This window comes from Lissotriton vulgaris, unplaced genomic scaffold (assembly GCF_964263255.1).
Source record: "Lissotriton vulgaris unplaced genomic scaffold, aLisVul1.2 SCAFFOLD_4251, whole genome shotgun sequence".
In the NCBI taxonomy this organism is placed as follows: domain Eukaryota; kingdom Metazoa; phylum Chordata; class Amphibia; order Caudata; family Salamandridae; genus Lissotriton; species Lissotriton vulgaris.
The window spans coordinates 35636-107724 of NW_028240621.1; the positions used below are offsets into that span (position 1 = coordinate 35636).

The following is a 72089-nucleotide window of genomic DNA, read 5'->3' on the forward strand; positions in this document are numbered from 1 at the left end:
TGGGTGGAGCTTAAACGAAGCTTCCCCACTATAGTATATGCTGCATGTCTCAACGAGACAGCGCAAGCGCTGCCTAGGTTAAACCTAAAAAGGATCCTTTTCAAAACACTGGTACTTCTCCGCAAAGCACTGCATTCCACCGGGGCAGGCTATCTCAGGGAAAGGATTACACAATATGTCTCTTCTAGAAATGTCTGATCTTCCACCGGTTGGTTGGCTAAAATCCCTAATATCTGTTGAGAAACAATGAGAGACAGGTCTTTCTTCTTTCTCGGGTCAGTAGCGTGGAATACACATCCTTAAACACAACAGTTGGAACATCGTTTTTTAAGAAAAAATAAATTAAAAACCTGGCTGTCTCACATAAGTAGTTCTACTGTCTGCTTCTGCCTTGAAGCTAGCGCTGGTACACTCTGCAGAGTGTCTGAGCTTTACAAATCCCAAACCATGCCACCTTCCCTCCAACATACAGTCCATATTCACATCATCTCCCACATTCCCAGAGAGCCCCTGGAATTGTGTCCCTTATCGCTAGATCAATCTGAGGAACGGGGTGTTCAAATAGAGGCTCTTTCGCTGTAGACCATGTCTCAAACCTATTACTGACTATTTTAGGGACCAGTGTCACCAGTCAGTGGACACAGTCCAAACCTGGCATGTCAGATTGATGACCCTGCCCCTTATGAAAGACCTACCACCCTTCTACTGGTCAGCTGCTCCGGCACACACTTTGGAACAGGTTGGTGGGAATCATAAAGGCGGCAACAAATGTCCTGAGAAGCTGAGAGCCCCAGGTGCAATAAGCACACGCAATCCTGCTGCTGATTTTTCATACTGAGCTGACAGGTTTCCTTTGAAATTAACTTGTCTCATCATTTCCAACACAGATTGCTCTTCTTGATTCAGATGCTTCCCACCAATAGATTCTTATAGGCTGTTTTGCGAGGCGAGTAAACCAAAAGTAGTTCTCTTTTTATTATGGGGGACTACCATTTCCATGGTCTAGCTAATAGTTGGGTGCAGCAGTTCTAGATCCAAGGGGCCCTTTTTACCTGTAGACCTGTGTAAGTGGACACCGCCTACTTGCTCTCCATCACTTTCTGTAGTCTGACATAACTGTCTCTCTTCATTCCACCAGAGCGTAACAGTTGTGCAAGTGGTGAGTGGATACAAAAAGGGGGTGGGGTATTTATCTTCAGATTATATGTATGTGGCCCCTATGATTGTTAAGTGGTGAAGGAGAGGTGCTGTACTCCATTCCCGCCCTGCCCCCTGTGCACTCTCCTGTTCACCTCTCCCTGCTTCCCCCAGTGTAAAGTCAAGCATAGTTATCTGAATTGAAGACACAAGTGCTTCTTTATGGTCATCCTCGGTTTGATGGAGCTAGTTCCAGGTTGGTCAGCGGCTCAAGAGGTGCAGCATATCAGGGAGGGCTATGGGCAAGGCCATGACCACCGTTGCAAAGGCAATGAGCGACCTGTCCCACCCCCACATCCCATCTAGTGTTTCGCCCAAGAATCAAGCCACAATTTCCGACTGGCCAAGAGATTGTCTGCTCTAATCGACAAACCCAGAGAATGCGAGACCTGCTATTCCCGGGCAGATCACGTACTTGTGTTGGTTGCTGGTCATGGAACTGTAAAATATACAGGAAAATGTAGCTCAGAAAATTTGGTTTACATCAAGGGTTGTGGATAAAAGATGCAACTGCAGGTCAACATGGAGAGAGACTAGGTCATTAAAGCAGTTCACTCAACGCCTCTCACATTTTCTCTGAAGTCTTTTGTGCTACAGCTCGAATTGTAATGAAACGGAGGTGGTGCTGGAAACCCATGCCAAGCAGTGACGCTCCCTTAAGTGCACTATAGTGATGAGCAATACCGGCCTGCCAGTCTAATTGAGGGCACAGGAAATGGAAAAAAACAGGACTTCACCTCCCGTTGAAGACCAGTCAATATAGCACCCCCTCCTCTCCACTGGACTACAGATTAGAGGCTGAAAAAACTTCCCTCATTTCCCTATTGACTTCTAGGAGAGAATATGCCCTTTTAATGTTGAAATAGGAACACTATGGGAGTGGGAAAAACACTAGAAGACTTCCCGCCGAGGTAAAGGGACACACAGATGCAACTGCCTGAGAAAGAAAAGAGAAACTCATCACACACCCTGTGGACATATTGAACACCTTCACATGCCGCAATGAAAAAGTAAGATTATCTGTTTGAGGCATACGAGCTGTAGATCACATGCTTTGCATAGACTATACAGCAGTTTACCCCCAAAGCAGTGGCTTACTTGTACTTGTTGTAGTGGTTTGAAACAGTCTTTTATGTACTGCTTGGCCTACATTAGCTTGTTTCCATGCCAACACATATACAATAGTTCTTGGTGAATGTGCGCGGTGTAGAGCATCTTGCTGCTTTACAGATGTCAGCTAGGGGAATATTCCCTAAGAAGGCCATCGTAGCCCCTATCTCGCAAGTGGAATGAGATCTAGGGAGCATTAGCAAAGTTGTTTTTGCCTTCACATAACAGGTCTGGATAGATTTCACAATCCATCTTGCAATGCACGATTTATTTATGATTGCCTTATTGTGGTGGCGAAAAAGCAACAAAAAGCTGCTCAGTTTTGGGTAATTCTTTTGTGCTTTCCACATAATATAGTAGAGCTCTTCTAACATCAAGTGTGCGTAGAGCTCGTTTTGCTAAAGGATCAGGTTGAGGAAAGAATACAGGTAACTCAACAGACTGATGGATATGAAAGGCAGAAATTACTTTAGGAAGAAATTTAGAATTGGTTCAAAGAACCATTCGGTGTTTGTGAAGCTGAAAGAAGGGCTCTAGTATAGTTATTGCCTGGAGTTCATCAACTCGACTTAGTGAAGTTATTGTGATGAGAAAAGCAACCTCCATGAGAGGAATTGTAATTGACACAGGAGCATTGGCTCAAATGGTGGACCCATTACCCTAGTAAGGACGATGTTTAAGTTCCATACTGGTGCATCTTTCCATGAAGGCTTTAATCACTGGTACTTTGAACAGAGTAAGTGTGGTCTGTTTAGTAAGTATGCATTACTGCTGCTAGATGTAAGCAAATGGATGTGTGGCTAGTCAAGAATGCTATAAATGTAACAGATAACAGTAGTAGGCTTTCTAGCGTCTTTAGAAAATTCATAAAGCCTGGTGGTAATTGTAAATAACCAAACTCTATGACTTCAGGAGCCAGTTTGCTAGGTTTAGTTCTTTGGGATTTAGAGGTCAGATTTTCCATGGCTCTGAGTGAGGAGACAGGAGGGGAGATGCAGCTTTTGGTGTGGAACTACGGACGGCTCCAGCAGGGTGGCGAACTAAGGTGGACGTGCCCATGTGGGCGCTATGAGAATCAGTGTTAGAGATGTTTGCCTGAGTTTCCGAACTACCAACTGAATGAGTGGGAGAGGCAGAAAAGAGTAAGCAAATATTCCGGACCAGTTCATCCATAGGTCATTGCCTTTAGACAGCAGAAGTGGGAACCTGGAGGCGAAGCTAGGGCATTTTGTGCTGAGGCGAACAGGTCTATGAGAGTAAATCCCCATTGCTGAAAGTAAGGGCAGATACCAGAGTTTGAAGTTCCAACTGGTTGATTTGCTGCTTCTGTCTGCTGAGAAGGTCTGCAATCTGAATGTTCACTCGATTGTTTACTCTTGGAAGATGCTCTACCAGGAGATACATCTTGTGGTGTACAACCAATTTCCAAATGTCTTGTGCTAGGCATGACAGCTGGAGTGAGCGTGTCCCCCCTGTTTTTAAATATAGTACATAGCTGGCATGTTGTCTGTGAGACTAGGGCAGCTTTGCCTACAAGGTGAATTTGCAAGGCTGAGTGCTAGAAACACTGCTAGTAATTCTAGGTGATTTATATGGAGACTTGTGTGCTTTAGACTCCACAATCCTTGGATTGTGCAAGTGAGCACCCCAACCAGTGAGCGATGCGTCTGCTATTAGCACGGTCTGTGGAACAGGGTCGTTAAAGGGCCGACCCTTGGATACATTTTGTGGGTTCCACCACTGCAGAGAGTGATGGGTGTGGCCATCAACCAACACTAGATGGGTCAACTTACCCTACAACTGGTCCCACTGACTTGCCAAGCATTCTTGAAGGGGACGCATGTGAAGTCTTTCAGGGGGAACGATCACAATGCAAGACACCATCATTCCTAGCAGTAGCATGAAGACTCTTGCTGGTAATGATTGGTTGGGCTGAAACTGAGTGAGAAGAGACTGAATACTGACAATTTTGGCTGTATTGGGTGAGGCTAGAGCGCTTTGAGTGTCTATGTTGGTTCCCAGATAAGTGTGTTGGAAGGCTGCAGATTGGACTTCAACACATTCACTGTAAACCCTAGTTAGTGGAGTAAGTGGATTGTGGCTTGATTGAGTGCTGGCTTTGAAGAGCCAGTGGTCCAGGTATGGGAAGACATGAATATGTTGTCTTCTCAGATGAGCTGCAACTACTGCCAGGCATTTGGTAAATACTCTGGGAGCAGTGGTGACTCCAAACAGTAGTACTTTGAATTGGTACTGTTGACCCGCTAACACAAATCTGAGAAAATTCTGATGAGCGGGGTGAATTGCTATGTGGAAATATGCATCCTTTAAGTCTAGAGTAGATATAAAGTCGCCCTGCTGTAAAAGTGGGAGCCCTTGTTGAAGTGTCACCATGTGGAAACGTTCTGACAGTATGTAGTGGTTTAGTTCTCTGAAGTCCAGAATAGGTCTCAAGGAGCCGTCCTTTTTGAGAAATAGAAAAAAAAGGGAGTGCATACTGACCCTTGATATTGTAACGGTACAGGCTCTATGGCTCCTTTTAGCAAGAGAGACTGGGCTTCCTGTTTTAGTAGGTGTAAATGTTCTGGTGACATTTTGTGAGAACAATGTGGAATGTTTGGAGAATTGGTGGAAAGCTCAAGCCAATAACCAGGTTATATAATTCCTCACACCCATTTCTCTGTGGATATGGTTTGCCATATGGGGAGGAATTGTAGAAGACGTCCCCCAACAGCTGTTTAATGATCGGGGGAAGGAAAGGTAAGTCACTGCTTGTTAGGGGAAAGGGGATTTACATGGTGTGTAATCCTTGCCCCTACTTTTGCTATTGTTCCTTCTGTATCCTTCTCTAAAGAAGCCTTGCGTGGAGGAAGATTGATTGATGCCTTTGTACAAGGCAGCAGAATTGTCTGAGGATGTGGTTTTGAACCCCCCACTGTAGAGGGAGTAACAAAAGGAGCCATGATCTGAAGGAGACTGTAGGGCTCCCATTGATTTAGCTACCTCCGTGTCTTTTTTTTCATTTTCTCCAATGCCTGATCTACTTCGGGCCCGAAGAGATGCTTTTTATCAAATGGAGTATTTAAGATGCATTGTTGGACTTCAGGTTTAAAACCGGAAATCCTTAACCAGGTGTTCCTCCTGAGTAACACATTAGTGTTCATTTCTCGAGCTGCCGTGTCAGCAGCATCTAAAGCACATCTAATAGAGGAATCGGAAAGGAGCTTTCCTTCTTGCTCAAAATCCTGAGCTTTAGCTTTGTGCTCATCCGATAGATATTGAAACAATTGCTCCATTTTGGCCCAGTGCGCTCTATAATACTGTGCTAATAAGGCCTGGATGTAGGAAAAGAACCAATGATTTGCTGCCTGGGTGGCTACTGGTTTACCAGAAGCATCCAATAATTTTGACTCCTTGTCCGGAGGGGGGCATCCCCACCCCGAGGTTTTTGGATTGGCCCATTTACGACAACCAGTGAGTCTAGTGGTAATTGCCCCGTAACAAAGACTGGATCAGACAAAGCAGGCTTATATTTTTTGCCTATTCTGGGAGTGAGAATACAAGCACAAATAAGGTTTTTAAATATATCATGGGCATGTCTCATCATGCCTTTGAGCATGTCCCATCACACCTTTGAGCATAGGGAGAGTCTAACTGGATCTATGTGTACTACTCAAAGTTTCAAATAAGAAATCTTCCTTTAGGGAATCTTCGTGCAGTTGTACCCTGTGCTATTCTGCAGCTCTAGCAAGTAATTCTAAATACCCTATGTTGTTGTCAGGAGGGGAAGGCTTTGCAGGGTAAAGGTCTGGGTCATTATCTGTAAGTGAATCAGTAGTGTAGTCTTTCCAGAGATCTACAGGTAAATGAGTATCTCCATCATCATCATCTGTGATGGTGGAGAGTTAGTTGGTGTATTAAGTAAATGTTCTAATGCTGGAGAAGGTGGTGAATATGTATGGGAATGTGATGGAGGAGGAGAAGGGTTAGTACTGATATTCTTCCTCTTTAAATTAATCTTCTAATGTATGTCCTCTGACTCGGGTTTGCACTTCTGAGGCAGTTTGGTAAGAAGATATCCTGTATCAGGATAAATGTAAAGTTCCTTTTGTTTTGAGTCCGATTTGGGAGGCGGTGTGGAATGACTTTTCGGCGAAGAAGATTTGGGTTCCGAGGCAGTTTTAGATTTCTGCGTCAAGGGTTTCTGCTCCGAAGCAGTCTTCTAGTTCGAGCCTGAAGGTTTCGGATCTGTGCACGACTCAATCCAGAGCCTTGTGCATTGATTTCTTTTTGCTTGGATCCTTCACCGAAGATGTCCGGCCTTGATTTGATGATCTGGCTTTGCATTTCACAGCATCGAACCAGACTATGGCAGAGCGTTTTCTTCAAATCGAAAGAATCTGCACGCGTTGCAGTCCTGTTAGTTGTGCTCCAGAGATAAGCACAAGTTGCACACTTCGTGCGAGTCGGTGCATGAGTACTTTGCGTAGCACAGAGGATAGAATTAGAATGAAGTCCATTCTACTGATTGCGAGGTGGACCGACACAGTGAGGCCTTACGGCCTTCCACAAGTCTTCCGATCGAAATAGAAATTTTCTTCAACCGATACGATGAGAAGTGGGATACGCGTGCTAAACAATACAGACGCGAGTAGAGTGGATTGCGCACCGAGGGGAACCCGAAGAGCAGTTTCAAACAGGAGCGCAGCAATACACGTCTGAACCCGATGGCAGAAAAAAATCAATCTAACAATGGAGTCTATGCCCATGCGCACTATCTCCGAAAGGAGAAGTCACCTTACCTCATGACTGGTAAGACTTCTTCGAAGAAAAACAACTTGCAAACATCCAGACCTAATACTAGATGGCAGGAGTATGCAAAGGAGGTTATCTACAGCTCACATGCCTCACACTTATTTTCAATGTCATGGAAGAATGACACAGGAGCAGAAGTTAATTGTTGTGGAATGTCAAGGCCATGTCAACATAGCAGAGTTGTCCTTTGTCTCTTCTATTTACATTGGAAGCAAAATCTCGGTGGGCAGCGATATGCATCTCTAAGATCCATCAAGGGTGTATCCACAATAGCCAATACAATTAAATCTCTTCGGCTGATGCTATCCTTCTCACGCACAGAAACAGAATTAGGACAGCTTGCTTTTAAGTCCCTCAATGACTCTCTTATCCTCATGAGGGTACAAAACCATGCACGAAAAACGTTTACTTCGTGTTAAAACCTGGATTGTCTCCCATCCTTTATTTAGATGGCTTCCTCAATACTTTCCATCCTCTGCATACCTCCTCTCGGAGTACAGCCTACTTGGAGTCCTTCACGTTTGCCTGAATCTCGAGTATTGCACTTCTGGAATTTGGGCAGTCCTCATCTGACAGATCGCAAGCCCTCCTTCTTTGGAAGTCACACCCTGCAACCTAACAAAACCAAATCTAGAGTTCCTCAACTAATCCCACATACTGTCTGCATGAACCCACAAACTCCCTCCCCGAATACACACCTAAACCATACTAATTTAATCCACCACAAAGACACTGGACCAAATGCAAGGAAAGTCCACCTTGAGAAGAAAAAAAAAAGAAAGGCCTAATCCCACCTGGCTGTCAAGGCTATGCTGGACACCTGGAATACGGTTACATTAAAGGCTAGAAGTAAACAAACTGATTTGTGACAACCAAATACACTGTGAATAATGTAAGTGATAGATTAGAAATGTTACTTCAGAATGGCTCTTAAATCCCTCACTCTCTTGACTGAATGATTTCCATGAGTTGCAACGCCGCATGTTCACACTGCGCGACCACTGAGAAAGCCACTTCTCTTTAGCTCTCCTCGTCACACCTTGCGGGTTATGCATGACCCGAGACATGTTTAGTGGAGGAATTTCTGGAATTTACAGCATAAGAATGGATGAGCTCCTTTCTAAGTAGACAGTAGTCGAGTTACATCTCTAACAGCAATATGAACGTGACCTGAAAGACTCTATGGAAGGTTGGTCCTCACTGCTATTGTCCCATGACACGCGTCCCAGGAAGGGAGCCCTAAATTTGCATATTTCAAAATGTTGCACATGTGGTACTGGATTTCCCATTTCTTCAAGGCTGTCTGGGATATGGAGAGCCTATGGGATAGATCTTCAAATTGTTACAATGATCACCTTGTACAAATATGGCCATACTACATTATACATGTCACAGGAGTCAATGCTCACATGCATAGGTCAGTTGCCACGTCAGTGGCAGTGGCCATAGTGTGTATATTGTGCCACTGGAGGCCACCAATATTAGACACAAGGCGAATGATTGAACGGAATACTCCATATGGCATCCTACACAAGGAGGATATACAAGGGTGATGATCAGTTGGCAGCCTCCTCGGAAGGAGGCCACAGTCCTCAGAAGGCCAAGGCTACCCAGTGGGTTTCTAGGACAGAATCTTTATCCTCAATGGAATATCCTTAGAAGATAACTCTGTATTCCATTCATGAAGTAGGTCCTGCAGAGCGCACGCGTGTGCGCACACAGACACACACACAGTAGACCTTCTCAGCGTTTTGATGTCACCTATTTGAATCCTGGTGGCTGATTGTGTAGAGGGGTCCTCTTTATTTAGAGTAACCAATTCTCTCCCCGCCCTTTTAATTTTATTTTTTTATACTTTTTAAAAACGCTTTTATCCATTTTATGTTTCCTTGCAACTTCTTCCCCCTTACTAGACTAGTTAAGGCATGGATGATGCCGACCTTAAATGCCAATTTACCTCCTCCTGAAATGGTTTTAAGAGCTTAGTGCCCAGAGAGATGCCACTGTGTAAACTTCCCCTACATATCCTCCTCTTTCCAACGGGGTTAGAGAGCTGGACTGTGTATACAGATTGCTGGTCTGTGATAAATCCAGTGTCCTCCACAAAAGATCTGTCACAGCAAACTGTGCCAGTAAACTCCTTGCACAGCTACATCACCTGGGTCAAACGGCTTTCCAAATCCACTGCAAAATGTACTGCAGAGTGGTGACCAGCTAAGGTGAAGGCCCCCAATGTCTATCTGGAGTGGAGCTGCAGACTTCTGAGTGATGCATATTCGTTGCTTGTAAACTTAGCCCAAACTACTGATCTAACTAATGAAAGCCCATGGTGCCTCTTCAGGACCGTACAAGGGTTGAAACATATCGGCCAGTAGTAATAAGGGTGGAAGTGACTTCCTTACCCTTTTCAACCATACCAGACATGGATGCAAAATAGAGGTTTTAGTTCTTTGTCATGTATTTTTAATAGTCCATTTTTTCCTATACCAATAGGTGGTACTTGACCAGGCCTTTAAAAAAAATATTTCGATCATGCCCACCATACCACTTCACAATAGTAGGCTCACTACCCCATAAAACACGAATATGTCTCACAGAGTTTTAGCCCACGTTGTTCTCACCGGGTCAAATCAACTTTCTAAACTAAACCTCCATCAGCAACAGTTTCGAGGCAACCAGCAAAGCGCAGTGCTGCTTTGCTTCTTACCGCTAGGAACCTTTCCATCGCTACCACTGACGCAGATTTACAAGAGCCTTCACACATGCGCAGAATGGCAGCTTGGCGCGTCCACCTCCATTTTAACTATACAGAAATGGGCAAGGAGAGGATAGGAAAGCATAAGCACTAAGTACCATGGATGACTGACAAATAACACTTGTTTCCATGTTCAGCAGTGGCACCCTAACCATGTAAGAGGTAAGAGGAGTAAATGTATTCACGGTCAACAAACTCAAAACAAATGTTAATTCTTTTATCTCTACAAACCAAAACATGAAAAACACATTATAATTCTCAGATTTTTTCTTTAAAAAAAGCCTCTTATTTTAATATATATTTTTAATTTTGAACACAAAGTTTTCATTGTAAATAACAAAACTTGAAGTCTCAGTTAATGAGATCCAAAAAACAGTTCATGAAAAAAAAAGAAACTAAGTTCATAATGCACCCAGAAGAAGTGATGCCAAGTAAGACCAGTTTGAGATGGGAGGATGGGTGGCTGGAAATAAACAAGACAAAATAGAAAGCGGGTGTTTGCAGCCTCATAGGACACTCATTTGGACGTTTTCCACCTGAATGCTCTCAAAGTGAATGTCCTGTCCCAGGGATACAGGGTAAATCTCAATGCTCTCAATAGGGATCGACTCCACTGTTTCTAGGATCGTGACGGTGTTGGAGTAGTCTGTGGCATGGGTGGGCGGTGCCGGTGTCTGGCTGCGGTGGATCTTCTTGTGTTTCCATAGGTTTGAGAAGGAGCGGTAGGCTTTGCCACACTCTGCACAAGTGTACGGCCGCTCCCCAGTGTGGATGCGTCTGTGCTCAGAAAGACGCATGGCGATTGTGAACGCCTTGTCGCACACTTCACACTTGAAGGGTTTCTCTCCCGTGTGCAGGCGCATGTGGTCCTTGAGGTGTGTGGACTGTCGGAATGCCTTACCACAATCTTGGCAGGGGTATGGCCGCTCACCTGTGTGGATGCGTCGGTGGACATGGAGGGAAGTCTCTGTACTAAACATCTTAAGGCAGTCTGGGCACTCGAAGGACTTGACTGCTGGGATCCGGCGCTCTGCTGTCTGTGTGGCATGCAGCACATCACACTTTGGCATCCTCTGGCCTACTTTCCTTTCTTTAAGGGGCTGCCCACTGCTGTGAAGCTGCTCATGAGTTTTTAATCGAGCAGCTGAGTTCACCTTCTTGCCACATGTCATGCATTCAAATTTCCCAGCAGTCAGGTTGCACTTGTGCTCCTGCAACCGTAGGGAGCTGGCAAAAGTGGCCCCACAGTCTGTGCAGCTATGCGGCTCCAAGCCTAGATGGCTCAGTTCATGCACTTCTAGTAGGCGCTTTAAAAGGAAGGACTTTTCACAGTCTTTGCACTTGTAGGGGTACTCACCCGTATGATGGTAGCGATGCATGAGAAGCCGGTAAGGACGGTGGAAGTTAATGCCACACTCCTGGCACTTGTAAGGGTATTGCTGGCCATGCACAAAAAGATGCTGTTGGAGCGTAGAAGACTGTGTGAATGCCTTGCTGCAGAATTCACACTTGAAAGGCTTCTCTCCGGTGTGGGTGAGGCGATGCCGCAGCAGGTTGGCCTGTGAATTGAAAGATTTGCCACAGTCCAAGCACTGGAAGGGTCGCTCACCGGTATGGATAAGCATATGGTTGCGTACATGGGACTGCTTCTTGAACATCTTGCAACAGACATGGCACTTGTGTTGCCGCTCAAGCGTATGTACAAAACGCTGGTGGCGCACTAACTGCACCTGCTTGCAGAAGTCTTTCTCACACTCCATGCAACGGAAAATCTGCTCGCCGCCCTCAGAGGAAATCACTTTGTAGTCAGGAGTAGACAAGCAGGGTTCCTCTATTTTCAAGTCTTCTTGGCCGACGTTTGTTGTACAGCTAGATGGATCGGCCCCAACTTCTGCCAGTTCTTTGTCCTTTTGTCCATGGCTGCGGCGGTGGTAAAGAAATTTGGTCATGTTAATGAAACTTTTGCCACATTCACACATGTAAAGCGGATTGGTAGTGTGAGTCTTGCGATGTGCAAGTAGGATGGCCTCCGATCCAAAACCAAGGCCACATTCGACACACAGGTAGTGTGATTCTGTGCTGTGGGCTTCCATGTGCTCTCCCAGGGAGGCTAAAGTCTGCAGAACCTTACTGCACAGAGGGCAGTTGAAGGGACCTTGCCGGTGAGACTGGAGATGCACCTGCAGCTCCTGTGAGGAGAAGAGCTGGGCAAGGCACTCGCTGCACTGGTACTGTGGGACAGGCTCTCGCTTCAGCCTCTTTGTGCTTCTCTCCTGGATGTCAGACTTGGTGACTTCATTTTCAGGGACAGACATGAGGAAGTTGTTTTTCAGTTCATAGCTGTGGTCATTTGTCATAGTATCAAGGCCTTGATCTGCTGCCTGGACTGGGGTCACCTCCTCCCCACTCAGAAGATCTTCAGTGATCTGATGCTCCCCAGGGCTCGCGAGTCCATTCTGGTTAGGGAAAGTATTGCTAATGGGTTCGGAGGCAGCTGAAGTGACAAAATGAGTCCCTTGATGCTCCAGGAACTCGTTCGGCGTTTGAAAGAGCTGTGTGCACTCCGAGCACTTGTATAGTAGGAGCTCAATAGTGCCAGGAGATGAGCCTCCACCATCATGGCCCTGATTCTTCTTGTAAGAGTGCTCCAGCTGCACAAGCGCCTGGCTGAGGGCAGCACTGCTGCAGAAGTACTGCTGGCTGGAGACGTCAGTCGGCCCTTCGTGCTCCACTGTCACTGGAGGCACTTCAGCAACTGCCACTGGAGGGACGTCCACAACTTCCACAACCTGTTCTGTTGCATTGTGCAGAGCTGGTTTCTTAAGGGAGGGTTCCAGCAGGACTCGAGGAGGCTGTGCTTGCTTCTGGTGGGTTTGCTGATGGGCTATCCACATATCCTGGGCATCAAACAGGACCTTGCACTCCGTGCATTCATAGCGGATCTCGCTTTGGCTCAGCACTGGTGACCCAGAGGTGTGTTCATTCCCCTCAGGAGCTAGCAGCTTCATGTGCATCTCTTGGTGCTCAAGGAGCTCCTCCGGGGAGAGCAGCAGCTGCCCACACTCCAAACACTGGTACTGGTTCTCTTGTACACCAACACTATGGAAGAGTGCCCCACCATCTTCTGTTGCTTCATCAACTTCCACCACCTCATACTGGTGCATGAGAGTATGGCTCTGCTGGTGGAGCAGCGCCTCTTTCAGGCTGGGATGCACCGCACCACACTCCGAGCACACATAGTGATGCTCAATGTACAGTACCGTCTCGTCAGATTCCTCTTCCGTCATTTCAATTTTTCTAGGACGAGAAGACCGGAAACCTTGCTTCAATAATCAACGTCCATGTCTTTCACCTGGTGGAAAATCAAAGACAGCAGGTTACTAATGGGAATGATACACCCAAGACCCATTCAGGTTGACACATTTTATACCAGTTTGTGTAGCCTAAGGAACACACCTATCCCCAACCACGAGGACTTCGAGCAAAGGCGGCAATACAAATCACCCAGTTTTGGATAGGGCAGAACCCAGACTACCTCATGGGGGGTCGGATGGGGCAACTCAAATCAAGATCATGCAGAGCTCCCCACTCAATCCATAAGCACAGGCAGCCAACACCCCATGCAACATATATTTCAGAAGAACCTAGAGGGACTCCTTGACTCTTCCAGAGAACATGTAGAGGATTCTCCCATGAACCTGCAAGGCAACCTAAGAGGACTGACCAAATTCACTGGAACAGATAGGGTATTCCTGACAAATCCACGACCAAAGAGGTACTTTGCCCCACCCACAAGACTCGACAGTGCCTTCCTAACCTCTACAGTAACTGAACAGAGCCCTTCTTAATTTCGACACGATTAAATGGCAACCCCACCATTCCCCACTAATCCAAAGACCACGCCTGGCAGTCACCGATATTCCCACAAGGTCTGTCACAGAACACTCCAATGAGTTCAGTCAGTCTCTCACACTTCCACAAGACTATACATAGATGCCTCACCATTCTCTCCATGGAAGGACACAGAGTCCCCCACACAATCCGACACCAAAGGCCTAGTGTCAAACAACGCTCTCATGGCAGATTGCCAACCATCTTTACAAGATTTTGAAACCTATTTGTTTCTCCATCAACAAAACAGGACTAGACCCCCAACACACAGATAGCAAAAGATGGCTCTGCCTGGGCCATGTCTGCCACCCATAGATTCATCAAGGAAAATAAACGCAAATAACCTTTCCTGGTTCACCCGGTTACCAGATATCGAGCAACATGGCAATGGTTCTGCAGAAGATGGGCCGATGGACCTAAATACAGAATACGACCGGCCCAATAGCAAACACGTCCAGACATGCCCAACCAGAACATTTGCTTAAAAAGAAAGTTTATCATCTACCTTTAAAAGATTGCATAGGAAAAATCTAAATAAATATATATATATATATATATATATATATATATATATATATATATATATATATATATATATTAATTTGAACTCTAGCAGGAAGTTTAAAGGATAAATTCCATAATAGATTATGTGTGAATTGGAAGGCATGGACTTGACCGGTGTCTAAAGAGCAAGCACTTGCCTTCTTCACAGTCAGTCATGGCAGTGAAGAAAGGTTTCGGAACGGTTTGTTTTCTTGACCGTATTTCAGTTGCCAAATTCACTGGAGCTGGAAGGCAGAAAGTGCTCCTTGCACAACCCACTGTGAAACAGTTTCTTCCACACTCGTCTCAAACTCTCAGAGCAGACCTAGCACCAAAGGGATCTTGACCCACTGGAGCTGGGCGGCCAACACTCGTTCCACAAATAAAGCTTTCAGAAGTTTCTGAGCGGATCAAAATTCAGCAAAGCTTATTCTAAAGCTAGAAGTCTGCATTGTGTTTTGCAAGCAGTAGCCATTAGCACCTGTGGTATACTCCCATGGTAGCTCCTCTGGGTTGCGACAGCAATGCCGGGTCTGAAAAGAAAGTACACGCATGGAAGAGGCAGTGAGGAGTGATACCGAAGCAGGAAAAGTAAGAGTACCTTGGAGGAGTCTGCTTGGCAGCATGCTCTTTCAGGAATGCCTGCAGGTCTCCAAGCTTGCCGCCTGACAATAAGACAGCATCTTACTGTTGAAGGTAAGCGGAGGCAACACGCCAGCTTGAAATGTGCTATAGGAGGCAAACACTGCCCTCTAATGGGCTTCAGGTGACACTACAGTGGAACCCATGCAGGACCCCTGCAGCCAGGCCATGCAACCCTACAAGGGCCTTGTAAAATGACAATGGTCTCCCTCGAGCTGAGACCACACCCCGCCTTCGGACTCGTTACGGAGGGAGAAAGAATGGAATACCTGAAAGAGCAGGACTTCTGAGAGCGTGGAGACACAGGGTAAAATGCTACTGGCAGGGGCTGTGGACCGGTCTGTGCCTAAAGGCTACCCTGGAGACAGAGGTAAGGGGAGCAAGGGGGTAAACGTGAAGGAGTCTAGGATCTTCTTTCTTTGGCACTGAACACATAGAAGAAACCGGAAGTCTATACTGGAATGGAAAATGTTTACTAAAAACTGCACAAAATAAAATTACAAATGTGAAAATGACTCAGCTGGGGAACATTTAAAAGGTTTTAAATCAAGGTTCTTTCGTACGGAGTCAACCTATTAAACAGAGTAGAAAGGTGGCATTCACTGCAACTTGTGCACGTCAGAGCAGCATACCAATGAAGCCACAGTTGCGATTCCTACCCCATCTCTGGCTAGCTGTAAGAGCGGATTGCGGCCGGATTGCTGCAGGTTAAAGAGATTGTTACAACTATGTATGATTTCAGTGACAGAAGACGTTGATTAGAACCGACAGGGAGATAAAATATCCTCGGTGAAGCAAGCTGAAAGTGCTTCAGTGCAGGGGCATATGGGAGGTTCAACACTAGACTGGTCACCCACTGCTCTGCCTTTTCCAAAAGGCCAGATGAATCATCATCGCATGTCCCTGGGCTCTGTCCAGTTTTGCTCGTAACAGCACTACCCACTAAGAAACAACAGAGTATAACCCCCACTTAAATCCAGCACAGCCCAGACAGGCTATATTGTTGACTACCCAGCACCTCATTTACCAACCAATCAATAGAACTTCCTAAATGGAATTCCTTACAAATAGACCCAACATTGCACAGTAGATGTGCACTACCACATGCTTCAGTTAATACACTCACTTAAACCCATAGCAGGCTACTGGCAAACAAATCAAAGCAGTCACAAAATAGATACTTCGGCAAAACCTTTACTCACATCTAATCGGCTCTAACAGGCTGATGCATTAATTATTAAAGCACACCCACTGTATCCAACAATCAATCTCAAATCCCCTATAGACCTCAACTACAGAAAATACAGCACTTAAACCCAACCAGACAGTGGTCTATTTCAAACTCCTTGAAATCAGACCAAGGTGGTCCTGAAAGAATAGGGATTCAGTTGAGGGTACACGGTTAGGTTTATAAGCAAGCCAAAGAGATGGACTAGCCAACATGAGACTGATCTAGAGAAAATATTGGTTAAGTATCTGGAAGTCAAAACTTCTGAACCCTCGGAGTAGATGGAATGGGAACATTTTGATGCAGTTGTGCTTGGAGTAAAGGCTTTATTTAAAAATAGGTCTCACCCACGCCTCGCTTTAAATGGGTAAATTTAAGCAAAATCTTGTATAGTCTAATATCAGGAACTGCTTAAAACTGGTCCCAGACTACAAACACTGTACGCAAACCAGGTTTAGATACAGAATAGAAGCCACCAGTTTTTGTGTCTGGCTCTCTCAGCAACCAGAATTTCGTGTCCCACACCACTGGAGATCAAGTAAGACCGTGGAGCTCTGGGTTTGGATTCACTGACAACCACTTACACATGCAAGATTCAGGGACAGTAACCTAGGGAAAGTTCTGCATCTCAATAGAAAGAGAGGTTTTGTAATAATCACTTTGAATGAAGCTGCCCACTGGAGGAGAGTGCTGGAGGTATCGCTGTACAATAGAAGTGCTACCTAGAGGAGGAGAGCTTTGATAAGCTTGTCAGGATAAGCAGAACTTCGGCCGCTGCGGTCCAGGCAAGAATCCTCCACTTCAGGTTATGTGGTGAGTTACTGTCCCCCGGACCTCCAACAGTGTGCCTGGCAAAGCGACTAAATCAACAAAAAAGCACTCAGCGGATGCGTGCAGTATTTTGTTTCGTGTTAGGAGAAAGCATAAAATTCTCTCTTACTTAAAAGCCCTGGTTGCAAAATAACGTAACACCATCCCTGCTGATGATATCCTTCTCCTGTGTTGGGCCATAATGAAAACGGGCGCAGTCATGACGAGCTCAGCTCGTCATGAGCACACGAGCAGTGTACCTCATGACCAGCTGAGCTAGTCATGAGCATCACTTTGTCTCCCAGACCACCTTCTGGGGAGAAGGGGAGTGGTGGGGCTTTGGCCAGCTGAACTTGGGGTCAAGTGCTAAAGCAGCATCTTTGGTGCTTGTCTTATATTTTATTACTATGGTTACGATAATGTTAAATGTACACTTGTACAACCAGTGTGATCCCAGTTTTGTTTTTGTTGCGTGCTCCTTGAGAGTGTACTGCGTAGTACACATAATAATTATATTGAAAAGCGTGACCCTGAGTTGGGGAACATCCCCTGGTCACAGCTGTGTCCCCGGTTGGGGTTCAATTGTTCGATCCTGGGTTTATACTAAAAAATTTAGATAACCATTCGCTATTTCTTTAGTTGTACTCAGTAGTTCTTTATTTTCACAATTAGAGTTGATATGCACTCCAATTACTTGTTATTTCAATATCCCAATACATGTTGCTATGTATAGCCGAAATGCATTGGCAAAAGAAGCAACATGTATTGGGATATTGAAATAACAAGTAATTGGAGTGCATATCAACTCTAATTGGGAAAATAAAGAACTACGGAGTACAACTAAAGAAACAGCGGATGGTTATCTACATTTTTTAGTATAAACCAAGGATTGAACAATTTAACCCCAACCAGGGGTCACAGCTGTGACCAGGGGACGTTCCCCAACTCAGGGTCACGCTTTTCAATATAATTACTATGGTTACGCCACAGTACACAGTGGTAAGGGCTCTCATTGATACACTTGGAGCCTAGCAAGCCCTTACTGCCCTGGAACTCTGGGCTGCTGTAGAATACAGCGGGAAGGCCACAGGGGCATGGATCAGGAGTGGTTTCTTTTTAAAGCTCAAGCAGGTGCTTTTCAGTTCCTACTACAAGGGATCATGTGGGATTTTCTTTGGCAATTTCAAAGTGGGCACTAGGTAACAACTGTTTCTTTCAAGGGTGAGTAATGTAGTGTACAATTAAACAAACGTCTCTCCCTTGCCTGTAAAACGTGAGTTTATCCAGATTTAAAAAAAGAAAGAAAGACATATCGAATAATAATGCATATTACAAGCTATTAGAAGTACAATGCTTATCCAAAGTACAAACATGGCCTTATTGAATACATTCTGGGGATAAACAGTTAAACACAAAAATGCTGATCAGTCTGGCGGATGAAAGATAAGGGGGGGGACTAGGGGGGTAGGTAGTGGGGGAAGGTTCGAGGTGGCTCTGTCAGATTAGGGTCCTTTGAGGGTTTGTTGGGGGTGGAAATTGAAGTCTCCATGAGATGTTGCTGCAAAACTAGCGTGGACTGTTGAATATAGTCTTGACTATGTTCAGTTGCACTACAGCCATAGAACTCCAAGGTCCCCTGTACACGCTAGTGGTACATAGAATGACATCTTTCTATCCTTGAAGGTTCTGTCATTTATGATTTCCAAATCTGGTTAAAAGCACTCCAGCTGAGAATATAATGAATGACTCGCCAAAAATAAATAAGCGATATTGCTTCCAAGCTTAAACAACAGATGTACATTCTTTTTAGGTCTCGCCTATTAATCCCGCAAGGGATAATAGGACGAGAGTATAGAGGCCAAACCAAGGTCTGAAACCATTGCGGATTTCCTATAGTTCGTGTGGTGCATTCGAGCGGAAAGCGCGTCCACATCAAAGCCATCAGCCTTCCTCCCACAGGAAGCTGAAGCTTCCCCCAGCGTGCGCTCGGCCTCCGGCATTTCTCCTTCCCGCTAATTATTCACCCCTGCTGTTGCTGCCCACGACCGGCCGTACTTTCACTTTCACGGCCGCCAGGCCGTGTCTTTCAACATCCTCCCCCCTCCCAGGGTACTGCTTTGTCTAATCTCACGCTGCAAGCCCTTTTTATTATTACATTTGATCACAGCTTTTCTCACCACTTCGGAAGCTATCAAAAACAGTTGACAGCATGCCTTTCCGTTTTTCAGAAATGTTTAATTCCTTTTAATAGTAGCTTCTCTTCCTTCTTTCTTCGTGACTTTTGTCATTGCCGTGTTCTATTAATTGGGAGCAAACGTCAACCATGAAACAGGTCTCAATTTGAAGATCCGTCAATTTCAGTTTTAAATAACACGTTTTTCACTCACAGGCACATCCACAGAGAGAGTCGGCGCACATGCAGTCTGCTCTGCAATGATGCAAAAGCCGGCTTCAAAGGCAATAAAACAAACATAAGTGGCGTCTCGATCATAAAACAACATAACCTTCGTGCCGCACACTTGCAACCTTCAGGAGGCTTATAATAAAACTTCTCTCATGCACAGCGCACTCTCCCGTGGTCGCCACCAGCAGAGCAACAAGGCAGGCTGCAGCACAAACTGTGCATATGCTTCCTGTAACTTTCTTTAGTTCTTGACGGCATGTGTTAGTCTTTTCACTGCCGGTGCGGCTGGACAGCTCGGGGGTCTCACGTGACAGAAGTGAAGACAGAGCACATTTCATGTTTTATTATTTTTGGTTAAATTTAGCACAGACACTGAACTGCTCCCTTCAACTTGTTTCATTTTGCAGAAACCTCAAATCGTAATGGGAAAACTAGCAGATTATAGAAGAGCATGCATTATTTGCCTTCTGATGAGCGCCTGTCTTAATTGTTTGCCACTTTCCACATGCCTGGCCAGGAAACGAGCCCCTGTCTCCCGCGCCCCCGGAGTCCTCCCGGCTCCGGCATTTCCTTATTAAAGTCTGGCTTACTTCGCGCAGAATGTGGACTCAAATGTTGTTCCTCTGGAGTTACACATCTCACAGCGTGAGCAGTGTTGCGCCTTCGTAAAATATTTTCTTTAAGGCAATGATTACAAGTAAAGTTATCCCGCATAAAAGTCAGAGGGGAGAAAACAGGAGGTATTAGGCTTATATTGGGTTACAACCAAAACAGACAAATGAAGAAAAAAAAAAACGGTTTCAAAAGCTTCCCTCGCTAACCTATTTGAACTGGGTGTAAATGAATATTGTCCGCCTAGTCAAACACACAGTCGTCGCACAGCGCCACTCAGCACCACAACCACAGCACCACAACCACAGCGCCACTCAGCACCACAACCACAGCGTCACTCAGCACCACCACAGCGCCACTCAGCACCACCACAGCGCCACTCAGCACCACCACAGCGCCACTCAGCACCACCACAGCGCCACTCAGCACCACCACAGCGCCACTCAGCACCACCACAGCGCCACAACCACGGCACCACTCAGCACCACAACCACAGCACCACTCAGCACCACAACCACAGCACCACTCAGCACCACAACCACAGCACCACCACAACCACAGCACCACCACAACACCACCACAACCACAGAACCACCACAACCACAGCAGCATCACTCAGAGCCATCGCAGCATCACTCAGCACCACCGCAGCATCACTCAGCGCCACCCCAGCATCACTCAGCGCCACCCCAGCATCACTCAGCGCCACCCCAGCATCACTCAGCGCCACCCCAGCATCACTCAGCGCCACCCCAGCATCACTCAGCGCCACCCCAGCATCACTCAGCGCCACCCCAGCATCACTCAGCGCAACCCCAGCATCACTCAGCGCAACCCCAGCATCACTCAGCGCAACCCCAGCATCACTCAGCGCAACCCCAGCATCACTCAGCGCAACCCCAGCATCACTCAGCACCACCACAGCATCACTGGTTCAAATATGTTCTCTCAATGTTTCAAGCTTTATTACAAATGTCACAAAAAGATGTTAATATTTCACTTCTGTTCTTGGATTTTCATCACAATAAAATACACTGAACATAAGCTTCACAAAAGTTATTTAGAAAAGTTTACGCTATTGCCATTATAAATTACAATAACTTTTATTGAAGTATGAATTATTTTTTAAAAAGCCATTGGTATTTGTAATAGCAATACATGTAAGTCGCGTAAACACAACACATATTGCATTACAAATGCTATAGGTGTCACATTTGCAAAAGTATATAACTATTGGCATTGTAAATGAGAAAGCTAATAATTGCTATTTTCAAAACCAACACATAAATAAAAAATTTGACATTTACAACACCAATAGCTCAAACTTTCTTTATGTGAGACCTATGGCATTGCTAGGTGGGAATATTCCTGTTCTATTTCAGTGTACTAGCAGGACACCACTCTTCATCAGGAGTCTTCCAGGTTTATACGGTGCTAGAATGGTGCCCAATCCAAATGGACTCACATCTTTGGTTAATTCAGTGCACAAATTAGAATCCAAGCCAGCCAAGTTATTTCCTGATGTCACTTTCTCATGCATTGTATTAAACGATTGTTCGCAAATGTTGAGTCCAACTAAAGTTTTGTCCTTTCTTAGTGGTGCACTGTTTGCGGCTAATTGGGGAAGGTATTGTGAGCTTTAACTAGTCCTGCCCAGTAAAGATCTCACTTCAGAGGTATCAGTTGGTATGGGATTATATTTTTGAAGTGTCAGGGTGCACTCCTAGCTTTGAAAAAAAGTGTAAACAACAAATGCAGTTCCATTTTTTTGTGAAATTTACAATTGTTTACTGGTCCAAAACCTTTTCTCAAGAAGTCTTCAATTTCCACACCCACAGATATTTCCAAATAGATTTTATTTTGTATTGAAACAACCCCACAAGTTGAAAACGTGATGCTGCAGAGAGATTCCAACTAATTGTATCCAATTCATACATTTAACTTAGAAAATACTATGGCTCCATTTAGACAACTAACCGCCTCCCAAGGTTGGCCTGGGTGGCTTCTCGGTAAATTACGTTTACAGATGCCTACACAAATTCAATCTGGTTTCTCACTTTGATTGGCCCCACAACAGGGGAAACCAGAAGTCAGTCTAGAAGCAACTGGTTCTACAATATCTTTCTGTAGTGGACTTTGCCTACCCCTCTCTCTACACATGGGCGTTCAGATGTCTATGTATCCTGATTATTATGTTTCCAGCTACTGACATTTAGCTTCAGTTATGTGTAAAGCGATTTGGGTGCCATGCAACTTGCCAAGATCAGCAAATAATTCTGAAAACTCTTAAATTATTAGATGTTAATTTGCAATATTGTATGTTGAAACTAAAAGCCCCATCACGTGAAAAGTCATGCTGGTCAAACCCAGCGCAAGCACATTTTCTTTAAAGATATGCATATCTCCCATTAGTGAACATATGTAACAAATTATTTAAAATGTACATTTTCCACTGGTTTTCTTGCTCTCCACAGTAACACATTCACAATTGATGGTGTAAGTGCCAATTTGTTCATCATTCTGTTATACTCAGAAACCTACATTATATTTCACGTTGCACTACTGCCCAATTCAAATGTGGCAATATGGTGACCCACTTAACTCCACTGAAGCAGTTTTGATCTACGTAATTCATTCATAACAGCTTGTTTCCATCAGAATAATCCTTTTCCAGCATCGGATATGATTTTCTTTCTACTATCCAGTTTCAATTTTTCTTTGTGGGCAAAGCATTTATTTCAAATTTGTTATTCTTTCATATGTTTTTTATGTATTCAGTTTAGTATGTTGGGAACAATTTCCTTACATTGTCTCTTATTAAGATGACTAGTTGATCTCTTGCCTGCTTATGTTTGCGTTTTTTACACGTTATCAAATAAGGTTCAAATCATCGGTGTCATTTATTCTTCCGTCGTAGATGAACGTTTTGTAAGTCTGACATATCAAAAGGCAGTGGCCTTCTAAATATTTCACTCGAAACCGTTCGCTCTGCGTTATCTGACAATTTAATGAGGAACTGACACTGCGTTATTTGGTACATTGGTTGACATATATAAGACTAAACACACAATTGTTTTTAATATTTAGGACATGTCATAAAATAATTTAAAAAAATACCAATTGTGTCTTTGATTGACTAGTTGGCTTGCTATGCTTTGTTTTACCATCCACATCATTATGGGCAATTCATTTTTATTGTATTCTATGAATTGATGTCACGTGCACATCCTGATACGTTTTGCATTCATAGAATGTAGGAGACGAGCAGTTCATCTTGAGCTTTCCTGCTTGCTGGACGTATTGCTGTGACGACTGAATACACAACAAACAAACTTTCCTGGTGTGGATTCAATATGGATTTGGGATTTTACAACCGCGGCGAGTGAAAGACGTACCCAGTTATTGATTGCAGCACAGGAACAGATTACCTCCTGCAAACCCATATTTGAATTATTGTGGTACTTCATTGGATCGTATTTACTTTATTGGATTTACTAGGCTGGGACACCGCGCTGCTCTTATTTGTATAGGCAAGAGAGTGTTCCATGGTGTTTGGATGTGCATTTTGCACCGCATTTGTGACTCTTCAGTATCGCAGAGTATTTTGAAAATAAGTAACATTTGTGGCACACTCCTCACTTCGAGCGTTTGCCTGCCGTTCTTTAGGCTGCATTTCTCCAGGAATTTGTGAGGAAGCCGCAAGAGAGCCATGGGGGCGAGATGGAGGGTAGCGGGGACGACACTCCGCTGTTTACGTGCAGTGTTTGACGTAGCATACAGCTAAAGAGGGGGCACCTTCTTGCTTTGGTCCCACAATAGTGACACACACACCGGTTATTGAGCGTTGCGTACCCTGACCACGGGCGCTATTGCTATTTTGCCGGCACATGGCGATACACACACCATTCTTCAATCATTATCAGTTATCAGCTGTGGAAGCATACGGTTTGTTTCCTTTGGGCACCACACAGTTCTTCCACAGTGATATGCACACTTCTTCAATGCAAATATATTGATCGGTGACTCGCACACCAATGTCCATCCAGAGTGTAAGATTTGCCTATTGTTTTTAATCGTTTTTCCTGTGAAGTTTTCAGGATTTGGTCAATACTTATTATAGTTTGCCTGGTATGACCTAACAGACAGCGCCTGTTGGGAAACGTTTGGTACAATTTTCTATTTTTCACAGATTTCTTAGGGACGGTTATAAGCTGGTATTTGACGCTGTACAGTTGAACACACCAGCCAAACAAAGGAGAACCTCCTATTCCCTGGATTAGATGGAAGGAGGAGTTTATTACTTACACGAAAGCCAAAGATGGGGAGCTAAAGGCCGCATTGTGAAAGAAATATATATTCTTTTATATTGTCTTGGTTCACAGGGACAAGTTGTTTTTAGGTCCTTGCCCCAAGTAGTGCCTCCAAATGGTCAAGAAAAAAATGAATATACAGAGAAGCGCTTCTGAGAATAGAGTTAAAGTTTAAACCCTCTACTAGCACAGCAATTAATAGGCTCAGGTTTTATAGAAGAGAGCAACAGGATGGAGTCTTTTGATTAGGTTTTCATAGCTTTACTGGTGTTATCCATGAGTTTCAGTACTATGTCAGATGAGAGAAGGGACCAGATTATATTGCGCGTGACAGATAAGAAAACCCATGAACAGTTATGGGTGATCCTAAATTGCAAGATGCCATAAACACAGTGAAGGCTTTAGAAATATCTGAAAAATTGATAACTGGGAAAGGCACCAGTATATATGTAGGGTCAGCTAAGGATATTTGATGAGTTAACCTTTCTGATGAAGCTCGTACAAATGGCGCCAATGCGAGTGAGCCAAGCCAAATCATTTTCAAGTTGGTTGGAGACCAGAAAAACCGTGGTGAGGGGGGGGGATGCGCTTGGAAGTAGTACACATATGGCATCATACACGTGGTGTCCTGCTGCTCAGAGAATGCAAGAAGTGCAGTCATGGGGGGCATTTTGCAAATGTTTGCAGGGATATTAGGAAAAATCCTAGTTAGACATGTGGTAAAGTGTTGTGTATTGCAGATGCGAGTGCAGTGAGACCATTGCGTGAGTGCTGGAAAATTGCAGACAGCAGTAATAAAATTGTGTTTCTTTACAAGAGGCTGGTGAGGCTTTGGATGAAGGAATGGTGAAAAATCCACCTAGATGTCTGGTTGAAGTTACTGATGTGAAACTGAATCTTATGGCAGAAATGGCTTCTCCACGGACCATAATCATCAAGGAGAATTCAAGGAAAGATTTGAAGGAATTTTTGATATAGACTGCTTGCAACCTTCAAATGTCAATGCTGAGAGTTTTGAGGCTCTACCATTGATACGGTTGGGTATGTGTGAAGTTGGAATTTAAGGAGAGAAGCACAGAGATTAATCTTTAAGAAGCTGGAAAGGTGCGAGTGTGCTTGCCTGGAGGTTCAGCGGAAGTTGGAGATAATATTGAATCCCTGATTCAAAGCAGCAGTTGTTATGCGATAATGGGGTTGAAGAACATGTTCTGTGCACTGATGAAAGCAGTGGAAAAAAATAGGTCAAAACGGTTTCCAGAGGTGTTCACTGATAAACTGGATAAATTAAAAGATGTTTTACACAAGATAAAAATTAAGAGCAATGTCGTAGTGGTTAAGCAGAAATTGAGGGGGAGGGGGGGTGGAGGGTAACCATCAATGTGAGATAGAAACTGAAGGAGGTATTGGATGGGTTGGTCAAGATAGTATAATTGAAGAAACTGAACCGGCTAAATGGGTTTCTCCTTTACTTCTTGTTTGCAAACCAGATGGGAAAAAAAAGTAGGTTTTGCGTTGATTTGAGGGATATGAATTCTAGTTTATTAGTATATTGTCAACTATTGGCCAAAATCAATGACAGTTTCTACGTTGGAGGGTGTGGAAAAAAATCTTTTGGACCTCAAAGCACTGTACCATCAAATGATACACTCTGAAGAGTCTAAACAGTCATCAGCATTCATTACGCCACAAAGTTTGTATCAATTTTCCAGAATCCCTTCAGGTCTAGCCTCTGCAGTGTCTGTTTCAGAGGACATGGTTTCATATATTTAGAGATGTTGACAAGTTTGTGAAATGCTTTCAGGGTGATATTTTGATTTTCTCTAGGACAGGGGGGGGTGCACTTACAACATATCATTGAAGTGCATGATAGGTTAAAAGAACATGGGTTGACTCAAGGGATGCAACTGCAAAATGTTAAAAGAAATCTGTCGATTATCTAGGTCACACTATCTGATGGAATAGTGCCCAAAAAAATCTAATGTTAAAGCCATTACAAAGAAGCAATACTTTGTTCATATAGCATTTTTGCATTTTGTTTTAGCTGTTCAGTTTAGTTAGTATTTTAGTTAATTATTTTTGTACATCTTGAGATTTGTTTTTTTCTAGGGGTTGCTCCCATCCAAGTTTTGTTTTCTTTAGGAGGGAGATGTGTTGTGTTCTATTAATTGATGAAATGTGCACATGCGGATAGGTTTTGCATTGCATTCTGCATCCCATGTGACTGGGGTGCTTGCTGGAAATGTTGCTGTTGCCTGAAAAGCCAACAAACAAACCTGCTTGGCGTGGATTCATTATGCATTTCATAATTTTGCTTTGCTTTTATTGTGCATTCATGTTTTAGTCATTACCTTTTTAGATCTCGCCTACTGATGCAGCGCCATGCGTTGCACGCGTAAGCGAGACCTATTGTTGCCGGTAGCTTAATGAAGTGGGACAGGAGAGGCGCACAAGCTTAACACATTGGAGACATTGGCTGTGCCCGCGCGCTTTTGGAGACATGGGCTGTGAGCACGCGCGTCTCTTCTCACGCTCCCCCACACTTTAACTTTCGCGAGCGAGGGCGCCTGGACAGCCTCGTCAGGATCGTACCACGGCTCACCTCCCGGTCAGCCTCCGAGGTTAATGGCTTTCTCATGGAAGTTTGTGTGGAGTCTGCAGTAACTGCAGAGAGAGGAGGTAAGGGAGACCTTTGACCAAGCACACTGGTCACTGACTCATAGACCAAGCAAGAGAGGGCAACAACCCCTCCACAACCGGCAGCTTCGTAAGTGTCTGCGTTTTAAGAGGTGCGTTTACTTCCTGCCTACATCAAAAACGACTGTTTTTACCGACTTTCTCCGGGTCCTATGATTTTCTTCCACCCATTCACATCGCTCAATCAGTCCCATCATGGTTTTAGTCGCCATGAGATGTTTGGAAATAAGTAGATGTTGTTGTTTCTTCGTGATTGCGCTTATAATAAATAGTTGGTCTAAATGTGCCCAAGTGTATGATCCTGCTGCGTGGCACATTCATACGGGACTACATATTTACTGACATACATGTAAATGAAAAAGCACGTCACTTCAAATCTACTGAAAATGTGTCGAAACAAGGTAATTATTTCGTAAAAGACTAAGAAGCACACAGCATGCTGGGAATAACCTAGTGAAAGGCAGTCTGTGGTTTATAGAGGCTAAAAATAAGTCTTTAGTGAATAACTTGTTAGATAGGACAGGAAAATGGTGCTTCAGTATCGCTGTGTAGTTTTAAGTCCTCCACCATGCCTCCTAAGCTGTGCACGGTGGTGCTGCTCTTATAACCTTTCTCCCCAGTTGGTGAAGCCCATCTCATTAGTTTCATTGTTGAAGCTTATAACTAGTTTTTTTTACTCCGTGAACTTGTGAGACTGCGAGTCACGATCACTGAGTTTGCACATTATCCCTTTGCACAAATCGTGTTCCAAAGTGTAACTGTTGACACTGTGTGCACGTTTGCTGGAGAGCCCTGATGGACCATAATGTTAAAATAATCACATCACAGTGGCCATTTCGTTAGGGAGATAGAAACGATCAAACAGCAAAATATCATTTTGCCTGGTGCTCCAAAATTCATTCTTCTGGCTCTAATTTTTCTAGTCAAGTGCATTGCCCTGCAGATGTATTTTTCTTTGCTCGCCACACTCTCCTCAGTACCAAGTGACACCCCAGGATGGGAGGAGTTCTGGTGATCCTATCATATGTGGCAGGTAGATCATGAAGACGTGGCATTCACACACTGTATTTGTGAGGAGTAAATTAAAATGTCTTTCTTATTCCTCTTTGACGTGTACATGATCCACAGGCCTGGTTGTTGAATCAAAATGCTAAATTTGACATGTCCTTCCGCATTTAAATGGTAGCAAGGCCCCTTATGCATATTATTTATTGATTATTGCTTGTTGAACTTATGGATGCCAGATTTGGCATCCATGCCCTGGATTACCTTTTACTTAACAGCTAATTTTACTTTTACACGTTCTACGTCCTCTTGATAGTGGTGGTGGGTTTTGAGAGAGGGGGTTGTTTGAAAACAACTGCCACCCCCTGACCTGCTCCTTCTTGGAGAACATCTTGCCGTTTGTTGTGGTCGACTCTGGACCCCCACTGAAAAGTGAGGGAGCATGGCTCTACTAGTTATCTATGGTGTCAACTGTAATGAAGCAGTAGCGTAACTAAATCCGTTCGTAAGAATGCAACTTGTGACCATGGAAATAGAATGAAATACAAGTTAGCTTTAACTGTGGGCCCCTAGGGCAGGTGTTCTGAGACTAGTTGGGGAGTCTTGGGGCATGGGTCTCTGCCATGTCTCCTCATTGACTTGGATTATCTTATTTTCTTCCGTTTGGTGATTTATGTTCTATTTCCCCTTTAACTCTGCTCCTTACTCCTCCTTTACTTCTGCCACATTAAAACTTCTGCATTTTATTCTGTCTACTCTTTTACTTCTATCCGTCTGCTCCTTTCCCTCTGTCTCCATCTCCTCAGTAACCTCTAACTCTTTTCTTGCATTATATCTTCGTCATGTATGGTCTTTTATCTCTTATTTATCCTCCTCCTTCATCTCTTATTCTCTCTTCTCCTTGAAGTGTGTCTCTTTCTTTACTGCCTTCACCTCTGCTTTTTTCACCTTTGCCTCTCCCCCTCCTTTTTGTCTTGTTCCATGCCCTTCTCACCCCCGCCACTCCCCACCCCCACTCCGCTCTGTTTAATGCACTGTCACATGATGGCGCTTCTCCTCTGGAGTTCTCACTACCTTGCTGCTTGGTTTATTTATATACTGCTTTTGTCCCTGCGAGGACTTCCTGCCTCTCATGGTGACTATGCCAGCCCTTTCTGCCTCACCGTGTGACCCTGATCCCTTCACACTTCCACAAGGCCTGTATCCGGGCGCCTTTGCCTGTCCCTCCAATTCACCAACACCCACAATGCTTGTATGCTAGATCTTTTTGCCTCGCATGGTGACCCTGCGAGCAGGAACAACTTAAGGCTTTTGGGAACTTGGACCGAATGTATTCGGAGGCCCCTGTTTGGAATGTAATCCAATTTCAGCTCTTCCATGCCCTCTTTGGCAAAAATACAGACAAAGCAGGGGGCATTCAACCGTTGCTCCTAATATTCGGGGACAGTTAATTGTGTTTCAATATTTTAACACAGCAGCAGCTCACTAATATTAGAGCAAATAATCTGCGACACCCTGCCATTTCTCATGAGAGGTCCTGTTTTGAGCTAAAGGAAACTTTTTTTATGGATGTTTCATGCAACATAAACGCAACATTTCTCTGAAAAATGTCAGTAATAGACTCACTCACACTAGACATTAGTTAAAGGCGAAAAAATATTAAAAACAAGCTGTTTACGATTGATGCATGGACTCTGCAGAACAAAGCTTGCCCTATCAGGGGACCCCTGGATGACTGGGGCCCTGGGCCAGAGCCCACTTCGCCCATGCATTAAAACGTATCTGCCTGCGCGGCCTCTCTGCCGCACCCGGTGACCCTGGGCATTCACACCTACACAAGGGCTGTATCAGTCTTCCATACACAATGCATGTATTCGGCCAGTTCAGCCAGTCCCAGCCCTTGTCGTCCACGAGGTCTGTATGCGGTCACAACGTCCACTACCCTTGTGTACCACTCCTTTCTGAGTTTCCTGTGACCCTTCACCCCACCACAGGGCCTGTATTGCCCCTTTCTGCCCGCTTCGGTGTCTTCAGGGTTGGGCTGGCCTGTTGGGTAGTCTGGCGATGGGGGAAGGACGGCTCTGACAGGACAGTGTATGGGCTGTTTTGGGCTTTTTTTTTAAAGTCTGATACAGGCTTCATCTAGGGGTGGGTGTATTTTTGCTCACATAAGAGTATGTAATTATCATAGGAAATGCACATTTTAATGCATGCTACACTAGGAGGCTGTCCACAGGACAAATAGTGACTTTCGCCATGCTCTTCATTGTTAGATAACCATTTTCAACATCTGTTTGCCAGAATAAATGATCCTGTGTAACTAGCCCTCATGAAAGTCCATGAGACTTTTTAGCTAGAACCAACAATTATGAGCGAAAGCTATATGCAGTAGCATAAGCGTGATGAAAACAGGAAATGATGCGAGTTACAAGTAGCCCAGGAGATGGTATCTATACAGGATTACAATCATATAATAAAAATTCAGCATGGTCTAGTTTCATGTCCTCTTAATATTTAGATCTGTTGCTGACCAAATGTAATATGTGGTGGAGAAAGATCAGTGTCAATACATATTCAGTGCTTCTTGTTTACCTCGATGACGCCCCCTTTGGCTTTTGCTTCCACAACGCTATGCTTCGATTTATTAGAACAGGTTTAATTTATTGGCTTTCATGGAACGCGACAAAGGACTTTGTCTTCTCAGAACACTTCAGAAAAGATTGGTTCTGACATACACACAAATTCAGTAGCAGTTTTAGAACAAGCATTTGCAATGCAATAGGTCTCGCATTACTGAACGTTTGAGCTATTGGTTTTGCATTATTATTAGCAATGGCAATAGCTCAAACTTAAATAATTCGAGACCTATTGCATTGCAAATGGTTGTTTTGTATTGTTGACTGCACGTTGTTTTGGGGAACAAGTCCTTGCGCTGTCTCCAGCTCAAACATGTTATTTCAGGAGTCTCATTGTGTACACACACATACAACTTTCATATTTAGAAGTGCTTTCCAAACTGCATGCATGAAACACTTTATTTCAAGGAAAATTTGCTTAGACAGCTGCCTTGTGTGCCCGAAGCAGTTTCTTTGTGCCTCTGGACCAGCTGAATATTCTCTTACCTTGCATCACTACAGAACACCAAGGATGCAGACTACATCGTTTCTGCCAGACACTCCTAAGGTTGCTTCTACACTAGTTTCCAATCTTCAGAACCAGGTGGCAGAGTTGTATTTAAGTTTTTTTTAACCTTGAATGCTGCTATTTTCACCATCTTATTCCCCGTCAGTTACATACATATTCTGCTTTTCATTTCAGAATGGAACCCTTATTCAAATAATGCCTGCCTGCATGAAAACAACATATACACCACATAACCTCTTTAGAACAACCACTGACAAATTGCATACGTTTGATTCCTTCTTCTGGATCAGACTTGCTGGCATGGGAAGGGGGCCCTCAAACTTAATGTGCTGCTTAAGCCATTGGGCACTACCCAGGGTAACTTTCACAGACTAGCTCTTCAAATATGGACCACGTGAAATAAGTCTGTCTATATTGAACTATGACCAAGAGAAAAGCAGGACTGCTTCGGGGGTGGGGGGAAGACAAACCATATATTTCAGAAAGCGTGAGGGTAGCGAAATCTAAGAAACAAGTGTTCTTAACTAAGGCATTGGGAGTCCTGAACATGACAACGGTTAGCGCTGAACTCTTTACAGGCCCCGCTGCCACCATCAAGAAGTCGATGAGTGAAGACACCACACTGGGGTGTTATTAGCAATCCATTCTCCCACAACCATCATTCGATAATGACAGCAGGGGTGTAATAATTATCATATGGTTTCCACATGCGCATGGTTTCATTTGAAGGTTTCTGAATAAATTCACAGAAAAACATGAGAAAATGAGGGGGAAAGTCTGTTGCATATGCCATGCCACCTTATGCTGGGCTTGACAACTGCACACAAATCTGCCAATTAGAAACAAAAAGAACGCTGGTTCCGATTTTGGATGCTCGGGGACAATACTACGGTCATCCTAAAACTAGTGCTCCCTCTGTATGCCCCATCTAATTCTCAGTGACAGTTAATACAAGATCGACAGCTGGAACAGAAAGCCAGAAACTGGCAGGAAACAGTCTGAGAACCAATGAGATTGTTTTTTCACCACCAACCTGCGCAATACTATACGTTGCAATCCTTAAAAAAAATACAGCCTTGAATGATCGTTTACTCTTAGTATAATAAATAAATAAAAATAAATACGTTTTAAGAGGGAATAAGTATATTTGGTTTTATTGAGAAGATGAAAACTGTATCCATAAGGTATCTATACTACTATTATAAAGAGAGAACACACACCTTTGAGCCAGGTAAACTCGGGAACCACAGCGCCAATCCACACACCCGATACATTGTAGAAATTGTCAGGGTGTGCAGATGGACATAGGCGATAAAAAATTTTAAAAAACGTAAATTTAAAAATATAACTTTTAAAAAAAAGTAGTGCCCTGAAAGTAGCGCCGGCCGCGACGCTGTGCTGGCCGCGACGTAGCGCTGGCCGTGACGTGCGTGATGACCAGTGAAATGAGGAGTGTGGGGAGAAGCGGCGGCTCAGGTGCGTCATGACCAGCGGCGGACATGGAGCTGCGATGAAGTGAGGTGCGCGGGAAGGAAGCGGCAGCTCAGGTAAGGTAAATGCGGGAGGGAGTCAGGGCGGGAGGGAGTCCGGGCGGGTGTGCACAGAGGCACGGGCGGGAGGAGTCATTACAGAAATCCCCCTCCCTGTAGCTGGCCCGCTTCTATCCTCTCCAGGAGATGCCATTCGTTGTGAGTTAATAACACTATCCCTAAACTTCATTTCCATTTATTTTCAATATTCCGAGCACCGGCACCATGGAGTAGCAGTCTTCCCGAGCTGTCAATATGTGACATGCGGAGCCGCTATTGTTTCCCAGGATGATTTGCGCTTATTTACCAAAATCAGATACCTTTTCTTGGACGAGTTACTAGCGCGGCGCGCTTTATCTTCGTGATCAGACAATTTTAGATCTGCCTGCAACCCGTTTAGGTTCGATTTGTGGGGGTGGTGGGGAGGGGAGTGCGAGCTCTCTGGATGGTGAGCGGGAGTGACACGTGGAGAAAGAGAGAGGTAGGAAAATGAAAGAGGGATGTATTTCAAGAGACAGATGAGAGCAGGCCGGGTATAACTTTGAGGTAGAGGAATGATAAACATTTTGAAAAGAATTATAGGAAAAGCATCGAATGAACTGGGAGAGCAGTGGAAGAACAACAATAAAAACACAATGAAATAGGGTAAATAAAAAGGCTTGAAGAAAATTACAGCAGTAAAAAAACTGAGAAAGAGGCAGACCATAGAAGAACTGATGAGGCAAACCAGGGGAAAGAGGGGAGATAACTTGTTTTGTAAAGCGAATGCTCCTGCAGTTTTGCTGTGTCTCAGTACTGTTAATTATGGGAGGGTATTTTATTCAATTCGTTGGTACGTAATGGATTGACCTGGAAAAATAATAAGCATTGGCAAAGCCAATAAGTCTCGCCTATGTATTTTGCCGAAGCGCGCAGGGAAAAAATGCCAATTAGAAACAATTAAAAAAAAAAAGGTGAAGCAATGCTGATGCATGTGGAAAACAAACAAATATATATGCCGATTTGAAATGATAAAAAGAACCTGAAGCAATACCAATGGGTGCAGAAAAATAAAATGCCGAGCTGAAACGCTAAAAAAAAAGTGAAGCAATGCTGATGCATGTGGAAAAAAATACCCTGTTTTGCCTAAAAAGCTATAGCCGAAAATAAGTTTCCGAAGCACAATTACAGTGATACAATGCGTAAGCAAAAAGCAATGATGATGCATGTGGGCAAAAAAATTCAATGCCAATATGAAACGATAGAAAGCTGCTTAAATGTTGAAATGAAATGTTAAAAATAGTGTTAATAAAGGTAGAAATACAGCTCCAGTAGTGGACAAAGACAAGTAAACTAAAGTATTTAGCGCTTTGTCTGTGTTGCAGAAATTTAAAAGGAAGTGATGTCAGACGTATAGTGGCCAATTAGGATGCAGCTACAGTTATTGAAAATCAAGCCTGCAAATGGTAATTGATGGTTGGGCTCCAAACTCTTCGCTTCATACAATACCCCTTACAGTAACAGCGTGTGTTGACTCTGGTAGGAAGGATAATATTTGGGAGAGGAGGAGTCAAAGGCATAAGCCACAGAAGAGGAGTGTTGATAAGCGGAGGGCACAGAGATGAGTTCAGTTATGTGATACTAAAGAAAGGCCAAAGAGAAATGAGCACTAGCGAAGCCAATAGGTCAGTCTTTGGGACCTGTTGGCTCCTCCAGTTCCTTTGATTCAGAGTGAGTTTTTTCCCGGACTTTGTGCAGTACAGTAAAATAAATCTATATCTATACTACTAATATAAAGAGAGAACACACACCTTTGAGCCAGGTAAACTCGGGAACCACAGCGCCAATCCACACACCCGATAAATTGTAGAAATTGTCAGGGTGTGCAGATGGACATAGGCGATAAAAAATGAAAAAAAAAACGTAAATATAACTTTAAAAAAAAAGTAGTGCCCTGAAAGTAGCGCCGGCCACGACGCTGTGCTGGCCGCGACGTATCGCTGGCCGTGACGTGCGTGATGACGAGCGGAGGTGAAGTGAGGAGCGTGGGGAGAAGCGGCGGCTCAGATGCGTCATGACGAGCGGCGGACATGGAGCTGCGATGAAGTGAGGAGCGCGGGAAGGAAGCGGCAGCTCAGGTAAGGTAAATGCGGGAGGGAGTCGGAGCGGGTGTGCACAGAGGCACGGGCGGGAGGGAGTCTAGGAGGGAGGGGTTCGGGAGCGGGTGTGCACAGAGGGACGGGCACGCAAGCATCAAATTCTGCCCCCAGCCCCTTTCTGCCCCAGGCAACGCTGGGGCGGGCTGCTAGTTAAGCTATATTTCATATAATGTTTGAAAGCTTTTTTCATGGATATTAACACAACATGTAACATTGTTATGATCATATTTTACCAGACAATAAAAGCTTGCTTACAAATGTGCAGGGATTACATTTAATAAAAACTAGCAACTTTATCCATAGACATAAGTCACTGTATGGTTGCACCATAGCATTTACAAAGACCACAGATATACAGCTATACGAATGGCGCACTGGGTTGCAATCATATACCCAATATTGTGTAGTTGTCCCATGCAAACAATTATAGTAGCTGCAGACCGTGTAAAGCAATTTGCTTATGGGCCACGACCTATCATATCAGTGTAGAGCCGTTTTATTTTGGTTTTTAAAACAGCCTCCAGGCTAAGCAGTCGAACCCTAAAGTAGATACACATATCGTATCATCTGCTGTACAAACGAGGGCATGGTTTTAGGACTGAACAAAAAAAAAAAAGTAAAATATCCGTAGGTCAGGTGATTCTTATCACACTATGATATTTAGCAATCATTTTCTAACTGGGGCGACTATCGGAGGGTAAACTTGAACAGTCAAGACACTATTGGGTTTGAGGCAAGATGGCGGCCGCAGCAGTGGCCGTGTGAGGTGGTGTACACATAGCTCCCCCTTACCCCTGGAACGGACTATGATTGAACGCTGGGAAACCCGGGTGTCTGCAGTTCGCAGTTGCAGTGAAGAGTCTCTATCGACTGGGATTTGGAGATTTGGGAGGTTAACCCTTCTTGTTGTATTTGCAGTCGGACACTACTCACGCCCATACGCCGGGTTGCAGCCTCCAGCTGAGGCCGGTCGCGAGCCTCGCTAATTGGAGATGCCGGCGCCAGCCACGCTGGGCGCAGCATTCACGGAGCAGGAGCTGTGGGAGAGTGGCAACCGCAGCGGTTGCTGCTTGAGAGACGGAGACCCGAAAACTGGATTTTGGAGACTGCAGAGCTGCGGGAGTGTGCGACGGCTCATAGCGGGCCCACGGTGAGGATAAGCAGGTGTGCGAGGTACTTTTGAGGTTGTGAGCAAGTGCACTGTTCGTTGTAGCAGACTCGGCGCGGTGAGTAGCACAAATACAGCAATGGCGCCAAAAGGTAGAGGAGGTGCAATAACCCGTGGAAGGGCATCGGTATCGGCCAATACACCTGCAGGCATAGTGTTGGAGGGTGGCGCCGCGGCCCCGGGGAACAGCAGTGACACGGAGAATGCTGGGCACTCTCGAAGTGAATTTATTAATGCGAGTAAAGGCACCAAAGCTATTGATAATAGCAGTAACAGCGGTAACAGCAATAGTAATTCTGTCACGACAATGCAAGGCACAGGGGGCATTCAGAATACAGGCGGTGGCAATAAATCACAACAGGAGCCATCTATAGCCTCTAAAACACAGGGCGTGCAGCAGAATCATGATACTCCAGTGAAGCAGCGGACTGTCCCAACAATTTTCAATAAGAAACAGGGAGTGAAGGCGAAAACAGGTTCAGAGGCAGCAAGTCTTACTCAGGCTACTCCAGAGGTTAGGAATGTGTTAACTCAGGATGAAGCGGTACACAATGTAAATACCATAGTAATTGATGACCCTGTAGCTACTGGAGCTGCAATCGCAGGAGATAGTGGTCCTCTGGCGGGGTCAAGTTTCGATCCTATCTTATCTGCAATGGAGAAGGGCAGCGATGTGGAGTATGCTGGGTCCGAGGGCAAGTTCTATTCTATGTCTGATTTAACAACTGCCTCTGACAAGGAGAATGAAGAGGATAGCTCCAGCAACCCAGGAGACTGAAGGGACGTCCTAGAGGAAGATGAAGGTGACGATCTTGAGCGCTCCCTTCCCCATGAGACAGTGAGGAAGGTGGCAGAGACAGGAGAAGGACCACTGTATGAGCAGAGTCAACCACTTGCTCAACCGAATTTGGATAAGGATCTTGAGGAAGACTCGATCACTCTTGGCCTAATTTACAAGAATATAATGGCCCATCGTGTAGAAACTAAAGCAGAGGGCTGCGTACACAAGGGGCTGTGAGGAAACTCCAAAACACAGTGCGGCGCCTGGTAAAGACTTGTGCAGAGGTCTCCACTTGTGTGGTAGAAGTGGAAGAACTAGTTTCTTCAGTCGAGGACTGCCTGGTCAAACAGCAATCAGCCATTGAGACTCTGCAAAAGTCCAAAACAGATGTGGACTGGAACCTCACGGATTTAGAGAACTGCGCGCGACGCAACAATTTGCACGTTCTAGATATAGCCGAGTCAAAGGAAGGGGCAGACCCACGGAAATGTATTATTCAGCTCTTTAAGGAAGCCTTTCCTGAACATAGCGATTGGAACTGGGAAACTGAGGTGATTAGGGCGCACAGGTTCCAATTTGTTGTGCGGCATCGTAAGAGTGAGCGACAAGCTGATCAAAAGCCATACCCTCGGGCGATTTTAATTTGCCTCAATAACTATCTGCTGCGGGAGGTACTATACGACTTGGCACGACCTGAGAAAAGACGGGTTGGTATGGGGTGTGAGTTTTTCGTACGCCCGGATTTCTGTCCAGCAACGGTTCATCCCGCATCGAGGAACGCCAAATCATGTCAGTCGGGTGATAACTTTTTGACTATGCCAATACAATGCGGTAGGCTTTATGTTTAATTTTATTGGATGCCGAGAAGGCTTTTGACCGAGCCTCATGGTGCTTCCTATGGGATGTAATGAGGCGTCGGGATTTTGGGCCAGAGTTTATTACATCGTTACAGACATATCGCCAACCCGTTGCCCGTATCTGCAACATGGGACTCGAGTCGAAGGCAGTTCAAATACAAAGGGGCACTAGGCAAGGGTGCCCGTGCTCCCCACTTCTTTTTTCATTATATATTGAGCCGTTTTTAAATGTTGGAATCCAGCACTAGGATTCAGCCAATAGGCATACAGAACTATCAGTTCAAGTCTTCGCCTACACTGACGACGTTGCTGTTGCCACACCTAGACCAACCACAGCGATGCGGGAGATTGAATATCTAGCTGCAAAGTTCGGGCCAGTCTCCGGCTATAAGCTGAATACGGCCAAAACTCAATTGCTATGTGCCAATATGCCAATGTATTCTGACCCAAGGGTTTGCCAGGAGGTTACGTATCTGGGTGTTAAGCTCAGGGTCTCCGCAACTGCCTTGGTTAAATCAAACTGGGAGGCTCTTTTGCTGGGGGTAAGAAGACAGTTAGACCAGGCTGAATGTCTCCATCTCTCTCTTGTAGGGCAATGTAATGTATTAAAAATGATGATACTGCCTAAAGTGTTGTATTTTTTTTTAGATGTGTGCCCTTAGAAATTCAAAAGGCGAGCCTGACACAGCTCCAATCTATTTGTATGCGGTTTATGTGGTCCAGGTGCAAGGCCTGCCGGGCTATGAGTTATATGGTACTTCCGCGACTGTTAGGGGGCTGGTCGGTACCGGATTTTACTTTGTACTACCATGCTTGTATGATCAAGGCATGAATATTTTGTTAACAGGGGTTGGCCCTCTCGATATTGCGGTGTGTCCCTCTATATACCAGATGCTATTGGGAGTGAATGCTAAAAAATGCTTGTTTTTGCACCTAGATGGCAGCTATTACAAGCGCATCAGATTCAAGGTTTTATGGGCAGCATAAAAAGTGTGGAAAGCAATAAGGAGCATGTATGGTTTTGAGAAAATCTCTTGGTACACACCATTGGTATCCACAACATTTTTGCCATCTGATTTGTGGGATCGTGTGGCTTACAACTGGAGAGCAAAAGGAATAAGGGAACAGTATCAGCTGCCTAGGGATAATTTAGCTGAGTATCTACAAATCAGACACCACTTGGCGAAAAATTGTGGTACTATCCAATCTAATCCCTTGATAGAAGGAAATATGAAAGCAGCAAGGATAGGTACTCTATATGGTCTTATGCTAAGTACTAAGGCTAATGATCTAGAGTGGAACAAAATTGCAAATGGGGGATTAAATTGGGGAGACAGGACAAATAGAGGTTTCTATTGATTTGGCCAGTCAATTATTTCTGTCCACAAAACTGTCAGCTCAACATTTTAAATCAGTCTTTAAACTTTATTATACCCCAGATAAGGTTTCTAAATGGACTGGGGATCAAATAGGGAAATGTTTTCGTTGTGGACACCCGTCTGCAAATGATGTCCATATTTCTATACATATCCATCTTTAGTCAGTTTATTGTTGCAGGTGGAGAAATTTCTAGCAGAGATTCTTGGTGTCCCTACACAATTATCGGCTGCTCTGATTCTCTTAGGGATAGAGATGGGATCTGGGGCGGTAAGAATAACGAAGCATCAGGCTTTTCTAATATTTTTAGCTACAGCAGTATATAGATTGAGTATAGGTTAATTTTGGCTTCAACAGGAACCGCCTACATTCGAGGCCTGGAGGGCACGGTTTTTTTCGGTATTTAATATGGAGCAGTGTTTATATGCCCTCAAAGGCCACCGTAAAAAGAAGCTTGGGTGGTTAGTCTGGGGCACTGTCTCGCAATATTTGGATTGTGAAATATGAAATCCGGGGCCAGCTGGGTATTCTGTACATCATGGCTACAATCCTATACCTTAATTTACGATTTGCAACATTGGCATTTCTGCTTTTCTGCAGTGGTTAATGCATACGTTGTCAATTTTATCTGCTTTTTTGTTAATTCGCAAGCTCGCAATGTACATTATATGTATGATATCGATCTGACCATACTGACTCATGTATTTTCCAATTAAAAAAAATAAAAAATAAATAAAAACCCAAGACACTAATGGGTTTGAGGGTTGTAATAGGATAGTTGCCTTTCTTCTCCAAAGGATAAGGATTTGCTTCAGGTTAGTTAGCAGGAGTATGGGAAATCAAGTCTTCTAAACATGGGAGTGATCATTTGTATAGCCTTTTTTCTTATGGGCTGATATCTTCAGGGTATCAACACATTTGTCTCAACTGTCCATTTCCAGACCCTGCAGGGAGGAGCTGCCCCCTCCTAACACAACACTGTGCTGGCACAAAGCTGGTGTCACCAGTGCGATCGGAACAATAACAAAAATGGGCAAACTGACATAAAAAAACTCAAATTAATTAATAACAAACCCTTAAAATATATCACAAGTGTACATGATGGAATATAAACTTCCTAACAAAGTTGATATATTGGCTGAAAAATGAAAATGTGTGCTGTCTCAAAGAACAAACTGCAGTGACAAAGTCTGTATACTAACTGGAAAATAAGTGATCACTTGAAGAATCCTTTGACAGAATACTAGTTTTAATGCAAGTTTCAAAAAGCCTGTGCGCAAGCATCTGATTATTTAAAAAAATACGTATGAATATTGGTCTTTTGTTTTTTTTGTACGAAACATCGCAATGTGAAAAAATCAGTAGAACTAAGATAAAATCGCAGTTTCTCATTCATTTTTCGGACGGTCTATGGGTCTGCACACATTGTAAAAATATACACACTATTGTTAAAATCAGTCCAAAAGATAGGTTAGTTCGAACGTTCGTGTTCACCCCATCACATAGGGACATTCTTGTAATCAAAAGTGTAAAATACGGCAAACAATTGCTTGAAAAATGTTAACTAATTGATTGAAAAGAACAAACTGTGACAAACCAAGCAGAAGAATAAATAGTACTCTTTGTGTAAGATCTGTATATGGTTAAAGTTACTATGATGCGAGTTTAAGCAGCAAATCCAAAAGATGTTATGATAGCATGGTAAACAAGTCAAACTAGTCGCAATTAATAGACACAGATCGTATCCATCTGAAGTGTAGCAAGACAACCAATTCAGACTCCTCACCAAAACCATGTATGCAAATAACTGTTACAATGTAGCCATCCTATAAATACCAGTCCTCCGAATAAATAAACTTGAAAGGCGTAATGTGCAAACCAATACCTGAAGAGGCCTCACCTAAAGGACGCCGTCTGTCCACGCAAGATCTTCATGGAGTTTTAGAAATAATCATTGACATGAGATCGTCCAAACACCAAAAGCGGTCTGTACTGACCTCACACGACCCAGTCATGCTGCATCAGACAGGCCACTATCGCCAATACTTGGACTAAACTGCACAGGGCACAGAACCCTCGCAAGAGAGAATAAAGGGTGGCACAGGCATGATGGGACAGGAGGAAAAGACCAACCAGTGAAAGAGAGGGCATCCTGCCCATCTGAGACACAATGGGCAATAGTCTGCCCATGAATCCACTCCGGCACAACCAGAGATGTAAGTGGGATGAAAATGACTAAGGGGTCTCCCAAATGGAAATGGCCAATGTAATTAAGGGCAGGGCTTAAAAACAGGTAAGCTAAAAATATATGTTTTGCATAGTGTACCACTCGACTGGCATTTTGTACTTCGGTCATTGCATTCAAATATACAATACAACAAGTAACATTACACCTACAACAAGCCTGGACTATTGGCTGTCAATGGTTGATAGTTACACAAGATAAATAAGGCTTTGTTGTTTTGAACATTGAAACTGCTTCAGTTCTGAAATGATGAGACTGAAAGACCTACAACGATTTTCTTTGAAGTTGCATCAAAGGCATTTATGTTATGTTACGCTAATTTGATTTACTATAGAGCATGAATCGCCCATGGGTATCTCGGCGCTGGGCCCATTTAGCAAGTGTCTGTAGGGAGAGGAGATTCAAATGGGAGTTAGAATAGGTGGGCTTTCAGCAATTCCCTACATTTGCATTAGTTAGCACAAGTGCGGACATGCATTGGAAGCTTGTTCCTGTAAAAGGGGGCAAAGTAAGAGAAAGCTCTACCACCACATCTTGTTAAGCGAGTGCGGGGTGACACAGCAGGGAATTATCACACATGAACGTAATCTTCTGCAGGGAGCATATGGTTGGATTTTTTATTGCAGCTATCAAAGTCATTGCCTCGTAAAGCGTTATAGGTAAGAGCACAGATCTTAAAAATAAACCATTATTTCTCTGTCAGCCAGTGCAGTTCCTTTTACATTGGAGCACAAGAGGTGTCTGGGTGAAGAGGCTGAAAATGAGCCTGGCTGCTGTGTTTTTTTTTTTAACTACCTGTAATTTGGCTACTAGAGTATCATTATCTGCCGCCAAGAGAGCATTGACATAGTCTAATCGGCTCATTACTAGGGCTTGGATTAACGTTCTTCTGGCGGATGTAGGGTGATAACGGAAAGATTCTGAGCATAAGACACATGTTCCGATAGCATATTTCGGTAGTGGTCAGAGTATGATATTTCATTGTGAGATACTGATCCATTTTTATCCTGAGATTGACAGAATGTTTAGGGATAGGAGTGGGCCCCAACTGGGAAGGCCACCATTCATCTGTCCAGACAGAGGAGGCCCTGCCTAGCAGCATGATCTCAGTCTTGTCTGCATTTAGTTGGGGGTGGCTACCATACCCAAAGCAAATCGCTTTTTGGTAGCAGCTAGATCGGACTCAAATGTAAACATTAGCAGAGTATCATCTCCATAAGAGATTATCTCAAAGTCAAAAGGCACAACAATCTTAGCAAGAGGGGACACATTGATATTTAAGAGAGTGGAGCTCAAATACGAGCCCTGTGGGACACCCCTGTTTAATCACATTTTGTGAGAGGTATATAGGCCAACGATGACAGTGTGATCTATCTTGCAGAAAATGGCAGAGCCACTTAAGGGAAATGGCTTTTATCCCCATCTCTCGCAGCTTCTCCATCATCCTAACATGAGAGATCATGTTAAATACTGCTGAGAAGCCTAGGAGCATAGACAAAAACCACAATAGTTAGAAAAAGGGTCCAAGGGATATATAGTTTAAAGACCCACACCTGATTTTATACCCAGCTCCTACTCAATATACAACACAAGAAACACAGGGAGTCTAACAGCTGAATATAAAAGCTGAACTGTCACAACCGAGTCCACAAGATCTCAGAGTGTATATATCACATCGACAGTGTATTTGTGAAGACAAAAGAAAAGAAAAGAAGGGTGAACTCTACATGCATAGAGGAGACCGAAACATCATAGGATATTCATAAATGGCTAACCAGTCCAAAACAATTGATATAGGGTTTCCATCAAAAAAGACTCAATGATCAGTCATATCATCTGGCCAAACCCTGGTGCATAACGGGCTGGTCCCCTGATCATTGGGACAAAACCGCACCTAGTTGCTGTTTTGGGATTTGGTCCACCAATATAAACAGAACGTCCATGATGACTGATCTTTTGATGGTAGAATAGATAAGTGCAACAGGACAAATAGTGACTTAAAATAGGATGGAATGCCCTCCTTATGACAACTTTATTCTACGGACATGGCACGCCTCCTAATTAAAAAACCAGAACAGTGCAAAAAGGACAGTAACAAATATCTGCCAGAATAAAGTTGTCATAAGGAGGGCATTCTATCCTATTTTAAGTCACTATTTGTCCTGTTGCACTTATCTATTCTACCATCAAAAGATCAGTCATCATGGACGTTCTGTTTATATTGGTGGACCAAATCCCAAAACAGCAACTAAGTGCGGTTTTGTCCCAATGATCAGGGGACCAGCCCTTTATGCACCAGGGTTTGGACAGATGATATGACTGATCATTAAGTCTTTTTTGATGGAAACCCTATATATCAATTGTTTTGGACTGGTTAGCCATTTATGAATATCCTATGATGTATCGGTCTCCTCTATGCATGTAGAGTTCACCCTTCTTTTCTTTTGTCTTCACAAATACACTGTCGATGTGATATATACACTCTGAGATCTTGTGGACTCGGTTGTGACAGTGCAGCTTTTATATTCAGCTGTTAGGCCCCCTGTGTTTCTTGTGTTGTACAAGCCTAAGAGCATGGCAGAGTTGCCCGTGTCAAGTGTAAGTCATAAAGAGTCAGTCACTGCCAAAAGCATAGATCCTGTGCTATGGCCTGATTGAAAGCTGAATTGCGGGGAATTTAGGATTTGGTTCTAGGTAGGCTGTTAGGTGTTTATTAAACCTTCAAGCAGTTTGCCCAAAAGGGGGAGTAGCGATGTAGGATGGTAGTTTGCCAGCACTAATTGATACAGGGTGAGTTTTTTCAGAATAGGTAATACACAGGTAGCCTTCCATTCTAGAGGGATTAGGCCAGTTTCTACTGAAGAATTAAATATCTTTAAAATAGCCGGGGAAGACAATTGATTAGCGATACCATTACTTTAGGGGTGGAGGGGGGCGATATCCATATAAGAGCCTGATTTGGCAGGAGTTAGTGCTCTACTGATTTCCTGAGGTAAAAGGTCCTAATCGGTCAAAGGAATAGGTCCCAGCTGTTATCAGTCACTTTCCTGCTAGTGTTGCTAGCATTAGTGGAGCTGAAATATTAAGTTTTAGATATATATTGGAGATTTTCTCCTGAAAGAAATTAGCCAGTGGGTCAGTTCTTGAGACCCCATAGAAAGTTGAGTACATACCAGACTAGAAGTAACATTTTGCACACTTTTAAATAGTGAAAGGGGGTACTGCTCCAGAGGTAGGATTATTTTCACCCCAAGAGTGAGGGCAACAATGGAGAGTACGATAGGGTTCCGGCTCAGCACCGGCCCACAACCATCAGTCTATTATATGGGCAGGGCACCTTATAATAAGGGCAGGATGACTCGGGGGCATGGTCCCAGCCTATATAGAGAGGGGGGGGGGGGTATTGCAGGGTCCCAGCCTCTGGAGACGGAAGTGGTGTGGGCAGGGTTCCAAGCCCACACAGAGACGGATCAAGGGGAAGGCGGGACAGGGTCCCAACGTGTGAATGGATCGGGGCAGGGTCCCAGCCTCTGGAGACGGAAGTGGTGTGGGCAAGGTCACAGGCTATGGGTGGGTCGGGGAAGGGTCACCACCTGTCAATGAATCAGGGCAGGGTCCCACCCTGCACGAGGTAGACTCTCCTCCGGGGGAAGCGCAGGTGCCACGTTCAGCGCCCAGCCAGGCTGCCAGTGACAGGGAGTGCCCAGGCCCCCCAGTGATCTGACCCCAGGACAGCATGTATGTGAGGAAGTAAAGGGACTCATGGAAACCGTCGATGAGACGGCAGAGGGCCCCAAGCCAGCCCGGGGGGAGACCGACGGGCACCAGCCCTGGGCGAGTGAACAGAGGCTGCCACCTTGAGGGAGGCAACTGGCAACCCTGCCCTTTAGGACAGCGACAGCCACGCCGGACCGGTTGAGCATACTTACATGGACCGTCCGTCAATGCAGCCTCATGTCCGTCGTTGATCTTTTAACGGATGTCATTTGCCCACATTTTAGCACTTCCGGGTCGCATGTCAACCAATCCCACGCTGGCTGTAAGTTTTCCGGGTGCCGTCTTGTAGTCTTAGCTTGTAGTAAAGTTAAAGGTGACCTATGATTGGACCATCGGGAACATCTAAGCCAATCATAGCGCGCGGTACAGAACTCAGAAGAGCTGATTGGCCGTGTAGTCAGCACGTGCTCTTATCCGAGCTATCGCCTGGCAGCCGGTGGGTCCCGCCCACTCCGGAGCGGCCTTGTCTTGCCGGAAGCTCGCTGAGCGGCGGTTCAGTCAGCGACGGGTCCGGCGGTGCGAGGAGGACGGACGGTGGGCAGTCCCGGCGGCTAGGGGTCTGCTCAGCACTGTCGGGGTTGTGAAGGCCGGTCAGGTCCCCTCAGTAGGGCACAAGTCCCAAAAACAAGCATTGGCAATGCAATTGGTCTCGACTTTGGGGCTTTATTTTATTTATTTTGATTTAATGCGATTTTCTATAGCGCTAACATTACCCGAAGGTGTCAGAGCGCTTTACATAAGAACCAGTTGCGATACATAAGGATTTAGGATTACATGCGTTGCATACATTATACAAACAGAAAAAAGTTGCAAATGTGCAAGTGGTAGTCACACAAGGAAGAGATACAAATGGATAAACTAAGTGTCACATAGAAATGGTAGAGTACACAAAGGTCTACTGCATACACTAGTGATTAGAGTTATCTCTATATACTTTTATATACAAATAGTAGATTTTCTCATGTCAAGACCCCAAAAAATAAAAAACAGGAGAGCAGAGCTCCATTAAGTGGGGTCGGAGTAGGGACGCAGTCACAGCATCAAGGGAGGGAAGTAGAATGTCTGCTGTTTCGCAAGATGGTGGACCAAGGACAAGAGCGACAACAGGAGACTGTCCCAAAATTGAGGGGCGAACACGCGTTTCCAGTCCAAAAGCAGCTCTGAATGTGTTTGGTATCAAAATGGCAGAGAGGGGGTTGGGGAGAAAGGCGCGCTATACTTTAAAATAAACTTCACGCTCGTGCACAGAATGGTAACTGCGGCATTCTTGCAGCATATGAGGTGCTGGTGCGGCTGCAGCTGCCCCCAGAACTCAGAGTCGTTGTTGATGGTCTGTTCCACGGCCTTGGATGTGAACATGGGGGGCTCTCTGTCCTACTTGTCGGGGGCCGCAGCCCGGCCTGCAACAGCCAGCGATGCAGCTCCCTGAAGAGGCTCTCCATGCAGGCGGTCAGGTAGATGGCGGCGTGCTCCTGGATGCGCAGAGCCACCCGGCTGTCCACTATCCAGCTGTAGAAGCGGCCCACGGACAGGGTCAGCGCACAGACTTGCCCCGGATCAGGCGGTCAGCGCCGCCGGTGCTCATGTTGTAGAGGGAGAGGGCACCCAGCGCAGCCGCCGCACCCCCACGGACAGGCTCCAGATGAGCACCCCCTCTGACCCTTCGGAATCTGCCATACCTGAAGTGGGAGTGCCCCGGTTGACCTTGTGAGGAGTTCTTGGCCTTTGATGTCAGACTTCATTGCTTCCTTCCAAGGCAGGGCTAGTGGCGAGTTGCGTGGTTTTTTACACTAACCAGATTCTAGAGCTCTGCCTCCAGTCTTGCCGTTCGCTCACAGTCAGGGCAGCAGTTATCGCAGTGGTTGTCCGCTTGGCCTGGCGTCTGGCTGGAGCACCGTGCGTCCATGGCTGACTCCCAGCGCCACCACTCCCTCCGCAATGGGTAGCCTCCAGCATGCACAGGACTCGAACAAAATAAATCCGTGATGGAGCTGTCTAACATTGGAGTGTTTTTCTTCTTCAATAGCCGCCTTACCTAGGGGGCAGCCTGGATGCTGAAACATCTGTTCTTTAACTTGGAGGGAAAGTAAGCTACAAAGTGTGTGACACGCTATATATGGGAACGTATGGAGAGAATTATTGACTTCCAGTTGGAAACCATTGCCTCTATGAAACTGGAGATAGAGCAGGGAGGCTACTAGCATGGTTGGGCAAAAAAGAGAGGGATTCTAGATGTTGCCATCCAGGAAGATGGTGTGATACATACAGAAGCCCAAAGTATAGCAGATGCCTTTGCACGATACTACAAAGGCTTCTATACAGCTGGGGCCCTAGCAGACACCTCTAAAATTGTTAACTATCTGATCAAACTAAATGTACCTACCCTAGAAGAAGTCTTGATGGCCACTGCAAAGCTAAAATCAGGGAAGACCCCAGGCCCTAACAGTATACCGGCAGACTTTTTTAAAGCAAACACTAGTCTACTGGGCCCACATCTTATTAAGTTGTTCCTGGCAGCTCAAACAGAGGGATCCCTGCCCGCTGGATCTCCGTATTGACACTGTGGGGTGATCCACAAGCCAGGGCTAGACCATGGGTCATATCGTCCTACATCGCTACTTAATATAGAAACCAATCCTTGCCACAAGACTGTTGTCAGTCATCTCTACTCTTATACATAGTGACCAGTCGAGCTTCGTGCCCAAGAGGGCAATAAGATTTAACCTACACAGACTTGCCACCTGGCTGGATACAGTGATAGACAGAGTGGACCCACATGTAATTTTATCATTGCATGCATGGTGCCTGCCACATGGTGCAGGTATGTTTACAAACATCCATTTTTCAATGGCAGCTTGGGCTGCGGCCCTTTTCTAGCTGCAGCAGAATCTGTCATTGAAAAAATGATGTTTCCGACTGCCTATAGGGTGGTCACATCCAAACTATGAATTCTGAACCACCAACATATGGTTGGGCGGTTCCATTCCGCAACTATGTCAGTTGGACGCAAGCTGGACAGACATCGTAATAAGGCATCTACGGCTATTTTGGACCCTTGAAGTGGCAACCTTTGTTCTATCATGTCGAACGGCTTGGCTGACCTTATTTCCAGTCATTGATGGAATATTACAGTCATCTACTTCAGTTACATCTATTTGCTGAGCCTAAAAAAAGGCAAAATACCAGCACTCAATTGGATTTTCTACAACTTGAAAGTGGGTGGACATTGTCGCTAGGGGACTTGTACTTTTTCTTTGTTAACATATTAAATCATTTTTAACAAGATTGCTGTGCAGTTTGAGGAGGCATTGCTTGCCCCTGAGGTTCCAGCTATGCTCAGAATATTACGGAGCAGTCTGAAGAACAAGATGGAAAGACATTTATTAGGTTTTCTAGGGCAACATTCTGTTAGTTCCAGAGTCAGCTGTTGAAATGGCCATGCAGAATAACATTTTTTTTAAAGAATTGTAATGCCTGCTTAGAAAAGTAGTTTGTTTTATCCAACTCATCACTTAACTGGCAAAAACTTGTCGTTTAGGTAGGTCGATAACCTTTCAACAACTGTAAAAAGCCACTGAACAAATATATATATTTTTTGCATTGTTTCCAAGCGCCCCATGTCGCGCTTGCATTTAATAGAGGCCACACCCCTTTCTTAAGACACGGCTTGTCTATAAAAGGGGGCACAGACTCTGATAAGTGCAAGCGCTGCATAGGGTGCTTGGAAACAAACAACTCTTGCAATTCAATAGGTCGCGTATTTGCGAGAATTTAAACGATTGACATTTACAGTGCCAATAGCTCAAAGTCTTGTAAATGCGAGACCTGTGGCATTGCAAATGCTTGTTTTCTCAGTGTCTGTGAAGGCCAGGCCTTGATAAGAGACAGGCGTAAGTCATATCTTCCTTCCTACCACTTGAAAGGCAACGTTTACATTCCCAAATAAACATGAGTTTTAAAAAAAAACCAGACGGTTATTGGCAATCCGAGAGGATCACCTATTATCATTCTGTCTCATTCAGCTTGTACAACAAAATAGCTACTATTAAGCATGTGTGACATGTCTCCGTTATCACCGGCCTTGTTTAAAGTAATGTAGATTTCATTCCCTGGCCATGCTACTGCTGGTCAACGTGACATGCAGCGCAGTCTGATGGCATATATTGTACTGTATTATATGTTGTACTGGGGCACCGGAAAATATAGTTATTTGAAAATGAAATGAAATGAAAATTGCACTTATATAGCGCGTAACTACCCGGAGGCCTCGCAGCGCTGTGCAACCACAGCTGGTCACAGCGGTTCTCAGAGGAAATCTTGCTTCACCAATATTGTTGTGGTTACATTTCTGCAAGTTCTTGTGAAACCATTTTTCTGCTTTGCTGAACTGATCTATCCATCTTGTAGCGAAGAATTGGTCTCAGTGTGCAAACACTGTGAAAACACAGTGCGTGAACCAACGCGTATGATACATTAGTCCCACAATCACCATTTCCTTTAGACATATTTTACCCTTGGATATAGGGGATCTACCTATGCCTGCATGGCTGACATATGGAGGTCCTGGTAATTGCCGATCCCACATGGTGTCCTCTCCTTTTCCCTTGGTCTCAGATGCTAACAGAGACTGTGTAACACAGAGTTATCTTCCAGCCATCACATCTCAGTCTTCACAAGGAATGCTGATTATTAATTCATGAGGCAGGGCACTTGCTGTCGCTTTTCCAGATGTCACCACATTGAACCCAGGAGTCTGAAGGCGAAGGGTCCACAAGGCTTCTGCATCCTAGTCCATGCTGTTGCCAAGCGCCGGATTCCAGGCACTCCAAAGGCTACAAAGCAGAGAGAATCTGTTGGATCTAAAGACATAAGACTCCATCTACCGGGCCAAGGAAGAGCACCGCTGGAACCCAATGGAACAGAAGACCACCTTCAACACCTGTGCGCCACCAAGAAGGTCCGTGAGGTAAACGAACCACAGCCCTGTAGAGCTTTGCCGTACCACAGCCTAGTATGGTGGCCTGTAACTTTTTATATTAAGCCCCCTCATGTTACAAAAATGGCCCTTTCCCCAAGTGGAGTCGCCTGCTAAAATGTGTTTGGGATCCGGTTAAATATTGCCACATAGCAGTACACCCAATTTAGATACGGAGCTCTCCGTTTAAATGCAAGAAGTAGTACCTGGGGAAATGCGTCCGTTAATCCGTTGTGCCCTTCATGCCACACTTTCCCTGAGACTCTTGAGCATTTCCTCTTTGGTTGCCCCTCCTATGCTGACCATAGGAAAATCTGGATAGCTCCTGTCTGTCATATTCTATCTTGTAATTGTCCCTCTGAAGCCACACGTATTTTTAGATCAGACTCCACAGGTTGACTAGTGTTTGCTATTTCGAGATTTTTGCTTTTCGCCTGGTGGAAGAGGTCAAAAATGGGTACATTTGCTTCTGAACATTAGTCTTGTCAATTTAGACTCATTTGGCCTTATGGTATGATTTTATGCACCGTATTTCCATACTGGAAGAAATATAAGTCTGTTTTATCTTATTGAACATTTTTTATGAATATTGTTAATGTAATTTTAACTGCTTTTATTCTTATTTACTGTTTTCTATGATGAGAATGGTCATATTTGATCGAATAAAGAAAAAAAGAAATACTGCCACATAGCATGTGGGGAGAGGTCTTTATCTGGGATAGAATCAAAAGTAGTAGAACAAATATGATATTCAGTGGCATCCCTTTTCCGGTTTTGTTGGCGAATCCTTTTTTTCGAGATCTCAACAATAAAGAAACATTTAATTGTATTTATTTGATTTCTCATATAGTGCAGACCACGTCAGCGCAGCACCTGAAGCCATACAGGAGGCCGAGGTTAAAGGGGAGGATCTGTCATCTGAGAGACGCTCAGCCACTTGGATCTCGTTGTTGGACCCTCAATCGGGTGAGAATGAATTTTATAAATTTCTCATGGGATTATTTTAACTATCAGGCTGGAGGAGGGGACTTAGTTTGTCCTACAGTTCATGAAATATTATTACAGGAATTCTTTCAGTGGGCCACAACTCGGGAGATGCAAATGTGCCAAAATAAAATAAATCGCTCATCTTTGTCGAGTACAGCCAGTGTGACCTGTAGCGCCTTCACTCAATAAGTTTATGCAAATGAAAGTATCTTGGGGGCCCTGGGCTAAATGTATTTTGGGGGCCCCTGTTCGGAACAGTTTTGAATTTATGATCCAATTTCAGTTTATTTATACCCTCTTTAGCCAGGTCACTGACAGTGCACAGGCACACTGGTCCAAATTCTAAATATGTTTACATCTAAAATGCAGGGATAGTGGCTTGTGTTTTCAATTTTATAACACAGCAGCAGCTCGCTAACAATATTGTAAATCATCTCTGTGACACCTTCCATTTCTCATATGTGAGGTCCTGTTTTAATCTCGAAGAAACATTTTCATGGATGTTGCTTGAAACATAAACACATTTCTCTGCAAAATGACTGTAATAGACTCTCACACATCACCCACATTGAAAATAAATTAAAGGAAAACTGTATTTAAAACAATATGTTTATGGATTATCCAAATTCATCATGACAAGACTCTCTGCAGAATGGAGCTGGCTCTATCAAGCCCCTCTGAAAGGCTGAGGCCCTGGGCTGGAGCCCACTTTGCCCATGCCTTGAAATGTCTCTGAGGCAAGCCATGTGTTTAGCCAGGTAACATTCAGCGCATTTACACTCAAAGGCTAGGCGTGCTGCTGGAGGCTCTTTTCTCAGACCAGGGCTCTCCAGTCAATTAACCATTCTTCTCGACCAGCAGAGGTCCCCCAATAAAGACAAAGAGGCCCTTTAGTTCAGCGCTTGGATGAGAAAGTGTGATCTTCTGGCTAGGTTCTTACCTTCCATCCCTTGTCAGATCAAATTTTTTCTTCTGCCTGAAAGTTAAATATCATTACATACAATAAATACAATACATACAATGCTATATTTGTCTTCAAGGTAGGTACATAGATGTAGAGTTAGGTATAGAAAATCTGTACACTTGGTTTTCAATATTTTGTCTCTTGATAGTAAGTCCACGATATATGGCCGTGACCTTACGTGATGTTTGAGTCACAATACCGCAAGAGTGCAGGGGGAAAGGTACCCAGTCTGGCGGTTATACCCATCGACCTGATAAGATGCCACACTAGTTTATGGGCGCCCCAGCTGACCAATGTTTACAATTTAAAATGTGCATTTTTACGAGACTCATGGGCATCCTTTTCGATTGTACCAACCTTTAAAATGGGCGATGGATCCTTACCCAGTTGCTATCGTCCAAGCTCTCTCATAGATATTCCCGCAAAAACCATTGGACGGGTTCTATACCACAAGATTATTGAGTGAGTGGAGGATAACAGGATTCTGAACCCAAGCAATATAGTTTCTGTAAACATATTGAAACACAGGAGCAGTGCCTGAACCTCAGTTTAATACTGGGTAAATGCACTGTGCCGAAGCGTATCCCAATGTATTTAGCATTCATGGATCTTACCATGGCATTTGACTGCGTAAATCGGTCAAGGCTATCGCAAATACTAATGAATGTTGGAATGGAGGAGCCACTGGTACACCCCCTGGCACCCATAAACGGGCACACAAGAGTTAGAGTGAGGTTCGGCCAAAGTGGAGAACTACAATGGAGATGCATATTGGGAATGGGGGGCGTGGGGTACGACAGGGGTGTGTGCTTGCCCCCTTGCTGTTCATCTTGTATATAAACAAACTCAGCACTCATTTAACATCATGTACGGCATGTGTTCCTATGGGGCTCTGCACCCCATACCCAGTTTTGTTATATGCGGATGATGCAGCGTTATTAGCTCGCATGCCCAGAGCTCCGCAATTATTGGTCCATTCATCTGTAGAATTCATGGGCACCCTTGAACTGTTGAATAAATCTTTCATCATGGCTTGTGTCTCAAAAAGTATCCCACTCTCAGGTATTTTGGTAGGAATGAGCTGCCTATCTAGCATTAACACATTTTCCTATTTGGGGGTGATTTTTTGTTCCATGAGGTCACGGAGACCCAACATAGTTGAGCTGAAAACCAAGCTATCAAGGGCTGTTGTTTCACTCTTCAGCTTGCCGTCCCCACCAGGAGATAGAGCATTCGCTCCTATGTTACAAATTTATTCAAGGCAATGTGCACTGGTTGCTGCATATGGGGTGGGAGTCTGAGGCATCATGGACTATTCAGCTATCCAGACAGAGGAAAACAGTTTCTGCTGAAATCTGTTATCCATTTCTTTTTCCACCTCACACTTCATTTGCCATAATGAGCTGGGGCTAAGTTACATTGGTAACCGCGTTCAAACTTGCCACTTGTTGTTATGGTTTCGATTTGGAAAAATAAGGAGGCCTCACTAACAAGAGATATAATAAAAGATTCTTTAGCCTGCGACACTGGATATCCGTGGCTAGTGTTAGTAAAAAAATCTTTAGATGCTATTGACTTACCCCAGGTATTTCACTAAAGTTGTAACATGTGCTACAACAGGCAAGAAGCAAGTTCCAACTTCACTGTTATTTCATGCCCCAAAAAAAGTTTAAGCACAGAAATATTAAAATCTTCCATTTTGACTAATCTGTTAGAGAACCATAAAAATACCCTTAGCAATTACTTACGTTGTGGAAGAGGAAGATGGGAATGCGCTCTAATGTTCTTCTTTCGGGCAGACACAATAAAATACCTGTTATGCTTCCCGTTAGGCTTCCGGAATAATCTAGAACACTTGTATGTCCGCGCAATAACACTTGTAAATAGTCAATGTTACATTTGACCTTTTTTTTTTTTTTTTTTTTTTTTTGTTCCTCATCTCAACCATGGCTGAACCATCAGAGCCGTGGGCTCGAAAGAGTGTGACTTGGAAGACTAAAATGCTGTCTCAGTACATGACTGGTAGGGGTCGGTCGTTTAAGAGGGAGCGCCAAGACCCTACAGCTAGATTAGCTTAACGCTAAGTCACAACCCCTTTAACAATTTAAGATGGAACTTGCCATTAGCCAAATTACACCACCGCCTATGCCACAATTGACCTTAGGTATGAAGGACAGATGTGAATAAGCAAAAAGGAGTTCGACATGGCTTCGTAATCATAGGAACTGGGGAAAAAAAAAAAAAAAAAAAAAAAACCCAGTTTCTACTCATTGAGACCAATCGAGTTTCAACCAAAAAGCTCTTTTTTCTGGTTTACCTCCTCTAGCTAAATCTAGTTTCGATATAGAAAGCATGGAGGAACTCCAATCTTGTAGTGTCGGTGGGGAGGCCTCTTTCCAACGCTTACAAATCTCTCGTCGAGCCACCAAAATTGAGTAGAACAAAAGGTTATTATTTGCACTACGCTTTTTGTCTTTTACTCCAAAGATTACAAGGCCTAAATCTATATTCACCATGGTACCTATAGAAGATGTTAGTCTGTTGCTTATTGATTGCCAGTAAAATGTTAAATGTGGGCAATCGTGAAACATATGTGCATCTGAGGCTTCGACTTGTCCACACCGAGGGCAGGCCACTGGTGTACCAGGTGAGAATTTGGACAACCTCTGAGGCGAATAATAAGCCCTATGGAGGGTAAAGAGGTGGTTTCTTCGCAGCCACGCTGGTTTTACAATATCCCATAACACGGTAAAGGATATTTCCCAAAGTTCATGCAGATTAGTTATCGGCAATAGACGACCCCAAAGATGATCTGGAAGGTGGAATATTCCGTCTATTTCCTCTAAGATTAAATTATAGAAATGGGAAACCTCTTTGGTTTTTAGGGCATTGTCAAGTAGGGAGGATTCTAGTTGGCTGATATCACCCACTGAAGGGATTAGTTGGCGAGTGGAGTCAGATTTTTGTGCTGCCGCCCAACTGGAGATCTGGAGAAATTTCAGTCTTGATAAGTTTGAGCCTACCCTACTCACTAGATGTTCCCAGGAATACATTTCCCCTTCAAAAAAGAGATCACCCCAAGTCAAGATCCCAGCTTCTTTTAGCGGGCTTATCAATGCATCTTTAGTCCATTCAGGTGGAGCTGGAAGATCCCATATAGGAGAACCGTTGGAATAGTAGCCTATTTTGGTAGTAGTTCTAAGGTTGTACCAGGTTCTTGCTAGGCCCTGTAGTATCTTCAACTTAATTTTCTTAAAAAATTTTGGATCTCCAAACTTAAATAAAAATCCTGTTTGATTTAAACCTTCACATTTTAGTAGTGTAGAAAACATAAGGCCTATGCCCTGATCTTTTGGAGTTTTAAATAGGATTCGAGCATGTGCCAACTGAAATGCCCAGGCATAGATTTGGATATCGGGGCCAGCCAGACCCCCCTTCTCCCTACGGCGCCTTAGTTTATTCCAAGAGATTCTTACAGACTTATTCCTCCATATAAATGAAGTAATGTCACTTTGCATCTTTGCTATCATTTTCTTCTCAAAGTAAAGTGGTAAACTGTTGAAAATAAAGGTCAATTTAGGCAGGATGGACATCTTGACCAGATTCGAGCGGCCTAAGAGCGTCAATGGGAGATGTCTCCAAGAATTCATTAAGTTCCTGCAGTCTTTGGCTACCTGGGTAAAATTTATGTGGGCAATCTGGTTGATATCATTTAAAATTTTAATACCTAAATATCTCATATTGTCACAGGGTTGTACTGGTAATGTCGTATTAGTAATGTTCCATACCATTACCTCGGTTTTTGTGGCGTTGATTTCATAGCCGGAAATTTTGCCGAATTTTTGTGCCAGATTAATTACTAATGGGAATGCTGTGTTGATATCAGATGTTAAGATCATAAGATCATCCGCGTATAGAGACACTTTTTTTTCCCAATTTCTGTGACTAAATGGAGCGATGTTAATTTCTTCACGAATCAATTGGGCGAAAGGCTCCATATAGATATCAAAAAGTAAGGGCGAGAGCGGGCAACCCTGCCGGGTGCCTCTTGTAATGGTAAAGGGTTCCGACAGCCCACCATTGACCAAGACCGAGGCTGAAGGTTCATGGTATAATAGTTCCACCGTTCTACGAAAAGCTCGGCCCACCCCAAATTTTTCCAAGGCCCCCGACAGGTATTTCCAATTGACCCTGTCGAAGGCCTTGGCAGCGTCTAAAGCAAGAATGGCCAAGGGCAGTGATGAAGTAGTTGCCATGTCAATTGCACCTATAAGGTCGTAAATTAATTCGTAGAGTTGGCGACCCTTAACAAAACCCTTCTGGTTAGAGTGTAAAATTAAGGGGGCTACCTGTCCCATTCGTTTAGCTAGTATAGACGCGAAAATCTTATAGTCAGCGTTGAGGACTGAAATTGGGCGATATGAGCCACAGGCTGTAGCTACTTTGCCTGGTTTCAAGATAAGCGTAATGGAAGCTTTGTTCCATGATGGAGGGGGGAAGTCTCCCTCAACCAGTATCAGATTAAATAAATTGGTAAGAAAAGGGGCGATATCGGCTACAATATGCTTATAAATCTCTACCGGAAGACCATCCGGGCCTGCCGCCTTCCCATTTTTACTGTTTAATATGGCTGATGTTACCTCCTCTAACATAATTGGGTGGTCTAATAGGTTCGCCTGCTCTTTAGGGAGAGTCGGTAGGGTGATTTTGTTAAGCCAGTTTTCTATCTGAATTGGGGTGATATTATTGTCCTCCCTATAGATAGCTTGAAAAAAGTCTTTAAAAGCTAATCTTATTTCTGGGTCTGAAGTCACTGTACCAGAATTCGTTATTATAGAAATGATATTATTACGTTTTTGATCTGTTCTGGACTTCCAGGCTAACAGTTTGCCTGCCCCTTCGCCAAATTCGAAATTAGCTAATTTACTAGCTTCCCACCTCTGCAGGATTCGCTGATTTAGTACAGAAGACATTTGTCCTTTAAGTTTCGTGAGCTCCTCCTGTTTGGTCTGTATAGCATAGTCTGAGCTGTTGTTTGTATTTTCTAAATATGATTCAGCTTTTAGTATATTGGCCTCTATCTGTGAAACCTCTTGAGTATATTGCTTCTTACGGTATGAAGTTTTGTTCTTGACAATCCCTCTCAAAGAACATTTGAATGCATCCCATACTAAACTGTGTGACGCCGAGCCAATGTTGGTTTTAAAAAATTCTTGCGTCTCGACCTTAACATAGTCCAGATCCTCAGGGGATGTAAGGAACGATCTGTCAATTGTCCAAGACCTTGTCACGGTGTGAGACTGTAGTTCAAGGTCTAAACATACTGCCGAATGGTCGGACAGGTGTGATGGTAAATAAGTTATATCCCTTACTGACTTTTCCAAGCACTTGTTAACCAATATGAAATCGATCCTTGATCTGTGTCGATACTTATAATTTCGAAAAGAGAAGCCAGATTTCGAGCCCGATCTTACCCTCCAAATATCAATAAGTCCGTATTGGTGCATATTTTTAATTAGAAAATCTCTTGATTTGGAATGTAGCTGTTGTCTGGTAGAAGTGGACTTATCCAACTTCGGATCAAGGACGATGTTAAAGTCACCCGCTATTATCATTGGTTCTGGAAAATGTAACAGCTCGGAAAACAACGTGGCCAGAATAGATGGGTCATCTCGATTAGGCCCATAATAGCCTACTAATGTAATGCTTGACCCCCCAATCATTACTGTCGCGATTGCCCATCTGCCATGCGGATCGACCTTTTGTTTCAAGAGTTTTGTAGTGATGTTTTTTTTAAAAAGAATGACAACCCCTTTTGTGTTAACTATCTGAGAAGTAGAGACTGTTAAATCTATCCATCTATTCTTTTTTACCAAGTCTAAAATTTCATCTTCAACCAAATGTGTCTCCTGGAGGATAATGACCTGGGCATCAAAATCCCGAATATATTGTACTATTGTGTTGGCTCTAGGTTTGGTGCGCAGGCCATTAACGTTCCAGGAGAGAATCTTAATGGTGCTCATACTTGGCATGTCTACTGATATTTATTGAAAGTCCTGCCGATACATTTCCCTTAATATTGCTAAGATAAGAAAAGCTAGCCCATTTTTTATTTATGTAATTATCGACCGCCATTTTAGAAATGAGAAACATTTTATTTTTTATTCCCCTAACCCCTTCCCTCGTGTTGCTTTCCCCCCCACCCCTGAGGAACCCTAGATTATCCAACCGGAAGGGATCCGGTTTGTGATACCCCTAATGCTCTATCTAGGCTCAGGCGGAACGTTCTTAAATTAAGGTAGTAGAGGACCTAATATAAGTGATGTGTCTAACTCAAGTGGAACCTATGGTGCGCCTGAATGGGTCCCTGTGAATCCGCTGAATATCCTGATTAAGCTCCTCCTCCGTGTGTTTCAAATTTAGGGTTTTAATTAGGAGTTGGATAATGTATGCTTTGATATTAGTACCTTCATTTGCTTCTGGTACATTCAAAATGCGGATATTACAGCGCCTTGAATTATTTTCCATTTGACCTTTTTTGTGGTAATCAAAAATATGCAAAAATTGTATTAATTCCTTTTTTTAAGTCTGGAATTATCAGGGGCCTGGCTTTGGCGCCAACTAAGATGGCCGCCTTTGCGTGGAGCTCCGTGGCGTTGTAAGGGGACAGGTTTCCTCCTGGCGGTAATTCCCGTTGTCTGGACCCCACAACCGCACGTAAACGACAATAAAGCCCATCTGTGAGCTTTGAGCCGTCTGCCTGTATCCTGGGTGAGTGCTACCTGCCTTTTCTTTTTCCAGTTCGGACGCGCATCATTACTTGTGGCCGCCTTTTAGTTTTTGACATTTTTGCCACCCGGACTTTTCCTCATGACGCTCGACCGCCTCCAACATTTTTTCATTATTCAATGCCCCACATGCTTTCTGACATGCTTTCTGGGGAATGCAGACTCTAAACATTATTTTCCCAGGATGTAACTTGTATCTCCTTTGCTCCTCATACATTACATGAAGCACACATCATCTTTTGAAAGAATCCTGTCACAGAGGTATTTTCTTGATCTACTGACTTCTCTAGGCAGTGTGAACTACTACATTTAAATAATTTAGCATAAGAAGCTCCTGTTGGTTTCTATTTTATGGCAAAAGCGTGCTCTACCCGTGGTAGTGTTAATTATTTTGACTGTACTCCATTAGAGGATTATAACCCTTTCAGCATTTTACAGGAGAATATGGAAGATTTAGATTCTGGTCATTCTTCCACTGGGGGTGCAACGCCCACTATGCCTCGCAAAATACCTTCTGCCTCATCATCTGTATCAGGTAAACGTGTCAAGAAGGAACCACCTTTTCCTTCCAAATCTTCAACGTCAGAATCTATGGAATTACTTCTTGAGAAAATACGTGCTCTCAAACCTTACATGGAGGAAACAAATATCTGTCTCCAAAGACTTGAGGACAAATGGTCACACATGGAACAATAAGTTACTCACTTGGAACAGCAAGTTGACTCTGTACAAGCTGTTACCAAGCAAGTTCCTTCCTTGCATCTGGAGATTTCACACCTTAACAGCAAGTGGAAAATTTGGAAAACCGTAATATGCGTAATAATTTACTCATTTATGGCCTTGCGGAGAGTCTTGAAGGTTTGGATCCTCTTTCCTTTTTTCAATCCTTTCTCCTGAGTCTTCTGGCTTTTCCCGAAACTCCAAAATGTGATATTCAAAGAGCTCATCACGTGGGGCTAAACCCAAGATCATCATCTTCCTCTTCAAAATCAAGAGGCGTTATTTTATATTTTTTGGAGTATATTGAATTGCTTAAGGTCCTACAAACTGCCAGACATAAAGGAAAAATTTCATGGCAGGGATCCAATCTTTTCTTCGTTCAGGACTATGCCAAAGCAACAGCAGACCGACGGAAACGTTTTTGGGACATGAGACCTGCTCTGCTCAGTTTGAACGCTATATATGTTTTGTTCCATCCTTGCCTTATGAAGGGGACTTACAACAATAAAACCACTGCATATGAAAATCCGGCTTGCCTACAACATTTCTTGGATACCTGCAAAGAAGAAAACATGGAGATTTCTCATTTATCGATGAATTGATTATTTTCTTGTTTGTTTTCAGTCTATATTTTATTCATATTGATATTTTTTATTGTTGTTTGTTGTACTTATAACCAATTTATTTTCTACTGTCAAGTGCGGTTTATCGTGGTCTTCTGCTATGTGGCCCCTTTTCCCGCATGGGCGATGTCTCCCTTTCCCATCTTCATCCTGGAGTTTCCACCTGACCATGCCGGCTTCCTTATGTGGCTCCACCAACCCCATGTTCATTATATGTGTGTGGTATGTATTTTTGTTTCTCTATCATTTTCTCTTTGTACTGTCCTTTTCCAACATATCTCTTCTATCCTATTTCACTTACTTGTTTTGTTTTTATATCTCTTCACACATATTCTAATTGTTTCTTCACATTCCTATTTCCTATTTTATTCCTCTTACTGGGCTTACTCTTTCCTCTGAGTTATTGCTAATTTTTTGATTTGCTGTAGTTATCTTTCCAACTTCATATCTTTCTTATCTATGCATACTGTTATTCTTCTGGGTTCTTCTTATCGAAAAAACGTACTCATGCTGCATTATTGTATTTTGCTTCCAGTTCTTTCATATCAAGCTTTCGTAAATGTTTTTCATATTTAGATGCCGTTAAAAGGAATATCTTGGAATCTTAAAGGTCTAGGATCTCCCATAAAACGTCAACTGGCTTTTTTGCATATTGCTGGTTTTAAAAGTGATATAGTTTTATTGCAAGAGATTCATGTGACAAGTAAAGAGATAGCCAAACTTCAGCGCCAATTATGAAGGTAGATGGGTTTCAGTTTCTTTACTAATTAATAACATTTCTTTGACCGTTTTTAATTTATATGCACCCACTAATCCTGATAGGCTCTTTTGCCCCAGATTTTAACTAAATTGATGACATATACTGATGATTATCTAATACTTGGTGGAGATTGTAATATGGTTGTTGATTCTTTTATAGATAGACGCTCTAACTCTAAATTTACTCCCTCCTTCATACATACTCAATTTACATCTACTATAACTCAAAGATCCCTTGTTGATGTTTGGAGATTATGTCACCCCACCCTCCAAGAATATAGTTATTTCTTACCGGTTCATTCCTCGCTATCTCATATAGACTATCCATTATTTTCTAAGGCCCTTACCCAACATATTTGCCATCCTGACTTAGCTTTATTAATTTCTGATCATGCCCCTGTCTTCTTATATCTGTACCTACTTCCTCCCATTGAAGGAACTAGGAGATGGAGATTTAATAATGCCCTTCTATTGGACCCTAAATTTACACCAGCTTTTCAGAAATTTGCAGACACTCTATAGAAAATGAATCTCCACATACCTCTCCTCAAGTTATTTGGGACACTTTTAAAGCTGCTTTTAGGGACTTCATTATTTCTTTTGTAACTCAGAAACGGAGAGCGTCCCCACAAAACATTCAATTGCTTGATTCACGTATTAAGCAATTGGAGCATTCCTATTATTCTACAAAGGCCCAATCTGATTTGAATGAACTTATCAAAGCCAAATTTACTTTTAATAAACTTTCAACTGAATCTGCTAATCTATATTTACTTAGATCTAATGCTACATATTATAGTGCACAAAATAAAGCTGGCAATCTTCTTGTCAATTATCTTAAGATTAAAAAAGAACGCACTAATATTGAATCCATTTTTAACTTCAGTCAATACTACCGTTCATAAGAATGAGGATATTCTTTTGGAATTTACAAACTTTTATCACAATCTAAATACTCCTGAATCTCCTTCTCAACAGACTGATGTTGTCCAATATTTATCCTCTATTCCTCCACCTTCTTCTCTTGATATGGATTTATTTGCTTTAGAAGATGATATTCAAATTAATGACATTCTTACTGCTATTCATTCTATTAAAAAAGGGAAAGCCCCTGGATGGTTTTACCATTTAATTCTACACACATTTTTCCAAGCTCTTTCTTTACAAATTACATCAATTATTTGTATACTTTATCTCAACTCAGAAATCGCAAGGATCTTTTCAGGAAGCTTGGATTTGTCTTCTCCCTAAAGAAATCAAAGACCTCACATTGTGTAAAAACTACAGACCCATTTCTATAATAATTCAGATTATAAAATATTTGCGAAAATTATTGCCCTTTGTTTGGATTGTTTATTGCCTCAATTGATTGGAAAAGAACAATATGGTTTCATTAAGGGACGACACTTATCTGACAATACTCAATTGTTTTTCAATTTCCTAAGTAAATCAAAATCACATAAAAAATTGTTAGTAGCAATTTCACTAGACGCCGAAAAGGCCTTCGATAGAGTCAGTTGGCCTTTTATTTTCTCAACGCTTGCTTGGTTTGGTTTTGGCCCAAAATTATCAATTATGTCTCTTTACTCTATTCCTCTCCCAGGTCTTTTATTCTAGCTAACGGTCTTGTATCCCCTTCTTTTCCTCTTCATATAGAAGTTCGGCAAGGTTGCCCATTATCTCCACTTTTATTTATCCTTGCCCTGTAACCTTTTTTAACAAAAATGTGATCGAACATAGACATCACAGGTTTCTCACATGGTGTCAATCCTTTAAAACTCTCATTATATGCAGATGACATCTTATTATTTATTTCAAATCTGTAAACCTCCTTGCCAGCATTTCTATCAGAGGCGATTGATTTTGCTCTTGTTTCAGGTTATAAACTCAATGTCTACAAATGTGAAATTCTTTCACTAAACAAGCTCTGTTTTCATGCCGATTTTGTATCTTCTTTTCATTGGAATCCACTTAAACTTAAATATCTTAAGCTATGGTTCACTCCGTCCATTAAAGATAGGGTTGCTTTAAATCTAAAAGAATTACAAACAACATTAACTACTTTCACGTTGCGTTGGCACCCCTTATTTTTATCCTGGTGGGTTAGATTAGATTCTATAAAAATGATGCTTGTTCCGGTAATATTGTTTAATTTATCCACCATTTCGATTAATATTCAAAAATCTTTCCATAAAAATATATATAGTATTTTGAAATTTTGATGGCATAACAAAAAGTCTAGGATGTCTCTTTGTAAACTTAAAAAGCCTAAACACATGGGTGGTGTTAATTTTCCGGATTTTCATTCCTATCTTTTTATTCCTTTCACACTTCATTTTTCCTTAAACAATCCTCTTTTTTATTGTCTGATAATGAAAAAAATTCTAACCTTTACCCTTTGTGGGTGGATATTAAAAAATTACTTTTTCATCCTTTTACCTTAGAAGAATATACTTCTCTTTCCAATGTTCCTTTATCGCTATCCCTTCCTATCCTTAAAAATGCTTGTAAAATCTTCCAACCACTCTTCTCATCTGTTCTGGATGAACGTACACAATTTTTAAATTAATCAATTTGGTATAATAAACATATTAAACTGTACAACAGGTTTATTTTCTGGAAAGAATGGTTAACTTATGGCCTTAAATGGACTCATCAACATTTTCAAGATGGTATTTTAGTCGTTTCAGTAATACAGTCCTGTTTTTCTCTTCCCTCTTCATATCATTCCAAATATCTCTTTGGCTCAGCTGCTCAAGTCTCTTATAATACTTTAGGCTCTACTCATACACTTACCTCTTCAACTTCTATTACACGATCGTTTTAATGTAACTCCCCTTCCGCATCTCAAATATATAAAAAGTTAATGGATATCCCCATTACTCATGATAAATATGGTGTGGAATGTAGTTGGGAATCTGATTTGGGAGAATCTTTTCCTATTTCAATATGGAATAAAATCTGGACTAAAATAAGGAAGTCTTCTAGAGCAGAAAACACTACTCAAACTTTGTTTTTTGTCTATAATAGGCTTCTGATCACTAAAGCTAAACTACATAATATTGACCCTGACATCCCCTCTACTTATTGGTCTTGTAGTGCCCCATCAGCAGATCTTAAATATATGCTATTTGACTGCCCAGCCATTCATACTTTTTGGACCTGAGTTTGGCAACAAATGTATACTATTTGCCTCACCCATATTCCTTTCTCTCTTTCACATATTTTTCTAGGTAGCATTTCCGAAGTTTGGTCCTCTCATGTTGCTAACTTTCGTTTTATTGATTTGCTCATAGCTGTTGCATTTCAACAAATCACTAAGTCATGGAAAGATACCTCTGCTTTATCCTTTCAAGCATGGTGGTATGGAGTTTGCTATAACCATAGATTGGGTAGAGCCTATGTACACCCAACCACACTTGCTATTAAACAAGACATACTTTGGTTGTCCGTTACTTATTTCTTAAGTCAACTAAAATGCTACCTTCACATAACCCCTACATTGAGGAAGTGTCAAAGCCCCCTTGATTTTACAAATACTGTTATTTTAAATAATATTTATCCTATGGGTATAGAATAATTTAATATAGTAGGAATTTTATGAGTAACTTGTTTTTTGCTTATAAGGACTAGTATGGAATTTACATACCCTCCCCTTTCTATTTTTCTAAAGTCTGGAAATCTGAAAAATTGCATTTGGTCATTACTTTTTTCAAAACCACTTCACGATGACGAAACACGTTTTTATGTAAGCTCGATGTTACGGGCTGCTGTACGTTCTGGATCGTCATCGCATCTTGATTAAGCGGCCATTTTCCCTCTGTATGGCCGTAAGCTCAGAACAATGTTCTGTCACAGTGTCTCAGAAGCACAGTCACTTTAAGAAGGCCTCTTTTAGATATGTTTTGTTCTTTATCTTTTTAAATTGTATATGAATAATATGACAGCTGATGTGTGAGAAACTCGTGACCGCACTTCGGATTTATAGGTATTATTGACAATTCTGTACTTTTATGGTTGCACGGCAGCCGAATAAAGTTATTTAATTGATTTATTGATTGATAGTCCACGATATTAGTGACCCACTATTTCTTGGACTTGATATTCCTGAGGCCACACCAACCCATCTGTGCAACAATCTCACTGTCTCCCCAACCACCATCAAGTGCTCCTCTACGAGCCCTTCCAGATCCTTCAATACCCTCCTACATTCACAGTTGCTAAGCATCTACATTTCCTCACAGTCACACACTGCCTCCTACTCTTTCCCATACCCCTTTAATCCTCTATTCCCCGTCTAGCCTCTTACATACCTCTGTCGACTACACCAGCCCCGTCCTCTCCTATCCTGTGACCGTCTGGATTCCTTCCATCACGGTCGCTCCCCCTGCTCCCTGCTCTCACGACGGAAGCTTCTCCTTGCTGCCTGCTTTGCCTGACCTGATTCCTGCAGCCTGCCACCTCTCATCGCCTGGTATCGTTCTTAGCCCACATTATTTTAATCCTATTTGCATACAGCCACGAACTGCATAGCGGCTGAGGGATTTAACTTAGAAGCATTTTTGTATATTTTTGGCAACATTGTATCGAGTTGAGCTCCGGCTGTGCCCCAGTTTCGGTTTATTACCGGGCGGCCATTTCAGAGTGTGTTTACTTCCACCCGTGTCTCCTCCCAGACCCCGCCTCCCAGCTGACCCTCCCACGCTCCGCCCCCTCCACCATCCATTTATGGCCAATGCCCCCACGCGCTACGGCCGCGCCGAAGGTGCGCCAAAGGTAAGCCCGTCTACGCCCGTCCGCGCCTGGACCGCGCCCAGTGCCATACCCCCTGGTCCTCGTAATGTCCACCCCTCCCGCATTACTTACGAAATCCATCCGCATCTCAACCAGCTCAGACGTCAATCTCGCCAACTCTGAACACCTTCACTTCCAGATCCACATCGACCCCAAGACCACACTCAGAGGCACCCTCCTTTACAGGCCACCAGGACCCCGCGCACAATTTAGTGAAGACATCACGGACTTCATCACTCCACACGCGCTCCCCTCCGAGGATTACATCCTTTTGGGAGACCTCAACTTTCACCTTGAAAAGAACAACGACCTTAACACCACCACCCTTTTGGACAACCTCGCCAACCTCGGACTTAAACAACTTGTCACTACCCCCACCCACATCGCAGGTCACACACTCGACCCTATCTTCACCTCCAGCAAACATGTCTCCTTCAGCCACACCACAGCTCTCCTTTGGACTGACCACAGCTGCGTTCACTTTACCTACAACAAGCCCACATCCAACAACCACCCCCAACCCACTCTGCAAAGAAACTGGAACAAAATCACCATCGACCAGATCTCCTCATCGCTTCTTCAAATCCCCCCAGACCACTCCTCAAACCCCGACCAAGCAGCCACCAACCTCACCCAATGGTTATCCAAAAGCGCCGACATCCTAGCACCACTGAAAAAAAGACAAATCAAACTAGGCAGCAAGAAGGCCTCCTGGTTCAACGATGATCTTAAGAAATCCAAGAAACTCTGTCGCTCCCTTGAGAAGGCCTGGAAAAAAGACCCAACCACCAGCACCAAGGACGCCTTCAAAAACGCCACCCGCATACACCACCAACTGATCCGGAATGCCAAGAAAGCCGCTTTCAAGGACCGACTAGATAACAACGCCCACAACAGCAAGGAACTATTCAACATCGTCAAAGAATTTACCAACCCCGCAGCCAACTCCAACGACATCACCCCCTCTCAAGCCCTCTGCGACTCCCTAGCCTCATTCTTCCACAACAAAATTGCAGACATCCACAACAGCTTCGACAACCGACCCGAAGACCAACCCACCCAACCCCCTGCAGGACCCCCACCCCCCTTGAACATCCTCAATGACTGGAAGCCAATCTCCACTGAGGACACCATCCGTCTGATGAACTCTATCCACTCAGGATCCCCCACAGACCCATGCCCTCACCACATCTTCAACAAAGCAGACTCCATTATAGCACCGCACCTCCGAGACGTCATCAACTGCTCCCTCAACTCCGCAACCTTCCCGGAAAGCTGGAAACATGCCGAACTCAGCGCCCTCCTGAAGAGACCCACTGCTGACCCCACCGAACTCAAAAACTACCGCCCTATCTCACTCCTTCCATTCCCGGCCAAAGTCATCGAGAAAGCGGTCAACAACCAGCTCGCCGCATTCCTCGAAACCAACAAATCCCTCGACTCCTCACAATCCGGCTTCCGAGCCAAGCACAGCACTGAAACCGCCCTCATCGCAGCAACAGACGACATTCGAACTCTACTGGACAATGGAGACACAGTCGCCCTCATCCTCCTTGACCTCTCCGCAGCCTTCGACACGGTCTGTCATAGCACCCTTTTACAATGCCTCAGAAACGTCGGAATCCAAGGAAAAGCACTGGATTGGATCACCTCGTTCCTTGCCGGAAGAACCCAAAGAGTCCGCCTCCCACCATTCAAGTCAGAGGCCACTGAAGTCATCTGCGGCGTGCCACAAGGATCGTCACTCAGCCCCACCCTCTTCAACGTATACATGAGCCCCCTCGTGACCATCGCACGCCAACACAACCTCAACATCATCTCCTACGCCGACGACACTCAACTGATCCTATCACTCACCAGAGACCCTAACACTGCCAAAACCAACCTGCATGAAGGAATGAAAGAAGTAGCCGAATGGATGAAGCACAGCCGTCTGAAACTGAACTCAGACAAAACAGAAGTCCTCATCCTAGGCACCTCCCCCTCCGCCTGGGATGACTCTTGGTGGCCAGAGGCCCTTGGAAAAGCACCCATCCCGACGGACCACGCACGTAACCTGGGCGTCATCCTGGACTCCTCACTCTCGATGACCAGACAAGTCAACGCCGTTTCTTCATCTTGCTTCAACATTCTGCGCATGCTCAAAAAAACATTTCGCTGGATCCCCACTGAAACTAGAAAAACAGTCACCCACGCTCTGGTCACGAGCCGACTGGACTACGGAAACACCCTCTACGCCGGTACCACCGCAAAACTCCAGAAAAAACTCCAACGCATCCAGAACGCTTCAGCCAGGCTCATATTAGACATCCCGCGTAAAGAACACATCTCTGGTCACCTGAAAAACCTCCACTGGCTCCCCGTCAATAAGAGGATTACTTTCCAGCTCCTAACCCACGCACACAAAGCACTCTACGAAATCGGACCCGAATGCCTCAACACACGACTGTCCTTCTACACCCCCTCCCGACAATTACGATCCTCCAACCAAGCCCTTTCCACTGTACCTCGCATCAACAAAACCACCATGGGAGGTAGATCCTTCTCCTACCTGGCAGCTAAAACCTGGAACTCACTTCCCACTCACCTTCGCCTTACTCAGAACCACCTAGCATTCAGAAAGCAACTTAAAACGTGGATATTTGACAAGTAATTCCCCACCCTTCTTCAAGCGCCTTGAGACCCTCCGCGTATGTAGCGCGCTATATAAATTTATTGACTTGACTTGACTTGACTTGGCGTGCAAAGCAGACTATGTAACAAGACCTGACGTGTTATACCCAACTCTTCCCACATAGTACATACTACACATACAACCCCAACCTACCTGCAATCACTCTGGAAAGCTCAGATGCTATAATGCGCACATACAAATGCTACATAACATGATGTGACCCATATGTGACCTCTGACCTCCCCTCCCTACAATGTTGCCAGTGACCAATAACACACAGGAGGCAGAGCACGGCTTCTCTGTACAGTTTTATTCGATGGGCGAAACACTCAAGTTACAAAAATGTTTTTTTTAAAAGAAGCGACACTGTACAATGAACAGGCAAAAATCGCAGTCAGTTCACTGACACGCTACACCTGCTACCACGAGAAGAGAGGGGGACCGACATGGGGACAAAAAGAACTCAAGAAAGGGGGGACGGACCATGGTATGAGGGAGGGAGGGCAACGTAAGAGGGGAGGAAATAAATACGAGGTTCAAGCCCCCTGGCAGAGCAGTCCTCTTCACAGGGATGTACTGGGGTAGGGAGTAAGCAGGTGAGGGCAGGGACAGATTAGTATTTCAAATAAATGAATCCCGCCATTTTCTTGCCATTAAACTCCCGCCACATTTCATGCTCTCGAGAATTACAAAAAGGGACAAGTGAAACAGGAAGATTTTTAGAAAATCTTGGTAAGACCGGGCCTTCATTTCCAAATTTAAACTGAATATATTTGTTACAGGTGATCAGCTAATCTCCCTACCCCACCAGTCAGCTGCAGGTTTACTTTTATCCTTATTTGGCTAGGAATGCCAGCGAGACCCCTCTTTGGTTCAAGTGAGGGAGATCAGGGTTAGCCGCTCCCTCAATCTGTGGGTCTAAAGGCATTTCTTTTCTCCCCCAACAACAAATTTCAGGATGCAACATTTGTACACATTTACATGAAAACACATGAAACAGCTGCATTCTCCAAAATTTGGAGTGGATAGAAAATGTTCTTGGTGGATCTTTTGGCCAATTTGGTCCTTTTCTTATTTTTTTCAGACAAAATCCAAACCACAGCTTGGTGTCTCTCATGGTCAATCCATCTTTACCCCCACCATAAACTGTTGCCTCAGCACAGTTTACATGGGACAAAAGGAGACAAAACCCAAAATTGAGAATTCCCTACTTTGAGAAATTTATGGTAGCAAGACTAATGGAAAGAAATCCTACCTGCCCGATCACGTGCTCTTCAGCAGACATTCATGGAGCTCCCTTGTGCCAAGGCTGACATATGCATTTCTAGTATATTTCAATAGTGTGAACATTATTGTGGAGCAACGCAACGCTGCTCATAGTAACGAGGCAGACGCAGAACCGATGTGAGGGAACAATGGGAGAGCTGCACTACTTCCAACATCTCGTCTCAAATATTGGAGACAAACTTTTGGCTACCAAAATAATGTGAAGATTACTATAGATTTATTACTATAGATTTATTACACTCAACTCCACAAATGTACCTGGATGATATATAGCTTTTTTAAAGATATATATCTGTAGCGTTCTAAATTGTAGCTCTAGACATAGCTATATGTGCTTACCGTCACAATGTTAGTTGTTGATATTTAGCAAACGTATTTTGGTGTCACTATGTTTTTTGTGCTCGATATTCCGGCATAAATCCGTTTGCGATTGTGTGCGAGAAGACGGTTCTGAGAGTTAAGGAGTTAAGGTTTTGGCCTGAGTCCAGAGGTCCTCTCTGAAGACTTGGGTTTTTGGTTCCACGGTCCATTCCCCCTCCAGGCCATGGAGGTGCCCATTCTATGAGATACTGGAAGGGGTGGATTGGGGGTGATGGGTAAAGGATACAAGGCCATCTACAGAATGGGCTGGCGGAGTTCTGCCTCTGGTTGGCACTATGCACATTCTGCCTTCCTAGATATATACAAACAATACGTCAGCCCAGTCCCTTATGGAGATGTTTGAGGCCAGTAAAAGAAAATCAACAAACTGTAAGCAAACTATTAAACTGGTTTACACAATATCTCTTCTACCTAAGGCTGCTCAGAAGTATTGTTAAAATGGGTGTCAAAGCATCCCTGTTTAGAGTAGCTCGGTGCAGACCAGGGTGCCTACAAAGCTGGGTATCTGCTTAGCCAACCAGACAGTGACTCATAAAACTGACTGACTACTCTGAAAATCAGATTGGCACTCTTATAAAACCGTCTAGCTACCTGCCAGACAGACTGTCACTCTTATAAAACTGACTGACTACTTTGCCAATCAGAATGGCACTCTTATAAATTCGACTTGCTATCTGCCAGTCAAGCTGCCACTCTTATAAAAACTGACTGGCTACTGTGCCAATGAGAATGACACTTTTATAAATTTGACTGTCTATCTGCTAGCCAAACTGTGACTGTTATTAAACCTGGGTACTCTGCCACTCAGAATGGCATGCTTATAAAACTCTTTGGCTACTTTGTCAGCCCGGCTGGGATTCTTATAAAAGAGATTAGCCGATTTCCCAATCACTTGTAAAAGCAATCGGCTACTTCACCAACCAGACTGGAGCTCTTACCGACTGTATTGGTTGCCTTGCCTTCCATTCACTGCACTCCAATAAAGAATGGTAGCTGTGGTGTTCCGCCTCTCACCTCTCCCAGATGCATCTCCAATTTGTCTCGTTTACTCCCAAGGTTTTAAGCGCTAGACTTAATAAGAATGGAATGAATTTCAAATTTTGAGGCATGTCTTATGTGTTGCACTTATAACACATTAAATTAGGTGCTGTTTGTGGGAAGACAGTCTTGCAAAAACAGTGCCACCCTGGTATTGCGAGCACTCAGCCTTGGCACAGAGGACATTATCTTGGAGAAGGTAGGTACAGCACTTCAGGTGGTTGATCTTTCTTTCCAACAATGCCACGTTTGCACCCACATCAGATGGGACAGGGCTCAGAATACACTTGCAGTGGGCAAAATATATTACACGTTGCCCATTGACTCACTTGATAGTGGTTGATAGCAACAATCCCCAGGTCCTTCCTTTACCTGGAAAGTTTTGGGTACGATTTGAATAGGTGGTGAGGACAGGGAGGAGAGGATTGTGTTTTAAGTTCTTGTTTTTCCTCAAATGGCAGAGACACAGGTCTGGGAGTGACATAAGGCCATCAAGATAAGTGGTGAAGGTGAGGCTGGTGGAGGGTAGGGCAGACCCTTGGATTCCTTTGAGGAAATTTAACTGGCACCAAGAGAGTGGTCAATTTAGGACAAACGTTCTCCAGGATAATACAAAACATGGAAGCATTTTCTACCCCAAGAGTCCATTTCACAGGTATTGACAGAGCTCTTACCCCACCCCCTCCCTCGCCGCTGTCCTTCACGCAATGTTTCTGATTCTCCTTTCCCGTCTCAACCCCTCACAGTGCATTCAGACATTAACTTATTAGTCATAGCTGAATGTGAAGAGCAAGCTGCCTCCAGCTCTGGTTGCTGGTAGGTCTCTTACTACTCGCGCAGTCAACGGTGGGCTTCAAGATGGAGCTAAACCCATGAGTCTGATGTTCTTTATCAACTTACAAAGACCATTCAAGGTTCTGAATACTGTATGAAGGGAAAAGGACATCTCTTTCCAACCAAAGGCATTGAGATGTGAACACCGGACCAGGGTCTGAGGGACAATGGTCTTTAGTTGATACACAAGCTTACAGATTGAGCTGCTGCATCTAAAAGCCTGGTTGGGGTGG

The 72089-nt window shown here is 43.8% G+C and overlaps 1 protein-coding gene across 1 annotated transcript; it reads right to left on the reverse strand.

Moving 5' to 3' along the window:
* Nucleotides 1-10080: 10080 nt before the first annotated feature.
* Nucleotides 10081-45247, reverse strand: LOC147672929 (zinc finger protein 574-like). The gene is made up of 2 exons (XM_086947913.1): nt 45185-45247; nt 10081-13229 (listed from the first exon to the last, which is right to left on the reverse strand). The coding sequence occupies exon 2, from the start codon at nt 13162-13164 to the stop codon at nt 10384-10386; it is 2781 nt and encodes a 926-aa protein (XP_086804039.1). The 5' UTR covers nt 13165-13229; nt 45185-45247; the 3' UTR covers nt 10081-10383.
* Between the last annotated feature and the right edge of the window lie 26842 nt (nt 45248-72089).

What these genes read in the sequence shown, in the direction of transcription:
- LOC147672929 (XM_086947913.1), bottom strand. Translation starts at nt 13,164, where the DNA reads ATGACGGAAGAGGAATCTGACGAGACGGTACTGTACATTGAGCATCAC.